Genomic DNA, 69,761 nt, shown 5'->3' on the forward strand with positions numbered 1-69,761 from the left:
GTCATCGACACCACGGGATAAATTCTTGTGTCAAGCTTGGTTACTTCTCTTGCTCACTTTAATTCTTGTTTTACTTTGAGCAATTTACTTTACTAGAGCTTGTTTTGTATCTTGTCACCCTAGGTTGCAAACCCATCTAGAGATAGCAAATAGCATGACATATGGCTTTCCTTTGTTGCTAATTAAATTTCTCTAGTGTTGTTGGCTTTAGATTTTAAACTGCCTATTCACCCCCCCTCTAGTCGGTGTTCTTGATCCTACAAGCCTCGAGGCCAGGGGAGCCCGGCGGACTCGGGGCGCGCGACAGCGGCTTGCGGGCCCCGCGCAGGGCGGCCCGAGGCGTGCGTGCACGGTGGCACAGAGCGCCCACGGCGGCGCGGCGTGTTCCCGGTGGCGGTCTCTGCTCGCTCTGCTCGACTTGAACTCGAGGAAGAAGAAGGGGACGGGGACAAGAAGCATCCAGGATCGCGAGCGGATAAGGGGGACGCAGCGCGGAGGGCGAGGATCGCCGGCGCGCGCGACGCGTGGAGTTGCTGGCGGTCGGTCGCGGTATGGGCGCCGAGCACAGTGACGAACAGGGAATCAACAGTGATCCTTTTGACCGATTTTTTACTCAACTTTGACCACTCAAAACTCAAATTTTCATATAGAAACATGAAATTAGGGCAAAATAAAAGTTGTAGAGGAAGAGAAGATCCACAACTTTGCTTTTGGGCGAAAGTTGATTTGGAGCTCGGATTAGAGAGAAAAACGTGCTCGAACACGACTAAATTGATGTTTACCGCACGAACTCGATTAACGCTAAAGACAAGATTAAACTCCTAATTAGCAAATTTATGCTCATGATTAGCACTCACTAACACTGGGGGTGTTACAGCCTTCCCCCCTTAAAGGAATCTCATCCCGAGATTCACGCACGAGGGAACGTATAAAGCGAGAAGGTTCAAAGGTGAAGTACCTGGATAAGCGTTTAAAAAGTCCGAATACTTGGATCTCAGAAATTCCTCCTTCTCCCAAGTAGCTTCATCTTCGGAGTGATTACTCCATTGAACTTTGTAGAATCGATTAGTTGTGCGACGAGTAACTCGATCCTTGCGATCAATAATCTTGATAGGATGCTCAGGATAAGTGAGATCCGACTCTAATTGAATCAAGTCACTTTCAACAACTTTAGTCGGAACTCTAAGACACTTCTTAAGTTGCGATACATGAAAGATGTTATGAATTGCCGAAAATTTTGCTGGAAGATTCAACCGGTAAGCTACAGGGCCACATCTCTCCACGATTGGGTCTGGACCAATGTACCGGGGAGCTAACTTTCCTTTTACTCCAAATCTTTGCACGCCTTTCCAAGGTGATACTTTTAAGTATACATGGTCACCAACTTTAAAGACGAGTGGATTAGTCCTTCTGTCAGCGTAGCTCTTCTGCCAAGATTGCGGGATTTTCAAATTTTCTTGAATAAGACGGACTTGTTCTTCAGCTTCTTGAACCATATCGGGTCCAAAGATAGTTCTTTCTCCCGCCTCTGACCAATTCAGAGGTGTTCTACATCGACGACCGTATAATGCTTCAAATGGTGCCATTTTGATGCTTTCTTGATAGCTATTGTTATAAGAGAATTCAGCTAATGGCAAACATTAATCCCATTTCTGTGGATAGGCTAAGACACATGCACGGAGCATATCCTCTAAAATCTGATTGATTCTCTCCGTTTTGCCATCTGTTTGAGGGTGATAGGTTGAGCTATGGATCGATCGAGTTCCTAAACAAGTATGCAATTGTTCCCAAAAGCGAGCAGTGAATTGGCTTCCACGGTCCGAGATGGTGGTCTTGGGTATACCATGCAGGCATAAGATGCACTCAATGTATAACTCAGCATATCTCTTCGTGGTATAACGAGTGCCAACCGGAATAAAATGTGCTGACTTGGTCAGTCTATCGACCACAACCCATATAGAGTCATAGCCCTTTTGAGTCCGAGGCAATCCGACTATAAAATCCATACTAATATCTTTCCATTTCCATTCAGGAATACTCAAAGGTTGAAGAGTCCCGGCGGGCCGTAGATGAATAGCCTTGACCCTCCGGCAGATATCACATTTGGACACATGTAGCAATTTCTCTTTTCATCCTAGTCCACCATAATCGTTGTTTCAGGTCTTGGTACATTTTGTTACTACCAGGATGGATGGATAGTTGGGAGTTATGAGCTTCATCAAGAATTTGCTTTCGGAGCTCAAAATCCTTAGGCACCACTAATCGGTTCTTAAACCATAACACATTCTGATTATCTTGGTGGAAGCAACTTACTTGCGGATCTCCTTTTGATAATCTTCTCTGAATTTCCCTTACTCCTTTATCTTTCTTTTGTGCTTCGATGATCAGATCATGAAGAGTAGGAGTAAGTTCTAGATGAGCCAATGTTCCATGGGGTACAATGCTCAAGTTCAGCTTTTCCATCTCAAAACAGAGAGACTCACTTAGGGGTATAGCAGAGAGGCAATGACAGTGAGCCTTGCGACTTAACGCATCAGCAACCACATTTGCTTTTCCTGGATGGTAGTTTACTTCGAGCTCATAATCCTTAATCAACTCGAGCCATCGTCTTTGACGCATGTTCAGATCAGCTTGGGTGAAAAGATATTTGAGGCTCTTGTGATCTGTATAAATGTTACACTTCGTGCCCAGAAGATAATGTCGCTAGATCTTCAACGCATGGACTGCAGCTGCTAATTCAAGATCATGTGTGGGATAGTTCTCTTCGTGACGCTTGAGTGATCGAGAAGCATAAGCAATCACCCGATTCTCTTGCATCAGAACACAGCCAATTCCGGTGCCCGAAGCATCACAATAGACATCGAATGGCTTTGTAGTATCTGTTGAGCTAAGATTGGTGCTGAAGTAAGTAGAGTTCTTAACTTCCGGAAAGCTGCCTCACATTGGTCACTCCAATAGAATTTGGTACCTCTCTTGAGAAGTTCAGTCATAGGTTTAGCAATTCTAGAAAATTCCGGTATGAACCGACGATAATAACCCGCTAAACCTAAGAGACTTCGGATTTCAGCCACTGAGGTTGGAGCCTTCCAGTTCAGTACATCCTGTACTTTATTGGGATCAACAGAGATACCCTCAGTCGTGATAACATGACCTAGAAATGGAACTTCCTTTAGCCAAAATTCGCACTTGCTGAGTTTAGCATATAGCTGATGTTCCCTGAGACGCTGGAATACTATATGAAGATGCTGAGCATGTTCTTCCTCCGTCTTGGAATAGATTAGGATATCATCAATGAATACCACGACGAATTTATCCAGTTCTGGCATGAATACCAAATTCATGAGATACATGAAGTAGGCTGGAGCATTGGTTAATCCAAAGGACATGACCAAATACTCATAAAGACCATAACGAGTGGAGAATGCTGTTTTTGGTATATCTGATGGCCAGATTTTGATTTGATGATAACCATATCGAAGATCTATTTTCGAGAAGAACTTGGCACCGGCTAATTGATCAAAAAGAAGATCAATGCGAGGAAGAGGATATTTGTTTTTGATGGTGACCACATTCAAAGGTCGATAGTCCACACACAACCTTAACCCATGATCTTTCTTTTTCAGGAACAAAGCTGGACAACCCCACGGTGAAGTACTTGATCGGATGAAACCCTTATCTAGTAATTCTTGCAACTGGATTTTCAATTTAGCCAACTCACTAGGAGTCATTCTATATGGTCGCCGAGATATAGGTGCTGTACCAGGCTGTAGTTCAATCACGAACTCCATATCTCGATCGGGAGGCATACCTGGTAATTCTTCTGGAAACACATCAGGATACTCACTGACCACCGGAATTTCCGCTAAGCTTTTTCCTTTAAGGTGATAGATTGCATTGATAGGTAGTTCATGCTTAGAGAGATGAATATCCAAAATGCCATGTGTGGAAGAATTGATTCGGACAATGTGAGATGAAGTATCAAGGGTAACACGATGTTCTTCCATCCAATTCATTCCGAGAATGACATCTATTCCTCGGTTTGAAAGAATAATGGGAGTGGTTCAAAAATTTTTTCCACCTAGGGCAAGGGATACGCCCGAAACACATTGACTGGCGTTTAACTGTGCACCCGGTGCATGAATAATATAAGGTATTTTCATATGTGTTACTTGTAAGTTGAGCCGTGCTACACATGCTTCGCTGATAAATGTATGAGATGCTCCGGAATCAAATCACACAACAACAGGGCGCTGGTTAACGAAAAACATACCCGTCATCACTCGAGTACCGTCAGTAATATCTTCCAGTGTAGTGTAGTTCACACGACCAGTTTTGATAGGTGCAGCTTTCTTCTTGTGATCCTGTGTACTGGCAGTTAGAACTGGTGCGAGAGGCCTGTAGTTAAACTGCTTGCGTGGTAGACGACAATCACGAGCCAAAATGCCCAGGAAGTCCACAGTTGAAACATGGATAGTTATTTGTGCGGGTCACTTGCTGCATTGGAGGTCTCTGACCTTGCTGTGGCGCTGGGAGACGTGGTACCCACGGCTGCTGCTGTGGCGGCCTAGCGACCCAACGGCCCTGCTGCGGAGGACGACTTGGAGCCCACTGACTTCCTGTCTATACTAGCTTGTACCTCTGGGGCGCACTGCTGGAAGATCCAATAGGTGCCTTCCTCTTTTTGTCAGCCTTATGAGCTAAGGTAGCATCTTCTTGAGTAATAGCCTTATTAACTAGTTCTGTAAAGTTGGCACAAGTAGTTAGGGCCAGTTTATCTTGCAGTTTGGTGTTCAGTCCCCTCCTGAAGCAATCCTGCCTCTTTTCATCACTATCCACATGAAAACCGCCATACTGAGACAACTGATTAAAGGTTTGAGCATATTGCAGAACAGTATTGTTTCCTTGCTTCAATGCTAGGAACTCTGCCATCTTCCTTCTCATCAGACTAGTAGGAATATGATGGGCCTTGAATGCTGCCACAAACTCATTCCAAGTGAGTTGTGTATTGGGAGGGAGCAATGCTTTAGGATTAACCCACCATATCTTTGCTGGGCCTCTCAGTTGCTACGATGCAAAGACAGCCTTATTCACTTCTGTGCAATTTAAGGATGCTGAATTTGTCCTCGAGGGTGTGAATCCAAGCATCTGCTTCAAGGGGATCATCTGCCTTGTGGAACAAAGGTGGTTGTGTGGCCAGAAAACCCACGTAGTCGGTTTCTGCTGGTGGAGCTTGTCGACCTTTGCCGGCATTGTTTTGCACCAATTGCCTCATCAATTCGGTCTGCTCATTGCGGTCAGCAATAAGAGCCACAATAGCTTGAGCCAAGGAGGGAGGTGGTTGTGGCTGTGCTCCGCGATTCTCATTTTCATGGTTGGCAGCGTGGTTATCACCCATCTGTAAAAGCACAATCCCTTGGTTAGCCATTCCGCTATCGAGACTAATCCATGCAAATAAAAAAATGTGCATAATTAATATGAACACACAGCATGAATCATTTCCCTCGCGATATGGTTCACCAAGAGAATAAAATGGCTTGCTTCAGTTGAAACCGCATCTAATCGGATTTGAACAGCAGATTGGTAACTCGGCTAGCTACAACGATGTAGTCTTAAGGTTGCACAACTATTAACAACGAAGCGATCAAAGTAAAATTTTGATGAGACGCAACCATAAAGCAACAAGACGATCACTCAACTTAGATATGCAAGATGCATGCACGTTCTATCGTTTCTCACCCAAACAATTACCAATTATGGCATACGAGGGCGACTAGTGGCACAATTACGTACTCTCCCTATATATACTAGTTGTTCTTACGATCAAGGATTTCATAATGCGCTTAACGAGGTTAGTTACCTGCAGCAAAACACAATAGACAGATATATAACCACTTCTGGACCCTTCGTGCCAGCACTCACGAACGGCCCCCATGTGTCCTACGCCACATGGGTAACGCATATGCAGTTCCCCACATATTCACACATACATTACCATCCACTATGGAGATGGCACCCAAACGTTCGACGCTGAATGGGCAGCGCTGCATACGTTACCGAGGCAACGTATTCACTTCCCGTACACTCGCCTTACGGGACATCCAAGGGTAGACGTGTCCCAAGGGTCACGGTCATGGCCAACCGCATGACAGGTTTACATCTCGTAACATTGACTTACGAGATGGCCGTGATCACAATCACACGGTAAGAAATCCGCACTCCATATCAGGCGGCAGATAGTGACAGGCTCATTTGAATTGAGTCTTATCACCTCCTCGTATGCTCATCATATGGGACCCGCGCACGTATGAAACACGTGGGCTATTCTAAGAACTATCAGAATACTCACATTGCTTACCTCAGTGTAGGTGCGTCGTTACAGAATAGTAGTTGTGCACAAAAGTAAGGTTTAACGAGAAGTAAATGCTGGAAGTGCTGGAATGAATAGATACTTAGATACCTCCTAACTTATAACACATAATTAGGGCATACGAACTATCTATCCTATTCCTTAGCGCATCAAGCGTCAACTTTTCGAAAAACCCAAAAATTTTGCAGTTAAGCACTCAAGTAATCACCCCCAGTGCAATTAGCTCTGATACCACCTGTCACATAATAGTCCAAATAATACCGATCAAGTGCACTAATCAATCATTTAATCTTAATCCTCCGCTACTGCACTCCACCAGTACACCCAGACTGCCTGCTATAACCAGGATCGATTACACGGGAACTCTCGCCAAAAGACGAGCACAGGTGATTACAAGCAACAAAAGTTTTCAAACTTAACTTACAATCAGAGTTAAACAAAAGTCTTCAAATTAAATTTACAAGACAATTTTACAAGCCAGGGTTACACTTCGTATACAGAGTTCAAACGCAACGGAAAAATACAACCAGTTTGAAACAAGCTTAAAAATACAGTACAGTAGATAACGTCGATGACAAAAGACGAGCTTCACATCTTGCCCACTGATGTGAGGCCCACCTGCCCGTACTTCACGGAGAAGACGAGACCCACTCGACAGTCCAACCCGGAGGAAGAGGTTGACCAATCCAAGACGCGCACACTTCCTCGAAGTCTTCCGGAACACATTCTGCTCAGAAGTGTTACAACCAAAACCCTGAGTACTCTAATACTCAGTAAGACTTACCCGTCTATGGATATACTTAGCCCATTATCTAGACATGCACAGGTCTTTGGCTCTGGAGTTATTTTGCTGAAAAGCTACTAATACTGGATCCTTACGTTCAATATTTTAGCTCAAATTGTGTTTATAGCTAGAAACTAGATTTGCCTAGTTCTCTAGAGCATACATGGTTGATCATATTATCTTTTCAAGAACATCAACATAAAACCATCTTTTCTCTTTCTGTCCTTTCAATCCTTACTACGATGCGACACATTGACCAAGGCTCTCATATCCGCGAGTCACGGCGAATCGATCCGATTTAACCTTGCAAGGTGGACCTAACTCACACGCCAAGTGCGACCCCGGCTGGTCACACCGAGCAACCGTTCCCACGATTACCCTGAAGCCTGAATCAAGCCCGCCAGCACCCGAATGAGGAGCCCCACACGACGAACACCCGGTGAACTTGTGGACGACTACCTCATCCGTCATCCCTACCCAGCACCGCATGTCGAGAATTAGATTCCAACGCAATTTAGGTAATTAGCTTACCGGTTTCGACTACCTCCTACTCCCGGCATGTGGTTAGTACTGTTCAATCCTCAGTCAAAAGGCCAACAACGGAACGGTCCTCAATCGACACAGGCGGAGACTCAACTTTCCTTTATTCCATAGCCATGTCCAACTTTCCCTCCGCCCGGTCTCCATTTCCATTCTCATAGTATTATTTTTTACTTTCTTACTGAAGTATCAAACCTATATCTCGCGGGTGACAGGAAATCACCCGTCTTCTACCGTATCCTACTTCAGCATGGCAGTACTATCGACCTATCATGCTAGTAAATGACCGGGGTATTCTAAAGGTAATGCATTTAAGGTTCCAAGTAACTCCTAGAACTTAATGCACAAGTACTTAAATAACACATTGCATAAGCTTTAAAGTAGGGGTGATGCTCCGGGGCTTGCCTTGCAAGTCAGCAGGGTTAGTGGCTTCTTCGGGAGCTTGATCAACGACTTCTCCTGGCTGCGGTTCTCCTGCGGAAGGCTCCGGGATCGGCTCAGCAATCAGCTCGTAGGCGACTTCGGTTGCAGCATCTATACGAATAAAATATATCAATCATGAGACTCATGAAATGATGCAATGCACTACACACAATGAAAGGCATGGACCAAACTCCAAAAGCATCTACGGAGCAACCTCACAACTAGGGTTACGACGGAAATGGTTTAGAACTGACATACAAGCTTTGATTCTAATGCCTTTTAGCCTGAAGTGCTTCCTATCAAGCAAAAGTTACTAAACTCGCTTCGAAGGATTAAATACAACCCTAGAACAACATGGATCAAATTAACCAGGGGCTTGTTTTGTTGCAAAAACACATGCATGAAAGAATTAATTACCACAATTATAAAAGAAAAGAGCCTAGCTAGAAACAAATTAAAAGCAAGTACCCAACTTGCAGATATGATCTAGCAACAAGAATTTATCAACACAACATAATTTTGATAAAGCATGCCACATAAAATTTCCAACATTTATTGATGGCCAAAAACATTTATTTTAGCCCTAGCAAAATAAACTAAACAACAATAGATCCATGAATATGCACATGGGCTATGTACCTGAAACATTTTCAATGCAATACACATGCAAAGAGTAGGTTACCATAAAATTTTCAGGATTTTTAGACAAACAGAACAACCGATACAAAATAAATTAGCTTAAACGCAAACCATAATTTTAGCAGGGGTAAAAGTGACATTTCACCTGCATGACATTTCACCAGGCCATCCCGCGGCGGCGGCGTGCCTCACCGGCGGGGGCCGTCCGGCGGCGCAGCGATGCTGGCCCGCGGCCAGGGCGGAGCGGAGATGCGGGGGCGCGCGGGGCAAGACACAGGGGTGCGTGCGGGGCAGGGCGGCGGCGCACGCGGGCATGGGTGGCGGCGCAGCGTTCCCCGCCGGTGGGGAGGCCGGCCGGCGGCGGACGGAGCAGCCTCGCGGCCAGGGGAGCCCGGCGGCCTCGGGGCGCACGGTAGCGGCTTGCGGGCCCCGCGCAGGGCGGCCCACGGCGGCGCGGCGTGTTCCCGGCGGCGGTAGCGCCAGAATTGGGCGGGAGAGAGGTCGGGGAGGGAGAGAATAGCACGAGGATGCTCACCGTGCCCTCGATTTGAGCTAAGGATGGCCGGAGATGGGAGATCGACGAGAGGGGCGGAGCTCTGGCGGGATCGGCAATGGCGGTAGCGGCGTCACAGGCCGATTCGGCCGGGTTTGGGCGCGGCCGAGCTCAGGGAGATGCGAAGTGGGTGCGGGGTGAGGTCGCGCGGCTCTGGGCGCGAGGGAACGAGGTGGGACGGTGAGGGACGGCCGGAGCAACGCCGGTGGCGGTCTCTGCTCGCTCTGCTCGACTTGAACTCGAGGAAGAAGAAGGGGACGGGGACGAGAAGCATCCAGGATCGCGAGCGGACAAGGGGGACGCAGCGCGGAGGGCGAGGATCGCCGGCGCGCGCGACGCGTGGAGTCGCCGGGGGTCGGTCGCGGTATGTGCGCCGAGCACAGTGACGAACAGGGAATCAACAGTGATCCTTTTGACCGATTTTTTACTCAACTTTGACCACACAAAACTCAAATTTTCATATAAAAACATGAAATTTGGCCAAAATAAAAGTTGTAGAGGAAAAGAAGATCCACAACTTTTCTTTTGGGCGAAAATTGATTTGGAGCTCGGATTAGAGAGAAAAACATGGTCGAACACGGCTAAATCGATGTTTACCGCGCGAACTCGATTAACTCTAAAGACAAGATTAAACTCCTAATTAGTAAATTTAAGCTCATGATTAGCGCTCACTAACACTGGGGCTGTTACAAATAGATGAAGCTAATTTGTTGCCACTGTCCTCCGTACCAGTAGCTCACCAACTTCAACGGTTTCTGTTTCTCAGATCAGAATGGATGGAGCTACATCCAGCCTCATATATAATTTGTTGCCACTGTCCTCCGTACCAGTAGCTCACCAACTTCAACGGTTTCCGTTTCTCCGGCGATCTGATACTTCAGTCAACCTTATGCGTATCTCTGAAATCTGTACAACAGTGTAGATTCGCCAAAAGAAGGAAATATTCTGGCTGACAAATAAAATAAAAAATCATAGAAATTTGGTTGAAGGAAACAAAAAAGTTTTTGTACAAAATTTGACCATATATATAATTCAGAGGGAAATTAAATTTGATCCCTAGCTAAACCAATTTGTAGAATTTTTCGGCTTGGTCCCTGACACCTATCTAGTACGTGCTGCCACATAGGAGTACGTGAGATGGGTATGCGGAAATCATCCTCCAGATGTAACGGACTGTCCCTCAAGCCCTCAACTGTCATCGTCACCATTTACTGCAAGTACCAACCGCAGATAGGAGTACGGAACAAGAGCAGAAACGCGTGGAACGGAAATTTTACTAGGGCTGTCTTTAGATATGAAAAATTTACGAATAGTGAAGTTGAAAAGCACGGTAATATTTTCGTTTGTATATGGTAAATATTGTTTTATTATAGACTAACTAGACTCAAAAAATTCATCTCGCAACGTACATCTAAACTGTACAATAAGTTGTTTTGTTTATCCACATAAATGGTCTTTGATTTTTGACATTAGTTTCGATTGCTATTGGGCCCTAGACTAACGAAGGTTTTAGTCTCGGATCCAATGGCAAGGGAACGGTGGGGAGTTTTGGTTCCGATTGGAGCTACCAACAGGTACTAAAAGTTACCCTTTAGTCTCTGTTGGTTGCTCCAACTAGGATTAAAAGTTCTAAACATTTAGTCTCGGGTGGTATGCGCAAGCACGCGCATGCATATCACTGTTCGTCTACACGACCGTTTAGACCGTTTACACGCCGTGTACACGCTACTCAATGGGTAGCCGTGTAGGCTGATTATCCGTGTAAAGCCGTGCAAAATCGTTTCGACCATTTAAACGCCTGTGTATATTGATTTTTTTTCTAAATGATGGGACCGTTTAGACTAACACTGATGCATACATATATTTATTTTTCCCATGCTATCAGTCCATGATATGATGATGAGAGTTTGGTATTGCAACAACCAAATAAGGGCTACACTTGTAACTTTATTGACAATCAAATAAAAAGTCATTGTAAGTGACACGGGATCAGAATCCGTTGTAGTCTAGCTGGTTAGGATACTCGGCTCTCACCCGAGAGACCCGGGTTCGAGTCCCGGCAACGGAATTTAGTTTTTTGGTCGTCGGCGTGCTAAATGGGCCGCGAACAAAGCCCAAGGCCAGCTGTGACCGTTCTTCGTCATCTAGGCCCGGCCACAGCTTTGAGAAAATTCTGAGATTGCGTTTGTAACAGCTTCTGCGCACTATATCGCGGCCCATATAGCAACGTACATATATCGCGCCTGTTTCGGATAGAGGCCATGTTTGGTTGGAGTGTGGAAAAATTTTGATGAGAGAGAAACGATGCTTTGACTACTAATTAGGGGTATTAAATAAAGTCTAATTACAAAATTAACTCCACAATCGTGGTACTGTAGCAGTTGCTCTACTTAATGAGGTCTTTAACCGTATGATTAGAGGATGATTGAGCGCGGTTACTGTAGCATCACTGTAGCCAATCATGATGAAACTTGGCTCATTAGATTCGTCTCGAAAAGTTACACCCATTCCTAAAAAGATTTTGCAAATAAACTTCGTTTAGTACTTCATACATGCATTCGTCTTTTAGTGCAAAAGTTTTCGTAACATCATCTAAACATGGCCAGAATGGTACGTATCGCAGCAGATCCTCAGCAAGCGGAGACTGGTACTTGGCGCTGTCCGCTTTTCAGTGAGACATGAACACACCAAACGCCGTGCCGGGCCGTCGAGGGCAGCCTCCCGGCGTTGACGAAGCAGCCACGCAGGCCAGCCGCCCGCCGGATCGTAGACAAGGCCAACACTCTTATCGGCTGTAGCGATGCGCGTGCCCCGGGCATCAACAATCAACTTGCGCAGCGGTGCTCCGACGACCAAAATGCACACGTCTACACTGACCACTAAAAAAAATCCAAAGCTTCCGATCCGATCCTCGCTTCGGGAACACTTCGCCTACAACCATATGTACAACCCTCTATTTTTCTTTTCAGATTACAAAATATAACTCAGACACTTACAACAACGTACGCACACTCACACTTCTATAAATAATTCAAGATCTCAGGTGCTACCGAGGCTTCCATTGTTTTCCCTTCTTTAATTTCAAAATTGCTTCGTCTTGAGATCAAATCTTCAAATTAAAAATGATGATACAGTAATAACAAACAAACAGACAAAATAACCGAAATCTTTCTTTAAAAAAAAACGAAATCCAAGATCGTAACAGAACGCAACCATCGTCTAGATGCTCGCGCGTGCTCTCTTCCTCCGTCCTCTCTCTCTCCTGCACCAGACGAGATAAAGGGCGCCGAAAATAAATAAATAAATAATACTACCCAACTAACTCGCCGTGCGCCCGTGCCTTGCAATCCATCCCCGCCAAACTAATCGTCGTCTCGTTCCTCTCCCCTCCGCACCTCCGCTGGCAGCGGCGAGGCGAGGCGGCTGACCACCGATCGGGCCCTCTCCGGCGACCGCCGCGCCCCTGCTTCAGGTACCCTCCCTTCCCCCCTCCAAGCCCGCCCCTTCCGCCAGGAGCCCTACCCTACCCGCCTGCTGGGGGCGGACCGGATGCATTTTGCGTTTTTTTTTCTTCTTCTCTTGCTTCCATAAGGTTTTGGTTGCGATGGATCAGTGCCAAGTCTTTCGTTTTCTCACGGGTCTTCCATCCATCCATTTCGTCTAGTCCGTCGCGAATCTGTTTCGAGGAGTAGTTGCGCACGGGATTGCTGCGGGGTTTCTGCTGCAGTGGAAGTGAACCCCCCACGCGGGGCGTGTCGAGTCCGCACCCCCCCCCCCCCCTGATTTCTTCTTCTGCTTGGGGACGGATGGAAACTGACTAACTTTTGAATCTGTTAGTCTTCTTGGATGGTAACTTCACCACGAAGTGGGTGTGGTGTGTAGTAGTTGACTTCTTGTCAATGCTTGATCGATGTGTCGATCCGTGGGCCACATTTTCCCCCAAACTGATTTCTGGCCTGGAACATCATTCTGAGAAGGGGATGGGCAATGTTTCCCTAGTTCAAGTGCAATAGAACAGAAAAACACTTGGTACTTTTCTTTTTAAAAAATCGCATCTTGCGATTTCCGCACTTAATGGAATTGGGCTATGTCACCATCGTCAAAATAAATAACGGATTACTTAGTTCCTCCGGAGTTACCTAGATTGTGTGGGAGGAGTCTGCCATGCTGTTGCGTTGTTGGCATGCTCTTGTCCCCTTCTCTATTCCATTATTTAGGCTACCTGTTCTCTTGATCTCAATGGGCTATTCACTTGTTCTGCAGGAGCAATGGCTCTGTCTTCGCCGATACGGATTTCTCTCATCGTTTCCTTCTTCGGGATTCTGGCATTCGTGCTTGGTGTCATTGCGGAAAATAAAAAAGTCAGGCTTTTACCCTGTTATGAGCACTGATAGTTGTGCTTTTTTGTTCCTCGTAAAGGATGATGAATTCAACACAACACCAAACACTATCGTTCTTATGAATTTCCTCTAAACATGTTTGAAATTTATATTGTCTTTTTTGCAGCCCGCTGCTGGGACTCCTATCCCAGGAAAGGATGTCGTCATCTGCAAGTTTCCAAGTGATCCGACTCTTGCAATGGGTAGCCTGTCCATTGTGGCGCTTGTGGTAGTTGCCATTGTAGGGCATGTTGCTATCTTTTTTCCGTACTCAGGCAAGTCTGTTCCTCGTGGAGCACTCTTTCAAAGCACCAGCTTGACTGTGTTCTTCGTTGTTGCTGAGTGAGTACACTTTCAGCTATATAACTACAAATCTCATGTGGTCCGTAAACAGTATGCCTTCTGTGTTTATATTACTTCTTTTATGTGGCGCACTTGTTGGGTCCTCCTGCCATTTAGTGATATTGAACTGCAAACTGACCCATCCAAGTTTTGCATTCCAGAATTGTCTTCCCTGACCCTGAAGTCATTTTATTGTGTTCTGTTTGGTATATAATAATGCTAATCAATGCTAAAAGTGTAGAATTGCCCATCTGGAAGTTTATTCAACTACATATTGCATCATGCAATCTTCTGCGCCGATGATTTCGGATTTTCGGCATACAGGCTATTAGCATTTTATTTCCATTACCACCATTGTACAACTTGAACTGTGCATCATGCAGTTTCCTGCACTTAAATCTATTTCTAGTAACAAATGTGCGTGTTGTTGATTCTGTTTGCTTTATGTGAAATCAGGCTTGTCTCAGGCCTGGCTATTGCAATGTTGCTCTGGGCAACTGTTACCGAGGGCCTTCACCGCACCAATACCATCCATCATGACATGAATTACCAGTGCCCTACTGCAAAGACTGGACTGTTTGGTGGCGCCGCTTTCCTTGCCCTAGACGCTGCTCTCTTCTGGCTTGTTTGCCAGATGCTGGCCCTCAATGCAAGGGCTGACTACCTGGATGAGGATGACAACAAGGGCGAATATGGCCAGGTTTACGCTGCTGAAGTTGATGCCTCGAAGGTCTGAGCCCATGTGGTCATCGCTTGTCAGGGTTTTATGATTAGTGCCACTTAACTATATTATGTTGTCAACAAAGTCGCTTTTAGCTCTTAAATCTGTATATAGTGTTATGCTGGTTGCAAAGTCATAAGTAAGGCTGTTACTTATTCTACATTTTCAGATTCAGTGTGAACAATAAGCTGCATTCTCAATGCAATTGGTTTGGTCATCGCTCGTCAGGGTTTTATGATTAGTGCCACTTAACTATATTACGCTGTCAACAAAGTCGCTTTTAGCTCTCTTTAATCTGTATATAGTGTTATGCTGGTTGCAAAGTCAGGCTGTTATTCTACATTTTCAGATTCAGTGTGAACAATAAACTGCGTTCTCAATGCAATTGGTTTGCTACTTCCTTAAGTGAATCTAACGTTGTGCTATACTGCTCTACTTATTCTGTGACTGGGAGCTTGTACCAAATATCAGAGTTCCTGTATGTCAGGGGGCACTATGCTGGAGAGGCTGAATTTCAGGATATTCTAGGTATACTGCATGATAGGGAATAAATTCATTTGACACCTCAGGTCAGAAGCATTAGCTACATGGATGAAATATAATGATAAAAAACCATATTTTTGTAATGTATTAAGCTATGTTGTTGTTGTTGTAATGTATTAAGCTGGAGCATACTATTGTTTGAGTTACACTGTAAATTGTAGTTCATTGCCCATCATGTTCAGAATGTACTCTATGTGCTAGCTTAACAAGCAACAGACATTACAAGGGCAGGATTCCTATGTTTTCAGCCTGCAGTCTTCAATTGGAACTTCCAGATCAGGATCAGGCATCAATGTCATGTCCTGATCGCATCTACCATTTTATACTGAGGTCACATACTCAAAGCCGTCAGCTGAACTGCTTAAGTCAGCTAAGTAGTGGAGACTACCACTAGTGCAACAAGGGTGTTACGTGAATTGCAAATGTCTTCAAGGCCTCCTACTTCCAAACATGAACAGTGAATGAAGTACACTGCATCATGGGAAAATATCAGTTTGGATGTAAGTGCCAGTGTATGTAAAAACAGAAAAAAAGATTTCCATTCTGCAAGGCCTGATAAAAAGGAATGTAGGATAATTCCTTGGGGCCATTTTCTCACAATCCATGACATGAATATTCAACAAATTTTAAAAACACATGACATGAATGATGCACCATTTAAGAAATAACTAATGGACTTAAATGAAATGAGAACTACACATGGATCTGGAGTCTGAACATCTCAAAAGAAAACGAACGGATCTGATGATCCGAAAACACAGCGGGGAACAGGCAGAAAAGAAATTCAGTAGACCTATGAGCAATGATAATTTACCTAAGTCCTCGTCAGTTGCAAACATGGTTGATACTTGACATGATTCTTGATCACTGCAATCAGAGCGGTGATGTTTAAAGCACAGTATAGAGCGGTGATGCAGGGGTTTCAGCATGATGATGGTTCAAATTCGATAAAAAGCAGGGGGCCGCTAAGCCATGGCAATGATATTCAAACCTAACACGAGCTCAAGCTGAACCACCTTGAGAAGCTTCCTTACTTTTGTCAAGCTCAAAATTCCAGAACATGTATGAGCGCAAACTAACACAAAACTGCACTTAAGCTTTCACAGAGCTGCACAAAGCTTGGCGAGGTTATCACAAAAGTACACTCTTTAGGTAATCCTGTTACCAACAGCATCTGACCAGATCAACGGGGCAAGCCTTGTGGAGGCATTACAGGCAACATGACTTGTGTAGCTAACCTGTGGAACTGGATGGTTTCATGGTTAGATCCTATTAAACAAATGGCAGCCCCTTGAGAGCCCAATCTTGTGGCAGCCTTGGCAATCAGTATATTTCCTCATTATTGGTGGCTCTTAAGTTTACCTCCAATGTAGAAAATAAAGAGGCTATTTAAATGAACAAAGGCACAAAGCATTTAGCTGAGATTACATATATGGGTTACAAGATATTCTGTCTGGTTTTCGGTTCAAAAAAAAGATATTCTGTCTGGTTAGATTTTTAATACAAGTAGTTAGTTTTTGTGAAAAAGGGCATGTTTTTACCTGGCTTCTAAGTGTTCATTATCTTTCTTTCATAGCTTTACTATCTGTCAGAAAATGCAACAAGCTGATCCATTCCTTTTACCTGCATAGGTCGTTGCATTTCTCTACTTGTCCCCCTCCTCTTTTGATGCTTTCCTAAGACTTAATATGACACCTCCGCTAAGACAGGTGGTAACAATAGCAAGTGAAGCTTCTGTTGGAATATGATAACCTGCCATAAGTAGAAACCATAATTAAATGAGACGAAATGCACTTTAAAACCAGCAATATCCGGAGAGATTAAAACATTTAGTGAATAATCTCCTGCATATTCTAGAAAAAAAAATTTAGTGAATAATGAATATTAATGTAAGAAAATAAGAGCTAGTTGATGGTTCTAATTGCTTACCAAAAAAGTCAAAGATCATCTTTGTCCCTATGAAGCCCAAAACGATACCAATAGCAGGCTGCAGAGCAAATAGCCAATAGCCAATAGCAGTAAGTGGTACATCCAGATAATAGAGTAATATATGAACTTGTTTATTCATCGACCATTCACAATTGCAAATAATACAGGAGGTTCAAAAGTTAACAACAATAATCCAATACCATCAGTTCCCACTAGCATGGACCTAATTTTCACAATGGATGATGTAAAATTAAATGATTTGTTTGTTCTACTGTAAGCTAACAACAGAAGGAAATAAAAATATATAATTATTCAAAATTAAAAGGGAAATAACACAAGGAACATTGCAATATTCACCTGTAGATACTCCAATTCGGCCATGCTTTCAGAAATGAGCACGTACAGTGACCGCAAACCTACATGGTAATTGTTCCATCAGGTTAACTCTGGACATTGTATGGATGTGTAGAAAAAAGGAAATATACACAAGATTTTGACCAAGCAGACAGTAAACCCACCACCAGGGCAGATGTAGTTCTTGTAAAAATTTTAAGCTACAAATGCTAATAGTTGTATACCAAAAGCAAACAGACTGGATTTTTACCAGAAATAGCAAAAATATTTGATGATAGTATTATAAGTGGATCCCTTGTGACGCCGAAGACTGCTGGTATAGAGTCAATCTGTGGAACACAAATGTTAATCCCTACACTTGGAGGTTATAAAATAGAGAAGAAAGTGCATGAAATGGCACGGGAAGGAACCTACAGCGAAAGCAATATCACTCAGCTCAATCACTGCCAAAGTCAAGAGTAATGGTGTGGCCTGCAGATATTAACCAAAAGAAGTGCCACATCTTCAGGAACATATATAACCTCAATACCTTATGAAGAATTGGATACAAAACAATTCCATGAAATTATCCATCCAACTAAGCATCTATGTTGTTGTAAACAGAAGCATAACCATGGATGCTGAAATAGTAACACACTAAAACAATGGGGAATGCATAAAAGTTCCATATTTCCATATAGCTTTAGTAAATTATCCATCTTAAACTGGACAACACTTACTTTCCATAAGCCATCTTGACTAGTGAAAAACCGGTCATCATCATAATAATCTGAAAAGAGAGACAGAGGAATCAGTTCATGTTCATCTACACACCATGCAAGGGAATAATTCGACTAGTGAAAATTTGATGTAGTTCCAATTCCTAAGATATCTGACTCAAGATTATGGGTGAGAAGCTGATCATTATGCCTATAATCTGAAGTGGACAGTGGAGCATTTTAGTAACCTAAATAGCAGAATGGTAAGGAACTATAAAAATCATACCAGTGACTGGAATGAACTTTTGGCATGTTTTCACAACGAAGTTATCGGATAGATCAGATTCTTCTTCTTCTCCAGAAAATAGCTGCCATTATGTTAATACTACAGTATCAGTGTCATGGCCCTTAATATCTTGAAGCTACTTAATGAAACTTTGTATGACTGTCTTGAAGAGCCTTTCCAACATTCAAAAAAGTGGAAACATGACATTGCTTTTTCCACAAAGGGTAACTTTACAGGATAGAAACAATTTACGAGCTCACCAGTCTCATGAAGTTCAGTGCATGCTAACCTATGATACGCGGATACTTCGCAAAACTCACGTACTGGTATCGGATACCCGTACTCCACGGATACTCTCGGATACGTATCCCGTAAGTATCGGTAATTTATGTGATTTTTAAATAATAAAAATAAACCTGATACTTCTTAGATACCTTACCGATACATGTGGGATACCTTGAAACCGGTACTCATTCGCTATATATAAGAGCAATATGTGAAGCTGTGTACAGCCACCTCGTACAAGCAGGTAGGCTCTAGTGGCTACGTTATGTGTTGTTGAACCTAAGTTTGAATGATGGCTTGATGGCCTGAACGTTATGCCTTGAACCGTTGAACGTTATGTCCTGAACAATATTATTGTTATGTTATGTAATATTTATGGTCTGTGTGCTAATTTCTAATTTTGGTGGATTTATTTTTTATATATATTGCCGTATCTCTGTATCTGCATTTTGGGAGAAATGGCGTATCAGAGTATCGCCGTATCGCGTACCGGTATCCGTATCCACGTATCCGTGCAACATAGATGCTAACCACTATTATGTTAATAGTAAAGACAAGGGAAAATAACAAAAGCTACTACAAAAGGGTTAGTGTGCCCCATCAATTTTCATGAAATGAACAGTCTTACCTTGTAAGAAGTGAATAGTAGGATCAAAGCCAACAGCAGGTTCACCGCCTCAAATTTCTAAAGAACATGAGAATATTGTAACAGCTAATATAATATAATAACAAAAACATAACCAGTGTTAGCATGAGAGAACAATCAACCTGAATGGTAGCGACCCCAAGGACGATCATCACAGTCCGGAACACCACTGCTCCAGCAATACCATAAGAAAGTACTCGGTTCTTGTTTCAGATATCAGAAACGGTGAGAAAAGGTACAAAGTACACTTGAACGTAAACTGCACAAAAGCTATTAAGCATACCTGGTATTCCTTCGGCACTTTGAAATACTTAAAAACCAGAACAAAAACAAAGAGATTGTCCACCGACAAACTCTGTTCCAATAAATACCTGTTACATAACAGGACAAGATTATATTGTTGTGTATAGAGTTTAGGAAATGCATTCCCATGATCCACGTTGTTAAAATCGTGATCCTGAAACAGATATTCGGATGGGAATTCAAATGGTAGGATCGCAAGTCTTAAGATCATAACTACCTAGTATTGTAAAATCATAGATTCTAGTGAACAAAATCGTAAAATCAACCGAATAAAATAAGATCGTAAAGTTGTAAAACCACAAGACAGAATCAAGATTTTGACAACTATGGCCATGATCGATCTTTTTATATAAAATTTAATACAATAGAAAACTCATCTTCAAATGTACAGATTAGTAGTGTTTGAAAGAGTGATATTGGGATATGGAAACAGCAATATGCCTAGATGTATAATTAGTTCAGAAGTAACTAACTAAACTAACTTGCACAGCAAACTCAATCTAAAGCTAAGATGCAGTGTTGCATGCTTCTAAAAAATGGGCTGTTATTCATATATCATCCTGAAATTCCTAGTGCAAAAGGGAGCAAAACTTAGAACCATTTTGTAAAACAGTGTTGAGGTTAAATCACAAGATACACATATCACACACCCAGCAAAATACTCCGATGCCTTTTCAGCTCCATCCTTCAAAGCAATGCTAATTCCAAAAAGCACTGCAGCGAGAATCTGCACCAACCCAATATATCAACTCCATGTACAGAATTAACTTTATCAGGAATATTATGGACAGACGAAACTCACCACCAGTGTGACCCTTCTAATGGCCGAACCTTTCCCGGTCATGCTGGACTCTGGTACAGCCTCGGTGCCCTTGCTGATTTGAGCACCTGGAGTAGAATTTACTGTGTCCTTTTCTGCATGCGCATCCATAGTCAGCCATCAGAGAGGAATTTCATGAAACCACCACAAATAAACTCAGCAGGCAGCTTCTTCTGGACTATGACCACTGTAAAATCGACTTCTGAAGAACCTGACTTCATAAGGTTCTCGATTTTTCCAGGAGAAATCGCGCATTTCTAATGCTCCAACCGAAGTTTGCGCCCCTGGCCGAGGGAAAGGATTGAGCAGCGAGAAGGAGAAGGCGGGGGAGCGGCTCACCGGAGCTGAGCGAGACGCCTTCCTCCTGCTCCGCACCCCTGGCGCGCCGCCTCCGCGTTCTCCCCCGCCCCCCGCCTTCCCCATCCCGAGGGCGCCGCGACGCGGCGGCCACCGTGACCGCGAGAGGCCGCCATGGGAGCGGCGACGGAAGGAGCGCCACGCGTGCGCGACGCAGCCACGAGGCCCCAAGCTGCGGTAGGAACCGAGCGGCGGTCGAAGCGGCCACCGCGGAAGCCATCGCCGGCGACGAGGTCGGTCGGGCGAGGGGAGACGCGTGCAGCTCGGAAGCGTACGGCCGCGAGCTCAGCCACAGCGGGTGGGGAGTCAGCCACCGAAACGGAGCGCACGTGCGCGCCCGGAGTGTGACCCGTAACCCGTTAACCAACGGGAACCCGTTAAGCCTCTCCTGTTGGCCTCGCTTCCTCCTGGAACGCATCCGCGAGCCGAGGGTTTTTCTCTCTTGTCTCGCGCCGCGGCTAAGCTAAGCTACCTCTCGACGCCGCGCGATCCTGTTGATTCCCCGGTTTCCTCCGCGATTTGAGGTTGGTTTCCTCCGATTGATGTTGCGCGAGGCGCTAATCCTCCGATTCCCTGCTGATTTTCCATTTATTTCGGTGTGATTTTGGGGGTTAGTCAGATGGGGGATGGGGCAGAGACTGGCGGCGGTGATGGCGCGAGGACCACGGCGGCGAGGGCGGGGGCGCCTCGGAGGGATATACGTCGGTACAAGTGCGAGTTCTGCGGCGTGGTTCGGTCCAAGAAGAGTTTGATCCGCGCCCATGTCCTCCAGAACCATAAGGTAGTGGTGCTGCTCAAGGCCCCATCACTTGTTTTACGCTCCGGATGTGTTTTCCTTTGTGATTGGAGTAATACGTCTGCTCTGTAGGATGAAGTGAATGGTCTGGAGGATTACCAAGAAGGAGGAGATGGTGCTTCGCGCAAGGAGGTCAGCCATGATTGCAAAGAGTGTGGCATGAGGTTCAAGAAGCCGGCCCATCTGAAGCAGCATATGCAGAGCCATTCACTCGAGGTATCTGGCTTATGTTGAATTGTAGTATATGCTCAATGGATGCTTGGGGTAGTAATGTTCATCCGATTTATTGTCCGATGAACATCCTAGGAGGCCAAAATGAAAACCTCAGGCTCTTCTGGTGTGGTTGCTACTGGCCTGCTTTAACAGTTTATTCGGACCTCTGTGGATGTCTTGGTAGTTTCCATTTGGCTCTGTATCCGTGGTGTATGGTAGTTTATTCCGTTAATTATTAATAATATTGATTTTTGCAGTCTATTTGTTCAGACATGGATGTGTGAAGCATTGGATCCCAAAGAACTCCAAAATGCGAGAAGGGCTTGAATGGACTAGTACCGGGATGGGGAGACCCTCCTGAGAAGCTCCATCAAGAATGCCTCTTTCACGCTGTTCTTCAGGTGGTTGTCTTTTCTGTTCTGAGCTGCTTGCTGTTTGTTCCTTCTGTTGCTATTGCACGGGATATGCTAAGGTCCAGTCTCAGCATGGATTGTCCTTTTCAAGGAGTCATGTGTCTACCTTATTAGTCATATGTGATAATTGACAGGTTGACGCTGCAACCCCATTTGAGTATATCTAGCCATCACCACCCATGTTATTAGCACGATAAAACGTTGAAACGTTGGAGAGCAGATTTCGTCTTGTAAACGTTTAAACGTCGTGACAAATAATATAGGAAAATATCAATATAAATAATTAATTCACACAATATACTAAGTTTAATACCAAACAACTAGTTAAATATCAAACAACCAATATAGGTTCACATAATAATAGTTCCAAAATAACATGTTCACAACCAAAGCAATCAAGCAAACAACAAAATAAAATAGTAGAATGACAAGTCCACAAGCACAAGTGCATAAGCAAGCAAATCAAATCCACAACCACAAGCACAATAATAAGCACACAAGCATTATTCAATCTCCCATCTATGAGAACTCTCTGCAGATGCATTAGCTCGTCCAACATCGCCACTACTTGCCATCTGGACAGCACACAATAGCAGCATTAGTATCTCTCTTGCTGGACACATCAGGGAGGGCTGGGAAGGCGCGTACCTGTACCGGAGCCGGCGCCAGTGCGGGCCTGCGGGGCTTGCGGCAGTTTGCGCCGGGGTGAGCGCCGTTCGCGGGCGACGACGTCGTGTTCCCGCGATGCGACCGGCCGCGGCGCCGGAGCAGTGGAGTAGTGGAGGAAGGAGGCGACCGGGAGGAGGCGGCGTGAGCGTCCCGGAGAGGAAGGAGGCGACCGGGAGGAGGCGGCGCCTGGGCAAGCGCAGAGATAAGAGGAAGGAGGCAGCCGCCAGCCTCAGATCTAGATCGGGAACAGAGGGGTGGGGGACTGGGGCGACTCCTAAAACGTCCATGTAGCGTCGTTTTACCAGATTTCACGAGTAAAAACGTTGAAACGTCTGAAACGAACGTGAAAACGGCATAAAACGTCGTTTTTTGCGATTTTGGCAAAACGCTCGGGCGTTTCAACATCCTCCGGCGTTTACTCGTTTAAACGTCGTTTTCATGACGTTTTAATAACCATGATCACCACTCTATGGTCCTCACAATCAAATTGTAATACAAATAGGGCAATGCAATTTCTTGTGTGAAGTCAATATATTCTGAACTTTAGTTAAATGTGTTTACTGAAACAATCCGATTTCGATGTCCTTCAGTGGAAATGATATATTTCATCCTAGATCCAAATTAATTATCACTTGAATTTGAGGTGTTTGGATAAATAGTACTCCCTCCGTCCCCATAATATGTGCACTTCTAGAGTTCAAAATTTGTCCCAAAATAAGTGCACCTTTATATATGAGACAACCTAACTCTAGTTGTATTTTTCTACTTTCTCTTTTCCCAAAGTGTAATAATTACACCTTTACAGAGGGATATATGTAGTTTCTCAACAACATTGATCTCTTCACCTCAAACCTAGAAGTGAACTTATTTTTGGACGGAGGGACTAGTTGCCATTCGGCTCTGCTTTTGGTTGGATTGTTGTATGGCATTTGATTCTCTGATTTCTGCAGACTACCAAGTGAGATATAAAAGCGTGAAGCATTGGATCCCAAAGAACTCCAAAATGCGATAAGGTCTTGAATGGACTAGTATCAGGATCAGGAGACTGTCCTGAGAAGCTCCATCAAGAGTGCCTTATTCACACGCTTCTTCAGGTTTGCTCATTTGTTTCGACCTGCTTATTCTAAGATCTTCCATTTTCCCTTTTGTGCTTGCTGTTGTTATTTACATATGCTTTATAACTGTACTTTCTATGTATTTCAAGATACTTAAAGATCCTGCCATAGCATGCCCCTCTGTGGTGCTGTTTGCAGCGCTATTACTTTGGGCATTATATTGATGTATGCATTCTGAAAACTATTGCAGAGACCCTTTGTTTGCCATGTCGATGGTTGTCCCTTAAGGTATAGCAGGAAGGACCATTTGAACAGACATCTACTTACTCATCAAGGGAAACTATTTGTGTGCCCCATCGAAGGATGCGACCGTAAGTTCAATATCAAGGGTAATATGCAGAGACATGTCCAGGAAATCCATAAAGATGGTTCTCCTTGTGAAAGCAAGAAGGAATTCATTTGTCCGGAGGTTAACTGCGGGAAGACTTTCAAATATGCTTCCAAGTTAAAAAAGCATGAAGAATCACATGGTGAGAAACTCACTTTACAACAATTTCCATATTTCTGATACTGACTCTAAATAGCACACTTTTGCAACGCCCAATGAAATTTTATATTTTGTTGATTTTACTTGGATTGGATGTAGGAAGTTATAGTCTATTTCCATCCCTTTTGAGCCAACTCTACCAACTCTCTGTAATCGCTAATTACCAAAGTTTCCTTTGTCGTGATGAACTTTTGGTTCATGTGGTGCAGTCAAGCTGGACTACACAGAGGTTATCTGCTGCGAACCAGGCTGCATGAAAACTTTTACAAATGTAGAATGCCTCAAAGCACATAACCAATCCTGCCATCAACATGTTCAATGTGATGTCTGTGGCACTAAACAACTAAAGCGGAATTTTAAGCGCCATCGCCAAATGCATGAAGGCTCCTGCATTACTGAAAGGGTCAAGTGCTGCTTTGAGGACTGCAAATGTTCATTTTCAAAGGTCTGGTTTGTAATCTAGCACTGTTTGATTTTCTTATGATTTGTTCTCTCAAATTTATTGGCAAAATACTGTTATTCATTCTTGGTGAACTTGGAACTGCAGAAATCCAATTTAGAGAAGCATGTTAAGGCCTGTCCACGAGCAGCGCCGACCTTTCGTGTGCCAGTTCTCTGGGTGTGGCAAGAAGTTTTCTTACAAGCATGTAAGGGACATCCATGAGAAGTCTAGTGCTCATGTGCACACTGAGGTAACACAGATAGCCAATAATAGTTTTGAAAAAAAAAGGCGCTTCCCCTTTGGAAATGCAGCTTGCCTGGGGATGTTTATGATTCCCCACCAATTGTTTGCAGGGTGATTTTGTTGAGGCGGATGAACAGCGATCGCATTCAGCAGGTGGGCGAAAGAGAAAGCCTGTATCTGTCGAAACTTTCATGCGGAAGAGGGTAGCTGCTCCTGATGATGCACCTGCTCATGTTGATGGAACTGAGTATCTGAGATGGCTTCTCTCTGGTTGATCCGTCCAGGACTCTGAAGGGAGAAGAGACGCAATCACAAGATGTGTTGGATGTTCAATTGAAAATATCTGTAATTTACTTTGTATGTATAGGCAGAGGAAAGCAACATGTTAGATATTTATATAGGATTCAGACATGGTGGGGATTATTAGATCCTGGATATAAATACAATGTGCCATACTAGATTTTGAGGCGCAAGAGTAGCAGATCGTTATCATTTTATCATGTATATTGAAATGCTTCAAGCTTCAGCACAGCTTGGGAACATGTTCGATGCTAATTCCTGTGAGCTCTGCCCCCTTTTTTTTCATGGCCCTTGCCAAAGTTTCCTTTGGATCCCAATTCCAATTAGGATTCTTTGCAACTTCATTCCAGCAAATGCACCGTACCCACTCTGCAATTCTGCATACTGAAGACTGGTGCATACAGGGTTTCTGAACCACTGGTGCATACTGAAGAGCACAGAACTGCACATGACACTTTTTAAGGCTAGTTTCTGAACCAGCAAAGGGCAATTCAGCATGACTCGCTCCAATTCCAAACTCGAGTTCACGAACATTACAATCCATCAGAGCAATGTGCCGTTATGATTTATCAGTTTTCTGCCACGTATATTCCAGACCGAGAACAAATTTTAGCAGCACAAAACACAAAAGGGGCTTCTTTTCAGCCGAAGCCGCGGCTGTAACATACAAGAATGCAGAGGCAGAGTGACTGAGTGAGACGAACGCCAAGAAACCTTGTCGACGGATCATTTCTCCGCCGGTTCCGGCGCCGGTGCGGCCGCCTCTCCCTCCGCGGGCGCCTGCGCAAGCATGGCCTCCTGTCGCGCGCGGAGCACGGCGAGGAGGTTGACGGCGGGCATCTGGAGGCAGCCGAGGAGGTACTGGTAGGACTGCGCCCTGGTGGGCATGGCCTCGAGCTGCGCGAAGTCGTCGGGCCCGTAGAGGCGGCCCTCGTAGACGGCGCCGGTGAAGTCGTTGAGCTGCAGCTTCCACTCCTTCTGGAAGTCGCGGTAGGGCTTGAGCGCCGGCGGGATCTCGTCGGACCGCACGAAGAGCCACGCGTTCATGCCCCGCGCGCAGGGCCTAAGCGCCTCCCACCGCGTCCCCGCCACGGCGGCCGCCATGTCGGAGTTCTTGGTCACCACCAGCCGCGCCGTGGGCGGGAGCGACGCGCGGATGCTGCGCAGCTGCGCCACCGTGAGCCCGTGGCACCAGATGCCCGCGAGCAGCTGGCACCCATCCAGCTCGCGCCGGAGCGCCTCCTGGCGGACCAGCTCCGCCGCCCCGCGGATCGACGGCACCAGGGACGCGGCGGAGCTGCGCACGGACGTCATCGGCGGCGGCGGCGAGGGTTCTGTCTGGATGCGAGTGTGGCGGCGCGTGCAATCTGTTGCCTTCGAGGACACAGATGATGGATCACGGGCTTCCTTCATTTCTAAACGCAGTAATGGGCTTGGAAGATTAAAGCCCGTTAACGAAATTGGATGGAGGAGGCGGCTTGCTGCTGGATCCTCCTTTATTGCATTGCACGGGCCTTTTTACAAACCCAAAAAGTTTCTTCTCCGATCTTCGAGTTGGGCCTTAGCCCTTAGGTTGGATACGCTGATGGCCTGAATTTGATAGCCTGGCTGGATACTCACTGATCAGCAGTTTACTAGTACACAGCATCTCTCTTTTTAAGGAGACAGAGCGCCCTTTTATTACATTTAGATCAGTATAACATTCAGCTAAGTAAACTGACGAAAAACATAGTTACATTTGATCAAAGTGCTTTATGCATGCCATATATTTCTACCTTCTTACACAAAGCTGAATAGTAAAAAAATCAATTATTTTGAAGCAGACGTTAATATCTGTCAATCTTGTGTGCGGATAATGTGTACAAAAAGAAGGGTGCGGCTAGCTGTGTCCAAGCATTTTTTCCTTAAAATATTTCTGTATTTCTAGCATGTATATATGCCTTTTTTCTTTAAAAAATCATTTCTTTGGCTACTAGGATCTTCTAGTCTGATTTTCCAGGATCTGGACCACCTCCTGCAAACTTCCAAAAATCTGAAGAAATTTATGCAGATAATATCACTCGACCACAGTGCTACACGTGTGAATCCCAATGACGACACACACTAGAGAGAGAGAGAGAGAGAGAGAGAGAGAGAGAGAGAGAGAGAGAGAGAGAGCAATTTGAGAGTGACAAGCTGACAGGAGGTGAAGCGATGCCGACGGTTGGATTGTGCATCACAAGCCCCTCCCACTGTTGGTGCTGCGTCTCCATCAAGTGAAAATGCTAGCTACATCCAATTGGATGTTGGTTTCTGCCGCCGGATTGATTAATGATGTATCGTCTTCTCAGACAAAGGTTAACAAGGATTAAGGATATATGCATGCATGTCCAGTCAAATAATGACCTGCGGTGATTTACTTTTTAGCAGCGGGGTGGTTGAGTACGTGACGTTGTGTGGGTGCATGTTCCGCTCGGGATTCAAATCCTAGTGTCCCTGTATTTCTGTAGACAGTTTGATGGTTGCTATTTGTGTGCCCATCCTTAGCGATACTTCATTCATCTAAAATTTCCAACTCTCTTCACATCAATTATATGCAGATGCAGTGTAGTAAGAGGAGTATTGAATTTTTTTTGTTCCTAGCAGCCACTCTATGTGTTGATCATGCTTTGTGTGTGTCACCAAATTGAGTTACTAATAATTAACATATTATTATAGCACACGAATTAAATTCTTTATGGCCAGCCAATCCTGATCTAGCATCGTACAACATAAGTTATACTACAACTGGGCATTAATCTGGCACCATCAACTGGATCAGAAAATAAAAAAGATAGAGTTTAAAACTAAAAGAATCAGCATCTGATCACCATTTGAGACATTAAGAAAGGCACAAGCTGGTTCAACCTACATCTGTCATCTGACTCTCTGCATGTATTTTATATTAGCTTTGCAGCTTGGTTATTGAGTAGGTTGAAGGACGCCTTACTACAATCGTTTAGTGTAGTTTGGCAGGAAATTAGTATGTATTTTATATCATGCTGTTTAGAAAAGTATAGCAGCATACTAAAAGAAGCAGTACACTACATGCATGTGTAGTGTGCATACACTGCTCTTTTCACAGAGTAGATAGAAAAGATTATCTCCAACCAACAAAGAGCATTCAAACAATATATAGAGCTAGCTACATTAATTTTAAAAAGGAGCTCGACTGATCCTTCGAGTACACCTAATACAAGGAATCGATCACACCAACAGAAGATAAACAAACACCATTATATAAGGGCTAGGCTAATATAGTACACTACTACAGAAACAAGCTTTTGTCCCTATTCCAAATCCCCCTTTCATCCCAGTTTTGGAACCGGGACAATGAAGCCGGGACAAAAGGCCCGAACCCTTTAGTCCCGGGTGAAATAACCGGGACTAAAGGCCATGTGTAATGTAAAAAAATATTCTGTGCAACCCATAACTCGAACTCGAGATGTCTTGCCTCGCGTGTAATTTCTTTACCACCCTACCTACACACCACATGTGACTTTAGAATGAATGTATTCATGTTAAACTAACACGTGAAGGACCCTTTTGTCCGTGTTGGAGCCACCAACCGGGACAAAAGACCCCTTTTGTCTGGGTTGGAGCCACCAACCGGGACAAAAGACCCCTTTTGTCCGGGTTGGAGCCACCAACCGGGACAAAAGAGGGTCATTTTTGTCCCGGTTGGTGTTACCACCCGGAACTAAATGTCCAGAGCCTTTTGTCCCGGTTGGAGCCATCAACCGGGACAAAAGGGGGTCCTTTTGCCCCGGTAGGCCCCTGTCCCCCTGGCCTGGCTAGCCGTTGGACCCGGGACAAAAACCACTTATTGTCCCGGGTCCAAAAGCAGCCGGGACAAATGGCTTGGAACAAAGGCTTATTCTGTAGTAGTGGTACCTGTCTGATTTGTTTTATATGTTGGTCCATGATATATGTCATGCAATAAGGTTGTGTTAGATTATTAGTATCCGTTTGGGAATTAACGTAAGCAGTGACGTAATTCGGGGATGCATAAAATAGAAATATATTTCCTCTCAGAGGGGAATGGAATCATGCCAAAAGGAGAGAGACCCACACCACATGGAAGAAAACAAGGACACCTCCAATCCTTAAAAAATCCAAATAGGGCCTTGTCAGTTTTCTTCTCATTATTGCTATGGGTACAAGCAATTTTCTTTGAATTCAAAAGAGGGCACTGACATCAAATTAAAGACCCGCAATTTTTTTTTTAAAAAAATGTAGACGTTATATATATATATATATATATATATATATATATATATATATATATATATATTCTCATCTCATTTCACGTAGCTCATTAGGTCACTTTTATATGTTGGCTGATTTTGTTTTTGCTCTCTTTTGACACCGAGGATGGGGTCAAGCTGACATATTTAATAGAAATAAGTTTCATTAATCTAAAAGGACATAGCATACGTACTACGACTTGTTGTTTGATGCCTAGGGTTACTATATATCTGTCTATCTCGGTGTTGCAAAGGGGCAGTTGTACTCTCGTCTTTGTTGCTATTTTTTCGATGGTACCTGATGGTCGTTTGTCGGTGATCTAATGGATGAGCTGTTCTTTGAATATTTGTATGGGTCCTTTCTAGGAGGGAATAATGAAGGGACAGACTTACAGGTATCAACAGACTACTTCTCGCTTAATTAGCTATTATTTATTTGATATTTCAGAGAATCCCTGTGGTTACCCATTTATTACTAACAAGTCGCTTGGACCACTGACATATATAACCGAAGACTGACACATATTATACCCCATTATTGCTCAAAATCAAATAAGCAGGAAAATCATATGAAGATGATGGTTTGGAACTATTAGGAATATAGAAGTAGAAAAGTTCGAAGCTTTGGTCGAGTTCTTCATTGTTTTTTTTTTCTGTTTTTTTGGGTAATGCTATAGATCAGACGTTCAATGTGTGTTTATCGGTCGGACACTTGACACATGTCGCAATTGACACGTACCAGTATTGTAATTATTATTTATTTGTGTACCGTAGTAAATGTTGCACGAAACATGATGTTAATGTTGCGGTGGGAATTTCCATCCTCGAGTCGGATGTCGGAACTATTTGTATACATATTTTTATTGATGTTGCAAGTGTCCGATGAAAAATTCTGATCGGACGTCCAGGCGCTAGTAGTGCTGCTTTTCTTAAAAGAAAGGCACAATATGTTAAAAATGTCTTACACCTGACATTTCTCTACGGGTTAAATGAGATCTCATGTAAATGTTGCTTAATTCCTTAGTAAAGTTGATGTCGTTCTCCTTCCTCCCCATTGAAACAACAAAAAGTATATAAGGCTAATCCCAACGGAGTGTTTCATATTGATGTTCCCAAGGTAGCCACATAAACAACAAAGAAATAAAATGGTGTTCGAAACTACCTCTGCAATGCATAATTTTATATGGTTTCATCAACTCCAAATAGCATTTAATTTTATGACTCAACAAGGGTTGCATATCCGTGTACACATGATTTCATCTAGATAAAACTTTTTTTTCTCTATTCCTAAATTTGATACCATGTAATCAAGAAATTATATGTGGCATGCTAATTAAAAAAATGAGACTTCATGAAACTTGCCACTGGCAATAGCCTAATGGCCAACTTGTGTGCCGCGATCACCATACGCCTTCAGAGGCACATGGAGACAAGTAAACAAGAGATCGAATGGAGCCATGGGATTGGTCCCTAGTACTACACATGCCACCATACCACATGGATGCACTGCACCTATGTTGGTGTGCATTCTTATCATCGACAATTTCGGCACTGATACCATGATCGAGAGGGAATGAATGAATCGATGAACAAGCGGCAGCGCTCGAATCTCGATGCGCCCTCGAGTTTGAAAGGGAATCTATCCAAGTAATCTAGTACGCATCTAGTGAGCGTCAAAAAAATTGTGCCCTAGCACATGGCAGATTCCTTCGCTTTTCGCCGACAGTCGTAGCTGTCGGCATTTCTCGCGATCATTTCCTTGACAAAAGTTATTAGGGATGACGACAGGGTCAGCAACATTATACGTTCAAGGTAAAATATTGGACATTTCTAGCGGATTCTCATTTCTAAGTCATACTTCGAATGACCAAAGTTAAAAGGTTACGTCAGTTCCATCTAAAAAAAAAGAAAAATTGCAGTGTCATGTATGATTTCTAATACGGACACAAGCAAGGATATTAATGCGTAACCGTCCATTCGAGGTTCCGAGCTAGTAACTCTGGTAACTCTGCAAGAACAAACAACGACATGACGAGACAGTAGGCAATTGGCTCCAAAGCGAGGACAAGAACCGAATTGACATCCAAGAAAGAAACTGGAATATTAATGTTCCTGAACTCTGTCCACAAGTAGAGGCAGACATGGGCTTATGATACCTATACTTCTGTATGTTAATAGTTCAGCAATGATTCTCTACACAATGTATAGTAGATCAATCTCAGAGGTTGAAGTTAGTCAATCTCCAGCAGCAGCAACTCCCAGAGCAGCATGCAGAGTGTCTAAAGAGAGAACCATTTCACTTGAGCGGTATGAAAATGCAGTTACGAATCCAATCCACTACAAGAAACCACCCAGGCGCAAAACCGAAAAAGTTGCAACGCCCAGAGGGGGGAAAAATGCCAGCTTCCCGGCAAATTTACAGCGTGGCTTCTTGATTTTCAGCGGCGATGGCTCGACGACGACGGCGGGTCGAACCGGAGGGAGGCTGATGGGGTGGCAAGGGCAGCTGTCGTGGCGGTATTGGAGAATCCTGATGATGCTGCAGCGGACGGCGACGACGACGACAAGAGCGGCAATGGGAGGGTGGGAGGAGGGGCTGTCACCTTCCATGCCCAGCTGGGAACACCCCCTGTCCCCCCCTCTGCTGGCCTCCTGTTAAGATCTCTTGATGCACTCTGCATCATGCAAACAACAGTTGTTTACTCAGCATGCTTACCGATATATGATGAGTTCAAGAACAAATTGAACAGTTAGATCCTAATGATTTCTGATGGAAGCTTGTTCCTAATTAGTCTCTCCGTCTGTTCAGTTGTACAGAACGACGAGCTTGAAATGTCAAGCTCAAACTTTCCATCCAATAGAATCGGAAAGCGACACATGTGAGCCTGACTGCCTGACCTTGAAGTTTAGGAGGCTAGGACCTCAAAGGTTCGAGAGTTCAATTGACCAAACTCTCTAGTTGAATAGTAAAAAACAAGAATGTGTTTTGTTTTTGTTCTCACGGAAGGTTTGAATAATAGTCACACTTCTATAACAGCAGGCAAGGAAACATTCAAAGGTTATTGGCCACAGGCAGGAGTAGTTGACCGATGATTTGAGTAGCCTAATGTTGAATTATCATCGTCTAGGATGTTCCTTTCGAAGGGAAAAAATTCAAACGTATGTCTATTCATAAGGCTGCTAGTACTATTATTCCCAAATTAGGCCAACCCAAAATGTTCAATTAATCCTATATGAAACATTGTGCTGTGCATTAATATCTCCGAAATCGACAGGGAACAGGTGGACTCTAGAATTCAACAAAATGAAGCGTTGATGTAAGACAAGAACTGGCCGCACAAGAAATGCAATTGGATGAAACTAACTAAAAATCTATATCTGAAAGTACCCCTTCAGTCTGTGCATAATCTGCTCATCAGATGGTCAAGATCACATGCCAGATTTGTGCAAGAAATACTGACAACTTGACTCAATCATGTGATGCTCAGACAATAATCTTTGCAACTATAAGAGCTAATTTTAACTGTCTGTATTGCAGTAACTTAGTATCACCTAACCTCATTATTTGTAAAGAAGGGGTGAGATTGAGCAGGCCAGATCGGTGGATGCTCAGTCATAACAGGGAACCGATGAGGGCGACCGGCCAGTTCATGGGGAGTATCAACCTGCATCAGAAGCAAAAGATTTTCAGTTGAATTATCAATACCTAGTTTACCTACATATTTGTCCACGCTCTATAATTCCTTAAAAATTTCGTTTTGGTAGGAAAAAAGATGTTCTGCTCAACTGTCATCATCATTCTGAAAAGAGAAACTTGTTTGTACGCGATAAAATAATTTCCCTACTGTTTCCGACTTGTCAGGGCAGTCAAATGGAAATGGGATAACAGCTGTAGAAATAGGATCTACGTAAACTATGAAAAAGACTTGGGTTTTGCTATGGTACACCGAAATAACTGTGGACCGTTGATTTAATGTTATATTACCCTTTAAGAGGTAATAGTTTTATTATCTATTTTATATATTTATAATTAGAAAATATAAAATTAGATCTATCTTGCATGCATGTTTAGTTGAAATCTATATATTTCTGTTTTTTTCCACGTCGTCACATATACCCATAAGCAGATTATTTCAAATTAGAAAATATAAAATTAGATCTATCTTGCATGCATGTTTAGTTGAAATCTATAGATTTCTGTTTTTTTTTCACGTGATGTGCCGTCACATATACCCATAAGCAGATTGCATGTAACGTTTGCATTTTTTTTCTAAATATGACATGGTTGTGTTGTAACATTATTTTTCGTAACGAGACATAGGTGGTGTGTAATATTTATTTCGTAATGCGACATGAATGAGTTTTAACATTTAGATCTCACGATGTGTAACGTGACAATTTATTAGCTGTGACAATGTGTAGAATAGAAAAAATTTAATAAGCTCCTTAACTAGGCAGGCATGTGTGCGTTTTGGCAAACAACGAATATTATATGGAAGCTAACCTAACATACTTACCGAGATCCCCCTCAAATGCATTTATGCATGCAGTTTGTTTTACAAACGCCGCGATTTTAGGAAGGCTAACGCCGTAACAGCTTTTTCTTTATTTTGTAATTGAATTTTTCTCTATAAAATTAACGGTCTAGATTTAATTTACATCCTACCTCCTGAGAGGTAAGAGGGTGTACCGTAGCAAGGCCCAAAAGACTTGATCCATAAGAGGCATGGTATAGTAGTTACGTCATTAGCATGGTGACAGCGAAACTTGGGTTATTTTGCTCATAGTGCAACAGGTAGCCACTAGAATTCAACAAAAAAAATTTACTGCTTTTGATACATGTCAAAGGAGTTAGCACTCGCCTTTGTCCTTTTCAACTCGGAGCCCTCAAAGGATCCATGGTGGAGTTGCAGACCGAGGGAGTTCTTATCTCTTTTCGGACTCTGGGATGCCGGTTGAGATATGCTCAAGTTCAGATCAACATCCGCACCCGCTGAAAAACAAAAAAAAATCGAGTTTATTCGAGAACTCGGTTCAAGCAAGTTCATCAGCTAATAACTTTATCTGAAGATTATGAGAAGAGTTTCTACCTTCAGTTCCAACTTCGGATAGCAGCTCCCCGTCATATGTGCTTGGCTCGAAGTTCGTCACGGCCTCTCTACCATTGCATTTTATCGCGGCCTTGTCATAAGCCCTGAATTTTGCAACCAAAAGAAGAGAAACAAAAGAGGAGAATCGAGTCGGTACTCAACCCTTTGGAAATCAAAAGACAAGGTAAAAAAAATATTTTTTGGGCATCAATGGCAGAATCCAAGATGAACAACCTTGCAGCCTCTACTTCGCTGTCGAATAGCCCAAGATATATGTACCTGCACCCAAGCATGGCGTTCCAACCGATGAGGACTTAGGAATTCCCTATCCACCTCCCTTTTTCTTTAGTTTCTTTTGTTGAAACAACCATTAAGCTACATGCATCTAGCCTATACTAGTACTGAATTATAAACTTCTGCTAAATCTTAGGAATTCATCTGCTAGGAGCTCATAGCTCTAGCATGAGACCAACATATGAAATTCACACAGTACAGCAACATCTAGGAAAATTGATGATTCAGGCTGTGAAGTGTTCTTACTTCTTGCCGAGGAACTGCCCCATGCGCGCCTCCCAGCGGCCGCACTTGTGCAGGGTGACGCCTCTGTACTTGGAGCTGCCCCGCGAGAATCCCGTGCTCTGCCTTCGCAGGACGTGCACGAACTCCTCCTTGGACAGGCTCTTCATCTGGTGCACCAAAGAGGACAGGACAGGCCATGTCATGTCATGTCTGCATATTCAGCTGCAGATACTCCACTGAATGTTGCAAGAACATGGGTTGCTTGCTCCTCACCTGCGTCATGTCGTCTTCGTAGTCACTGAGATTGAAGTTTATGTCCGCGTCGACGCCGCGGAACTTGATGGCCGCTCGATCGTACGCCCTGCACAGGAGTTCCAAGGTTAGTCCGGGGTGAAACAAAAATGGATATGGGCTGTGTTTAGATTCGTAAAATGATGGTAAAAAGAGTCCCATCGGATATTGTAGTACACTGTAGTATTTTTTGTTTGTTTGTGGTAATTGTTGTCCTAGCATGATCTAACTAGGCTCAAAATATTCATCTCGTCGTGTACATCAAAACTATACAATTAGTTTTTTTATTTACTTACATTTAATGATCCATACATGAGACAAAAGATTTGATGTGATAAGTGAATAGTGAAGTTTGGAAGGAGAAATTTTAGAACTAAACACAGTCACGATGAATTCAGTGCAGTACAGGGTTCAGAGCACAATTCTGTGCATACCTCGCAGCAGCATGGGCAGTGTCAAATCCACCTGCGTTAGTCAGATCACTCAATCAGTTAGACCATGGGCGATTACAGATCGGAACGAGAGGATTTGTAACAGAGTATTAGTTGGCAATCTGCTCACCTAAGTACACTTGCTTGCCGCAATCCCTGCATTTCCGATCGAGGAACAAGGAGACGAAAACGTTCGTGTTAGAAGCGATTGGTTAGCAGCTGAAACAAGGAGAAGATGGCTGGTGTGCTGACCAGATATGGGACTCCCAGCGGCCGGTGCGGCGGTAGAAGGTGACGCCGCGGTACTGCGAGCTGCGGGAACGCGGGCCGCGGCGGCTCTTCTTGGCCGCCTGTGGCTGCACGGGCGCCGGCGCCGGCGGCGTGGCGTGTGGGTGCGGCAGGATCCTGATGTCCGGCTGCGGGAGCGGCGGCTCGGCGCGGAAGAAGCCAAGGTCGGCCCAATGCTGTGGCGGCGGGCGCGGCGGGCCCGCGGCGGCCGGAAAGAGCTCCCGGGTGATGAGCTGCGGCTGCTGCTGCTGGTGGTGGTGGTGCGGTGGCGACGGCGTGGCGTCGTCGTCGTCGTCGGCGCCGGCCGCGTCGCTCTCGCTCCTGAGGATGCTGAACTCGAGCACGGCGGGCGGCGGGGGCATCGAGCTGGAGCCCTCCTCCGCCGGCGCGGCTCCCCCGCCGGACGCCTCCGCGTTCAGCACCGACGACTCCGATGAGCCGGAGTCGCTCGTGGCCATCGCCGCCGTCTTCTCCGGCGCCACCTCGGCCACGTTCAGATCCAGTTCCATCTCCTCCCTTCCTTGCGATTCTTGCTGGAGCAGACAGCCAGGAAAGAATCACCTCAGCCTCACACGGACCAAACAACGAGAGACAGCGATCGATCTCAATCGCAGTCGAGTTGCTCTCGCTGGGCCGGGCTGGTCTATTTCAAGAAGAAGAACCAGAGGAGGAAGAGGTAGAAGCAGGAGAGTGCCGAGTCGTTCTTGCGGTACATTTAGCCTCCACGACTGCGTTGAGCTGCCTCCTCACTCCCAATCTTTGACGACCATCCTGCACGCAACCCTCAGGCGGCGCGAGCACGATCCTACTGTACGGTCGCTTCACGAATCAAGAACGCCCCACCAATCAACTAGCTAGCTAGTACGGAGCAGGCGGGGTCAGCTGGCTCGAGAAAGAAAGGTGGGATCTTGGCAGGAAAGGAGGGACCTTTCCGAGCTCGGACGGCCGGCGCCGGCGAGCGGTGGCGGTGGCCGACGGAGTCGAGGAAGAAGGATGGGATCAGAGGCGAGACGGGTGCGAAGGGAGGGAGAAAAAGAGGCGGGTAATATATAGAGGCGGGGCCGTCGAAAAAGAAGAAGGGTCACGGGCAGTAGCCGGTGGCAGCCGGTTAACCTTAACATCCTTCCTCATTTGGGCACCCTGTGCGTCGTCCGATTTGGTGGGTGGCTGCGGGCCTGGATTTGTCCAAGAATAACAACACGAGGAGAGGGAGCAAGAAAAGAAAAGTGCTGATGTGGCAGCTGATGCTATGGCTTCGAGAAAATATCTTCTTTCTGTTTGGGGGCAGATGCTTCTTGCTCGGCTTCTCCTGCCTGCCTGCATCGCAGCATGGGCAGTCTCTACCGTTAGACTTGAGCTGAGGGGTTTCCTAATTTTTAATCTACTTTTAGGAAATTAATTAAGAAATTTTGTAGGTCCTAGGCTGTCGAGACCAAGGTTAGAAATAGGACTTCATGTAAAAATACTACGGAACAAACAACGACTATGGCGATCTTGTATAATTGGCTAACAGAAGAAGCCTGAAGCCTTGTTGTTGGCTCCCAAGGTTGAGAAATTATCACATTTTTCTTTGGAAAAGAGAAATTTTATTGATTTCATGAAGTTACGTCAAGATGATACAACGATTTGAAATTTTTTCGACCTATGTCAAAATGGCACACACCATAAAAAAGCTCTGAAACACAAAATGACTGTCAATTCTAAGACTAGACCGCCATCCATGTGCTCGGGTAAAAAAAATTCCTTGGCCACACGCTCCAAGAAACAAGATGTCGCAACAAGCACCTCCTGGAAAGTAGGTTGTTGAAGGGATAGCCCAAGTACGGAACCAGTGTGTAGTCAAGTATATTACCTGCAAAAAAATGTTTGTTTTCAGATATGACGGCATTTCTGCAGAGCCAAACAGACCAACACAAAGCTGCCGCTCCTACAAGGACTAGAGATTTGTAGTTTTTGGGTATTCCATTGAGCCAGCTTCCAAGCATATATGTAATATTGCGAAGTTTGGGAGGCCCCATGCTGCATACACCGTAGCCCAAGCCATTCGTGTAAACCGACAGTCAAAGAACATATGTTGTATCATTTCGTTTTCATGACATTGACAACACTGTTGATTGCCAATTTCGTTTCACAAGATTATCCTTTGTGAAAATTAACCGCGTTTAAGGTACCAAAGAAATATTTTAATTTTGAGTGGGATTTTCAGCTTCCAAAGACTTTCATTTGCATTTGGAACATTATGATTGATTAGACCCGATAATGTGATTTCACCGAAAAAAACATCCGTCGAGTCTAGGTACCACCAAAATTCATCATCTTCATGAGTAAGGGCAACCGTTGCAAGACGTGAAACCAAGTTGTTCCACATCACTAACTTGATGCCTATTAGATCTCTATGTCAGATTAGATTGGGATTAATGTGAGAAATTATCACATTAATCAAAACAGAAAGAAAGATAAAATTGCTTGCCACTAATATAAAGATTATTTTTCTGCTGGGCACTAATGTTTTTTTGAAAGAACTGGGCACTATGTTCGTTAAATTTTTTACGCAACACAATATTTATTTTGTAGGACACTCGTTTACTTGCAGGAAAACAATGTCTAGTGTCTTGTAACGAATAATTTTTTGACGGTCTACCATGGCAATAAAAAGTTGACAGTTTCTTTTTTTTGAAAAGATAAAAGTTGACAGTTTGCTTTAGCAAAATTGGCCTATGTAAAACTAGGATGCAATATGGTGGACCACATAGCCAATGGTGGATAACTAAGGTGGATGCAACAAAAGGAGAAAGCCAACCATCCACCATATTTGATCAAGGCGAATAATGCAAAGAAAAAGACAATTTTAGTTTTCACCACCGGTATTGAAAATGTAATTGCATGTATAGTGGGGTTTACATCGGCTATCTTGAAAAAATTACCATCCAGTAGTAATATAATTAGCATACGGTCCAGCAGGAGCATGTGAGAAATCTCTTGTAGATAGCATTTTATCTATTGTAGTGGTGTCGTTTGTTATTTCGTTCTAGCCACATGATGCTTAATCATTAGGTATCTTTTAGACTCTTGATCGACAATACGCAACGACTTGTCTATTTTATTAACAACTCTTTTTCTCTATTCTTGTCGGTGTCCCGACCCGGGGTACGGATCCCAACTATTAAATACTGCGAGTTTCCTCGTTCCAGATGTTGATGCAAGAGGCATGCAAGAGGCAACACAGTAACGCACGGGTTTATTCTGGTTCCGGCCGCGGGGCCGTACGTTCAGCAAGGAGGTGTGCGAGGGCACTGTATTATCTTGCACCGGTGGTGCCTGTAGTAGGGGGTATAGGCGTGGCGAGAGAGGGAGGGAAGCTCCCAGGTCTCTGCTAGAGGAAGAATTGATTGAGGCAAGTGCCAATATCAAGTGGTGAGCGTTGTGCTCGTGTGATGATGATCGCAAACGTCCCCAACGTCCCGCACGACGTTCTTAAAGGAAGCCCGCCTCCTCCTTTTATAGTCACAAGGGGGGCGGTGTACATGCGCAGGGGAACGTGGAAGTCGTCGTTTTCCCCCGAATCGCGGAGGTGCAGTGGTCGAACACTGTAGGAAGTACAATGTGGGGCATGGCGTCGGGCGTGGCAGTCGTCCTGGATATCGCCTTGCGGAGATCGCGCCGGCGTCCTGCCAGCCCCAACAGGCGGCGTGGTCATCGCTGTAGGGTGTACAGTTCTCCAGATGTGGCGTGGTGGCGCTCCGTGGGCCCTGCAGGCTAGGGTCTTGCGTATACACGTGTACCAGCGGTGGCAGGGGCACGTGGCGGTCCCGGACCCCCCTGGACGGAGTGCTGGCGTGTGCACTAAGTAGGTCCGGGAGTCACATGGAGATCCCGGACCCCTCGAGGGGGGAGGTCCGAGCCTCCGGCTGCTGGCGCTGGGCATCCTTCCTTGAGGGGCACGTGGCGACACCGGACCCCTTTCCGAGCAGGAGGCGGGCTCGGGGCCATATGTGTGATGAGGTGGAGTCCGGACAGCCCGAGTTGGCAGAATAGTAACGGGAACTGTGCCGAGCGCATCTCGTCCCGTGTCGCGGGTCCCACAGTGCTGCCACAGCGTCCGGGATGGCGGAGCAGTGACCGGAGTAGGCCGACGGGACTCCGGTCACAGCCACTGTGGGGAATGACGGCCTGACGCCGTCTGTCCTGGGCGCTGTGGAGGAGTGGTTGGCACTTAATGCCTCCGTACGACGGGCGGGTGAGCAGCAGGGCCATTTGTCCTTTACGCCGAGGGGTGGCCTCGAGCGAGGCGGAGATGAGTTGCCTGCTCAAGGGTAGGCTCGCTACCCTCGAGCGAGGTGGCGATGTTTTGCCCGCTCGAGGGTAGATTTGCTACCCTCGAGCGAGGCGGAGATGCGGGGCGCAGTCGAGGGTCTCGATAGGAGCCCTCGAGCGAGGTGGAGATTGCCCCGCGGGTCCGAGAGGGGTGCGAATGGGCCGCATGCTGGGCTTCTTTGAGTCATTTCCTTTCCTTCAGGTTGGAAGGAGGCAGTGGGCCTTCGTGGGCTCAGCAGCCTAACATGTGTTTGCATTTTTTTAGGGTGATCTTAGTACCCCGATTAGGGTGTCCCTAATCGTGGTACCCGACAGTAGCCCCCGAGGCTTTGGTCGAGTCATGGGATTCGGCCAAAGGGTATTTCGGCGATTTTCTCCCTTTGACGTGATCGGTCGGTGTTGTACACCTGCCAGGCGCACCTGGGTGCCGGCCCAGCGGATGTGACAACTCGTCGGTCGGGGTAGCGCGCCTGCGGGGAGAATACTTCGAGGCGCACGCCCCCTTTTGTTTCGTTCCGGGGACAAGACGCGTCAGCGTGCTGAGCGGGCCAGGGCCACGATGGCACCTGCTGCTCTGCAGCCGATGCGTTTGCCACGCTGTTCCGTGCTCAGGGTCTTGGCCCTGCTTCCCTTGGCCGCCTCGCGGCGCGCCGTTCGAGGGCAGTCGGCCAGCGCCGATGCTGCGCCGCTCAGTGTCCAAGGGTTCAGCTTTGCTTTGTCGCGTCGCATCTCGGTACGGTGACCGAGGGTATCTTTCGCTCATGAAGGGCCGCACCGTCACGAGCGGTCCAAGCCTTCGCCATTCGACAGGCTTGAAGCTTGGCGCCCGGCGCAGCTATAAATAGGGGTCGTGAGACTCACTTTCCTCTCCAACTTCCCTACTCCTACTTCTAGCATCGCCTAAGTCTTGTAATGTTTTCCTTTGCCTTTTGTGACCGGCCCCCAGTTGGGGTGGTCTGGCTTTTTTAGGCTCTGGTGCTAGAAGAATGCTTGCGAGCGGCGGGGGAAAGCCAGAGAGGGCGTGCGCACCATCCCTTAGCTTCAGTGAGACTAGCAGAAGAGCATTGGGCCCGTGGGGTCCTGCTTCTGCGATGTCCCCTAGCCTGAAGGGGGATGGAGACGCCTGACCATGGCGCTGGTGCTAGGTTTGGTGGCTGTTCTTTGCATCGTCCCCCCCGGCAACAAGGTTGCTCTCGGGGAGACGGTGTGGAGGGTGCTGTCCGCCAGCTCGACCCCCCACATGGTCTTCGGTGGAGGAGATGCTAGAAGAAAGCTTGCGAGGAGAGCATCCCCCTGGACCCGTGCGGTCTGGGGGCTGTTCCTCGCATCCCTAGCAGCCTGGCCGTCGCGCCAGCCAGGGGCTCGGTGCTTTTCTTCGTCGCTCGCTCCTCCCCAAGATAGGGAAAATTGCACGCAGGTGGCAATGCGTTTGTACTTTTCGACAGCTTTAAGCCGGTAGCCCTTTGTAATCTTTGTTTGTAAAGAGCAATGAAGTCTCCTTCTCCTTCGCGGAGAGGACGACCGAAAGTGTATGGGTGGGTGCCACCCTTGCGGGAGATTTCGGTCCTCGAATGTGTGATGTTTCCTCCGTGGGGGCGTGTCAGCGCACCCGCGGGTGTAGCCCCCGAGGCCTTGGAGGAGTGTTTGTACCCATCCAAGGGCTATAAATGTCGCCCCGCTTGGTTGCTTCATTGGGGTGGCCGTCCAGCGTCTTTTTCAGCCGGCATCGGCACTCTTTCAGCTGCCCTCGGCATTCTCAGTGCTGGCACAACAACCCAGTATCCAGCTTAACCATCAGGCAGGCGTGCATTAAGAGTGAGAGTTTTGGTTAGACACACGGAACTTCACAATCGACGACCGTCGGCCCATTCGAGGCTGCGGCCTGAGCCGCGTTGTGCGAGCAGCCCCCGAGCCCTGGCCCACGTAAGGGCGTTCAGGGAACCCTCGACTTTGGTTACGACCCTCGTCGCCCTTCCACAGGGAGGAGGGGTGAAGCGCACCATGCTACCCATGCCCGGGCCGTGAGCCATGACTGCTTCGGTGAGCTATTATCGGGTAGTTCAAGTGGACGTCCGTGCCCCGTTCGATAAGGGTCAGCTCGTGGTCCGTGGACATGTCACATAAAGCACTCGCGAAGGTTCGCTAGGCGGGGCTCGGACCCATTCGGTAGGGTCTGAGGGCTTGATGCTCTCCCTCGATGGGATCCCCCTGCTAGGCACCCTTGACCGGCCTAGAACACTGCGTAGGACGTCTCGAACTCCGCGTTCGAGGGTAGCTTATATGGCATGTACATACAGTCCCTGACTCTGGCGATCTGGGGCGCCTGTCGAACCCTCGACGGGCCAGGCTTCAAACCCCTGATCAGTAAGGCCTCGGAATAGGGTTCCCTCGAGGGTGAAGTGCCCCCGAAAGGAATATTCCGTCACGGTTCGCAAGCGGCGCGGAGTCGTCGGTCGTGTGCGCGGGTCTTCCGCTGGTCGTGGGCGACATGGCCCAATTTGTGCGGTGCGGTGCAGGCGCACCTTTTCAGGCGGCTGCCTCGGGTAGACGAAACGGCGTGGGCGGCGGTTGACGGATGGAACAGCGCAACAGTCGCGCCGCGCCCGTCAATTACCGCGCAGTAATTATTGCCGAGTGCGCGCGTGGGAGACTCCGCGATCGTGGGTCCCATCCGTCAGCGACGGCAAAATCTACCGCATTGAATGCGGCGGATTCGGGCCATGGTGGCGTATCCGCGCGCCGTGGTGAAATAAAAGCGAGAGAGGGGGGCTGTTTGGGCTTACCTGGCCATTTGCCTTCATCTCCCTTGCCTTCTTTGCCTCCCCTGCGTCCTGAGCCCACAGCCAAGAGCGAGAAAGGAAGAAGAAGGAGAGGGCGAGAGCGTACCTTAGGCACCACAAAGCTTGCCCTCCCACACCTCCCCGTAGTTCGAAGTCATGTCGGATATCCGGGAGCCGGTGCCGTGGGGGAAGTCCACCGCCATGGAGGCGGTCCTGGAGCAGCTGGCGGCCGACCGGCTGCTACCGATGAACGTCAGCTTGCAGCGACCGGCGTGGATTGCCCCGCGGCCGGAGGAGACCGAGCCAACCCCTCCCCCCCCGTCAGCTGGTTCATGCGGGCCTTGTGCGAATATTATGGAGCGGAGCTGCACAACTTCGGCCCCAATTCCATCTTGCAGGCGGCGGTCTTCGTCACCGTCTGCGAGGGATACTTGGGGATCGAAGCCCACTGGGATCTATGAATCCACATCTTCCGCAGCGAGCTCTTCGTCGAGAACGTGAGGGGGTAGCCGAAGAGGTTCGCGCGCGCCGGAGGCTTGATGCTCCATCTGCGCCCGAGCCGGAAGAACTTGTATATCTCGAACAAGAAGACCACCAACAACGCCGGGTGGACTCATGGGTGGTTCTACCTGCGCAATTTCGGCAACAAGCTCCCGGCCTTCACCAACAAGGTGCTTAGGGAGAGACCAGCCCAGTGGGACTGGGGGGTGTCACCCCCAGCTCGCCAAGCCAGGCTCAAGATCCTCACCGAGGCGCTGGTGCACCTGGCGAGGAAGGGGTTGACGGCGGCTGCCATCATCGCAAACTTCCACCGGCAGAGGGTGATTACTCTGACTGAGAGAAGCCTACCGATCTTCGGCCTCACCCCCGGGGTTCCGGCCTCGGGGTGGAGGACGTCGGCGGTACTGTTTCCTCGAGGCATCGCTGCCCGGAGGGCAAGGAATGCGGTGGTGGAGTTCCCCAACGACACAAACGATCTCTGGGAGATCAAGATGCGCCCCGAGCCGGGGTTCCTTTCATTGGTAAGTTTCGATTTTGATCTGTTGTCGATTTGTGTTATTCCTTTCCTCTTCCTACTTCCTGACTCCGATCCGATTGTGTCTTGCAGGGGGTGAGCCGCAGGTGCCACCCCTCGAGGTCTCCGATCCCGGAGGAACGTGAGGTCAACCGTCTTCACGCAGAGGTGGTGAAGAAGTGGAAGGAGGCGGCAGAGGCTGCCGCTGAGAGGAAGAGGAAGAGGAAGAGGAAATCGAGGCACGACAAGACGTGCAAAATCGCTCGCGCGGAGGGGAAGCCGTGGCCTGCCACGCCCGAGTCCACGGACGAGGAGGAGGACACCTCAGATGCCGAGGCCCACCTTCCAGGTGGTGGCGAGGCGAGAACATGTGCGGATTCCCCGCCGGTCTATCAAGAGGCCGGCGACGAGGACGCGCCAGCGACACCGCATGAGGCGAGGCCCGCACCAGAGCTGTCGGCGGACCCGCCCCTCGTGGGGATGGAGTGAAGGTCGCCCACACCGGCGGCGGGTGGAGGATCATCCGCGCCCGCGACAGAGCGGAGGTCGCCCCTGCCAGTGACGGGCGAGGGGGTCCCCGCGCCCATGATGTCGACGGGCGGCGATGGGTCCACGGCGAGCACGGAGATGTCCGCGTAGACGGCCTCGAGGCCTCAACCTGCCCCGAGGGTGACACCCTCGGATCGGGCGTCGGTGGCCGCGGGCCCGAAGGAGCGGCACGGGCAAACGCAGCATGAGTGCCTGGTCTGGGTAAGTGTCTCTAGTTTTATTTGTTGTGTTCATTTGATCGCTCCCCCAATCCTGCTAACCCCAGCCTTCCTTCCCCAATTTCCAGCTCCGGGACCATTGCCAAGGACGCAGCCCCGCTCGCGCCGACCAAAGCCCTCAAGACCGGGGCGCGCGCCACGCCGCACTCGGCGCCGCAGCCCCCGCCCGTTGTGGACATCGTGGCGGAGGCCGCGAAGCTACGAGAGGCGATGGCTTGCGGGGCCCAGGCGGCCCAACAGGCTCGAGCGCCGGGGAACGGGGGCGACGCCGGCCAGAGCGGAGCTGAAGCAACCGCTCCGGCTGACGCCGTGGGGGAGGCCGGCCGGGGAGGCGCAGATGACGCCGCTCGGCCGGACGTCGAAGCCGAGGTCGGTCGGAGCGGCGCGGATAGCGCCGCCTGACCGGTCGCAGAGGAAGGATCTGGTGGGGGTGCGCAGGAGCGCCCCGCCAGCCTGGCGGAGGCGGAAACCCTCGTCCCCGGGCCCTCGGGGGCTGGGGTCGAGGGAGTCGCGGAGGAGTCGGCGCCCGGCGCCGATGGTGCAGGAAGCCCGCATCCCATTGCCCTCAGAGGGCCAGGACGAGGGTGTCCTTGCGGTGATGACGGCGCCAATGGTGATGGCGCAGGCGGCGACGGACAGCTTGATCCCGGTGGTGCAGCTGCCGGACAGCAGCAAGAAATATGGGGATTCGAGAGACATCGACCCCGCTGCTGCGGTGAGCGCCGCCGACAAGATCGCTGAGTTCACGTCGGCCTGCGCGGAGGTGCTCGACGAGGGGACATCCGAGGGGCACCAGCACGGGGCGATCATCCAGTCCGTGGTCCCCCCGGAGTTCCTCCGCGATGAGCGAGAGGAGGAGGACGTCTGGCAGGCGCAGTTTGAGACAGGTTCTCAGATTCAGAACCACCTCGAACGTGCCCTGGAGCTCCATCGACCGACACATTACCAGATCAGCTAGGTAAGCGTCTCCTCCCCGAGAATCATTCGTATTTTGGCCCTGATTTTACTTGTTTTACCCACGCCTTTCGTCTTACAGCGGCTGAGGGATATCTCGCGCAAAAAAAGCACCGAGATGACCCGGCTATACTCCCAGGTACGCTGGCTTGGGTAGCACAACGCTGGCCTGGTGCTCCAGAGTGTCGACGCCAACACGAAGATGACGGATCTGGAGGCGCGTCAGCAGACGCTGGAGGAGGAGGTGGCGCGAACCGCCGGTGAGCGCGACGTCCAGAGAACTGCAGCAGAGCAAAAAGCTCAGGAAGCCGAGGCGCAAACCGCCGAGTTGCAGCGCACTAGGACGGCGTTCAAGTGGAAGGAAGCCGAACTCCAGCGCAAGGAGGCTGAGCTCCAAGACAAGGAGGTCGAGCTCCACCGCGAGAAGGCAACCGTCGCCACGCTCACCGGGACCCTCGAGGAGAAGGAGGTGGCCCTCCGGAATGCAGAGGCCACCCTCAAGGAGAAGGAAAACTCCTTGTCTTCCCTCGAGGAGGCCGCCCGAGTCCAGCGGGAAGAGGCGCAGAAGAGCATCGCAAGTGAGTGCTCGAAATTTCAATGTTGTTGGGTTGTAGCTGTTCGTAACTCATCCTCATTTATTTGATCAGAGCTGAGGCAGCAAGTGGCAGACGAGACTGCAGCGAAGGAGGCGGTCAACACCGCACTCATGGCGGCGCAGGCGGAGTACGCTGACCTGGAGCGAACTACCGTGAGCATGTGCCAGGAGCTCGAGGGGGAGGGCACCGTCTCTGGTAGCTCGGTGATCAGCCGCCTGCAAGCGCTAGGCAGCCGGATCGCCGAGCATACCAAGAGTACCTTCCGTCTTGGTGTCCTGCGGGCCCTCGCCGTGGCCTCGACGCACTACATCATGGATCTCCAGAAGGTGTCGTCGGGGTACGTCGTTCCCAACGATGCCGATACGAACACCGCGTCAGCTATCATGGACGACGCCGACGCAACCGCGGAGGAGTTCGCCACTGCCTTAGCCGAGAAGCTCGAAGCTGACATCCCCCCCGATAGCCGAGTTCGATGCTGTTGCAGATCCACAGAGGGGGCATGATAACCTGTAGATAGACTGGGCCTCGAAGCCCATGTAATGAATTAGTATTTGTTGTAATCACACTTTGTATTTATGAATCAAGAAATTTGTTATCGTTAAAATCGACAGTGTGGCCCATCGAGCCCTTGTGCGTTCGAGCCCGCGTTTTCTTTACTCTACTTCTGTGTTCTCGTACGCGACTTAGGTAAACTTCTGCGAGGAATTTCACGTTCATAAGCGACGTAGGTGTGGGGTGGTGGGGGGTGCCGTATCCCGGAGGCGTAGGCGGCCCCACGACTCGGCCGGCCCCGTACCTGTTATCGCCATAAATTAACAGGGTTAATTTATGGGCCCAAAGCAAGATGGGCTTAAAGCAGAAGATCAAGAAGACTTGTAAATCAGCTCCTGCGTGAGCATATGGGCCACATTGGCCGTGTATCTTTAGATTTAGTTTAAGATTAGAGATAGAGTCCGATCGGGACAAGATTAGTTTAGATTGTTTCCCAAGTCTCCGGACTATAAATATGTATCCTTTGTTATTCATGAAAGGGAGCGTCATCACGACTCGCAAACAACAACTCTCGGCGCATCGCCACCCCTAATCCTAGGGTTTTCATCCAAGTAAGTGTCATGCTGCCCTAATCGCTTCTTGCGATCAGGGCAGTGTAGTTCTTGCTTTTACCTTGGTTTTACTCGTACTGAAGCGTTTTTGATGGCGAGTAATGCTAGTTATCCTGATGTTCGTAGCATGGCTTTTAGTAGATCTGTTGTGCTTTATCGCTTATCATCTGCGAATATCATGTTGTCTCTGTGCCGTTACGTTTCAATCTCATGCTAGTTCTTGTCGCAAAGAATTAGTCGCACAGAGGCAACACCCTGCTTCTTTTAAGTTTAATAGATCTGATCTGTTATGGTTTGCTCTTATCTTAAGAGTTTGCGTAATATCTGCTAGGTTAGGCCTTGCAAACGGATTGGATGATCCGGTGGCGTAGTAGATGCTTTATCTTAGCCTTGATAGGGATTGTTCCGGGAATCGGCTATTGCTAGTTCTTAGGCCTCTGTTTTGGGTTGTGGTTTAGTTATCTGTTACGTTTATTAGGCCTAGTCACGTGTAGGATGTTCCGATCTAGCAGTGAAGCTTTTACCATCGTGGATTAGATTAGTTAGATTTAATTGAAGCAGCTTTACAGTCATTTGCTTATTTCATTGAAATCTGGATGGTTACAGATCCAATCTGACACCGGGACTCGATCGGCTCTTTAAAGCCGATGCAAGAGTCGTCCCGGGGAGCCGACCACGGCTCGGACTTACGTTTACACGTGTCTTTATATGCAGGAAACTGTTCGAAGCACGTTTGCACCCTCCTGATCGGGTATAGGTCAGGTGGCACGCCCGGTTTTCCACAAAACCTCCGGGCGCGTGACGGAATTGCGGGCCGTCGACGAGGGAGCAGTGTCTGCCAGCGCCCCAACAACCTCCCGGCTCTTCGTGTTGCCCGTTGCTGCTTGCCGGTGGGTTTCGGCTGACAACAGTACCGTAGTTGCTTATGCCTCGCGTCCATTTTTCCCAAGTGTACGAGAAGCTTAGAGACGAGACAGAAGTTTTTCGAAAAAACATTGGCGATTTTTGGGGACGTTCGGGGATTCCCCCGTAGTACCCCTCGAGTGAGGCTTGGCTTTGCCAGGGGTAAAGCCAAGCATACCTCAGTGTTCGTGCGCATCCGAGCCCTCGAGGGTCCGGAAGGTTCCCAAAAATAAACAAGTAAGGCGTACTTCTTTATTATTTCGGGAAATCGAAAATGCGAGTACAAACGATGTACAAATAGCTCGGAACTCTAAGGATAGAAGCGACGTAGCTGTTGTATGTTCCAAGCGTTGGTGAAGACTTCGCCGTTTTCGTTCGCCAGTTTGTACGTGCCGGGCTTGAGCACGTCGGCGATGATGTATGGGCCTTCCCACGGTGGTGAGAGCTTGTGGCGGCCCCTGTTGTCTTGTCGAAGCCTCAGCACCAAGTCTCCTTTGTTGAGGTCTCGGCGTCGGACTCTCTACGCTTGATATCTTCGCAAAGACTGCTGATAGCGCGCAGAGTGTAGGAGTGCCACGTCTCGAGCCACGTCCACTTGATCTAGCGAGTCTTCGCGAGCTCGCTGGTTCTGCTGCTCTTGGTATGCCTTGAGCCATGGCGACCCGTACTCCAAGTCCGTGGGGAGTATGGCCTCGGCGCCATAGACGAGGAAGAACGGGGTAAAGCCCGTGGCTCTGCTTGGGGTCATCCTCAAGCTCCAGATAACCGAGGGTAGCTCCGTGAGCCACCCCCGGCCAAACTTGTTCAACTTGTTGAAGATTCTTGGTTTCAGTCCTTGGAGGATCATGCCATTGGCACGCTCCACTTGCCCGTTCGTCTGTGGGTGCGCCACAGCCGACCAGTCCACACGTATGTGGAAACTGTCGCAGAACTCCAAGAACTTCTTGCCTGTGAACTGGGTGCCGTTGTCGGTGATGATCGAGCTCGGGACCCCGAACCTAAAGATGATGTCGGTGAAGAACAGAATGGCTTGCTCGGATTTAATCTTGCCGAGGGGTCGAGCCTCGATCCACTTGGAGAATTTGTCAACTACCACCAGCAAGTGGGTGAAGCCCCCGGGCGCCTTCTGCAGCGGACCGACGAGGTCCAGTCCCCACACGGCAAACGGCCACGTGATGGGGATGGTCTGCAAAGCATGGGCCGGGAGATGTGTTTTTCGAGCGTAGAACTGGCAACCCTCGCAGGTACGCACGATGTCGGTGGCATCGGCGACCACGGTGGGCCAGTAAAAACCTTGCCGAAACGCGTTACCCACGAGGGTACGTGGTGCGGCATGATGACTGCACGTGCCAGCGTGGATGTCGCGGATCAGCCCCTTGCCCTCGGGGATGGGGATGCATCGCTGCAAGATGCCCAAGGGACTGTGCTTGTATAGCTCGGTGTCGATTAGGGCGGAGGACTTGGCCCGCCTGGCGAGGCGCCGCGCCTGAGCGCGGTTCGAGGGTAGGACCCCTCGAATCATCCAGTCGAGGTACTGGGCGTGCCAATCTTGCAAAGTGGGGGCCTCGTCGATCTCCATTGCTTCGGCCTCGTCCGTAGAGGGGGTTCCGAAGCCAATGCCCATGGGCTCGACCTCGTCCGCCAGGGAGTTCCCGCCGGAGGGACCGACGGTCGAGGGGTCTGGCGCTGCCGGATCCTTGAATTTGACGGAGGGCTTGATGATGTCGCGAGCGAAGATGTTTGGGGGAACGGTGGTCCGCCCCGACACGATCTTGGATAGTTCATCGGCATCCTCGTTATACTTGCGCGGGATGTGATTGAGTTCTAGGCCGTCGAATTTATCCTCGAGGCGGTGCAATGCTTTGCAGTAAGTCTCCATCTTCGGGTTGTGGCAGCTAGACTCCTTCGTCACTTGGTCGATGACGAGTTGAGAGTCACCGCGCACGTCGAGGCGTTTGACGCCGAGCTCGTTGGCGATGCGGAGGCCACTGAGGAGGGCCTCGTACTCCGCCATATTGTTAGACGCAGGGAAGTGCAAGTGTATTACGTATCGCATGTGATCTCCGAGGGGTGAGATGAAGGGGAGGCCGGCACCGGCGCCGGTTTTCATCACCGACCCGTTGAAGTACATGGTCCAGTATTCGGCCTGGATTTGCGGTTGGGGTAGCTGAGTGTCCGTCCACTCAGCCACGAAGTCAGCCAAGACTTGGGACTTGATGGCTTTACGGGGGGGCGTAGGTGAGAGTTTTTCCCAATGTTTTAAATCTGCCGCTATAGCCGGATTTAGCTGCTAGAGCATAGTACCGCCAGGAGACTTTACTTTTAACGCTATCATCTGCGACACGCTAATAGCCGGAGTTAGCTGGTGATTTCCGCTAAATGGGCCAAACTATAGCGCCCGCTAAAGCTTTCTGCCGGCCCAAAATAAATCGTTGTGGCGCGGCCCAACTTATTTCCCTCCCATGCTCACCTGGTGAGGCAAACCCTAGATCGTTTCCCCTGCCTCACGCTCAAAATGGAGGCGGCGGCGGCGGCTGCTGCTGGTTCTTCTTGAACCGGAGGTGGCGCTGGCTGCTGCTCCTCCTCCTCCTCTTGCAACCTTCGACCAAGATCTGGAGGCGAGGAAGAAGACAAGTTCCTGCACTCTTCAGTCCTCTGCAATCCCTCATCTCCCGCAAGCAACAACATCAGCACTTCAGCAGCAGTCGGCGGCTACGAGCCTGAGGCTGGACCGCCGGACACCGGAGGCGAGCAAGATAAAGATGTCCTCTCCACGCCTCCTCAATCCTCAGTGCTCACTCTGCAGTGCTCACCTCTCCCGATCTCCCCCAAGACGCAAAAACAGCTACCATGTCTCAGCCGGAGCACGAGCAAGCAACAGGTATTTGTTTTTTCTTATCTTCTTGGCTGATTCAAGGGTGTGTTGGTTTGGCTGGCTGATGCGGGCTGGTGCTGCTACTGGAGCAGCTAGCAAGCAGCGGCAGCAAGCTAGCAGCAGCCAAAAATTTTCATTGTATGAACTTGAACATGTACTCAGAATATTGGATGTATGGTTGAATTGTATCAGGTTATCATTTCTATCATATTCCCACTCAAATTTTCATTTATTTTTGGAAACCGCTACCTGGCTTAGCTGGCGCTATATCCAGCAATAGCTCTACATAGCTGTTGAAAAAACTACAGCTAAAGGCCTTAGCCGGAGATTTAAAACATTGGTTTTTCCCATTAGCTCCACAGACCATTTGGCAATTCTACCCTCAGCTTCACTGTTGCGGACTATATCTCCCAAAGGGAAAGACGAGACCACAGTGACGGGATGGGTCTTGAAGTAGTGGCGCAGCTTGCGCCGTGCCAAAACCACTGCGTACAGCAGCTTTTGAATCTATGGAGAGCGTGTCTTAGTTTCAGACAACACCTCGCTGATGTAGTACACCGGCCGTTGGATAGGTAGAGCATGACCCTCATCTCGTCTTTCGACAACGACCACCGCGCTGACCACTGGGGTTGTTGCGGCTACGTACAGATAGAGGGGCTCGCCCTCCGCGGGTGGCGTGAGAATGGGAGCGTGAGTGAGCGATGCCTTCAGCCTGTCGAGGGCTTCTTGAGCTTCGGGGGTCCACGTGAAGCGCTCGGTTTTCCTCAAGAGTCGATACAGGGGCAAGCCTTTCTCGCCGAGACGCGAGATGAATCGGCTAAGGGACGCTAGGCATCCCATGACCCTCTGTACCCCCTTTAGGTCTCGGATCGGTCCCATCCGAGTGATGGCTGAGACTTTTTCAGGGTTGGGCTCGATGCCCCACTGGGAGACAATGAAGCCCAAGAGCATGCCTCGAGGGACTCCGAACACGCACTTCTCGGGGTTGAGTTTTACCCCTTTAGGCCTTAGGCAATCAAATGTGATCCTGAGATCAGCAACCAGGTCGTCCGCCTTCCTGGATTTTACAACAATATCGTCGACATATGCATCTACGTTCTTCCCGAGATGGTCCCCGAAAACGTGGAGCATACATCGCTGATTTGTAGCTCCGGCGTTTCTGAGGCCAAAGGGCATCGTGACGTAGCAGTACATGCCGAAAGGTGTGATAAAAGAAGTCGCGAGCTGGTCGGACTCCCTCATCTTAATTTGGTGGTAACCGGAGTAAGCATCAAGAAAGAATAAAAGTTCACATCCCACCGTTGAATCTACGATTTGATCAATGCGTGGCAAAGGAAAGGGAACCTTCGGATATACTTTATTTAAACTAGTGTAGTCTACGCACATCCGCCATCTCCTATTCTTTTTCTTCACTAATACAGGATTAGCTAGCCACTCAGGATGGAATACTTCCTTGATGAATCCGGCCGCCAAAAGTTTCTGCAGCTCCTCGCCGATCGCCCGGCGCTTGAGTTCGTCGAAAAGTCACAGGCACTGCTTCACCGGCTTGGAGCTGGGTCGGATATCAAGGGAGTGCTCGGCGACCTCCCTCGGTATGCCAGGCATGTCCGAGGGGCTCCACGCGAAGATGTCTGTGTTGGCGCGAAGAAAGTCGACGAGCACCACTTCCTATTTGTTGTCGAGGGTGGCGCTGACCTGCAACGCCTTATCGTCGGAGCGGTTCGGGTCGAGGGGCACCTTCTTGATACCCTCAGCGGGTTCGAAGCTTCCCGTGTGTCGGTGCGTGGAGTCGCGTGGAGTCCAAGGCCTCGCCTGCCATTTTGTCGAGGGTGGCTGCGAGGGCCTCGTCCTCCGCTTGAGCCTCCTTGTGCTCAACGCACTCGACATCGCACTCGTAGGCATGCTCGAACGAAGAGCCGACGGTGATGACACCCTTCGGACCCGGCATCTTCAGCTTGAGGTAGGTGTAGTTGGGGATGGCCATGAACTTGGCCTAGCAGGGACGACCAAGGATGGCATGATAGGGTCCCCAAAACCCCACCACCTCAAAGGTGAGTACTTCCATGCGGAAGTTGGCTGTCGTGCCGAAGCAGACAGGCAGATCGATCTGGCCGAGGGGTTGGACTCGCTTCCCCGGCGCAACGCCATGAAATGGAGACTTGCTGGGGCTAAGCTTGTTCAATCTAATCCCCATGAGCTCCAAGGTGTGGGCGTACATGATGTTGAGGCTGCTCCCTCCATCCATGAGCACCTTGGAGAAGCGGGTGTTGCCGATGATGGGGTCGACAACAAGCGGGTACCGTCCCGGAAGTGGGACGTAGTCGGGGTGATCCTCGCAGCCAAAGGAAATGATATCCTTTGACCAATCGAGGTAGGATGGCATGGCCTTGGTGACGGAGAAGACTTCCCGGTGCTCACGCTTGCGCTGCCGAGAGGTCATGTTCGTCGTTGGTCCTCCAAAGATGAAGAAGGCGTTCTCCACCGGGGTGAACTCGTCATCTCCACCTTTGTCGCCAGCATCCTTCTTCTTGTCCTCGTCGTGATGCGCGACGCGGTTGTAGTACTTCTTGAGCATTCCAAACTGCTCAAGGGTGTGGTTAACCGAGCCCTTGTGGTAAGGGCACAGTTTCTTCAGCATGTCATCGAATAGGCCGCCTCCACCTCGAAGGGGGCCTCGAGGTCCTTTGCGGTCCGGGGTGGCGATGAAGGCCTCGTCGGAGTCTTCCGCCTGCCCTGGTCCACGCCGGATTGGTGGGATCTGCTTCTTTCCTTTTCTCTCCCGCTTTTGTTTCTTGGCGGGGGCGTTGATCTTGGGGTTGCTGCCCTCTGCGGGCGCATCTTCCTTGCGCTTGTTTGGCTTGTCGTCGAAAATGGCACCAACCGCCTCCTCACCGGCGGCGTAGTTGGTGGCAGTGTCGAACAACTCGTTGGTGTTGGCGGGACGGCTTCGCGCAAGCTCGTGCACCAGGTTCCTGCACGTCGTGCCCTCGAGAAAGGCGTTGATGACTTCGACGTGGGTGACACTGGGGAGCTCGGTACATTGCTTGGAGAAGCGTCGCACGTAGTCGCGCAGGGACTCATTGGGCTTCTGGCGACACCCTTTGAGGTCCCAGGAGTTCCCAGGGCGCACGTATGTGCCCTGTAAGTCCACGAAGATATGGACCAAGTCGGCCCAGTTGTGGATCTGATCCGTGGGCAAGTGCTCGAGCCACGTTCGTGTGGTGTCAGCAAGATGAAGGGGGAGGTTGCGGATGATGACCGGGTCTTCCGTCGCACCGCCCAGCTGGCAAGCTAGGCGGTAGTCATTGAGCCAGACTGCGGGATCGGTTTCGCCCGAGTACTTGACGAGGGTGGTGGGTTGTCGAAAGCGCGGGGGAAAAGAAGCAGTTTGAATCTCCCGGCTGAATACCCGGGTGCTCGGAGGCTCTGGTGACTCACCCCTGTGGTTCTCGGGGTCGAAGCGTCCACCCCGCTGAGGGGTGTACTTCCTGCCATTGATGACGCAGCGGGTGTCGCCGTCGCCGGCATGCCCGCGCGTGTCGTGGAGTCGCTCCCTTGCGGCCTTGCGGGAGCCTATCCGATGCGGTCGTGCACCGAGGGTGCCTTCGCGTCGTGCGCTACGGCTGCCTTTCCTTTCCATCCTGGTGGAGTGTGCACCAAAGCCTCGTGGTCCTGGCGTGCAGTCCCACTGGGCTGCTCCGGGGCCTTCGAGCGCATACGAGACGCAGAGCTCTCGGCCGGCTGAACGGCAGCCTGCTCGATGAGCGCCTGTGCCTCGCGGCGCAGGTTGCGACCCGAAGTCGTTGATGGCTCGGGCATCGCTTGGAGTAGGTAGGCCGCAGCGACGAGTTTTTCACCGGCTGTTTTCAATTCCGGAGGTTTGTCGACGTTGTCGTCGGCTAGGATCCGCTCCCGGGCAACACGTCTCGCCGCCTGGGCATATGCACCACGCGCGGTACGCTGCTGCTCGAGTGCGGTGCGCAGCTTCTGGGTTTTCCGACGCTGCTCGTCGAGCTTGGCTTGAAGCTCCTTGAGCTGCGCCCTCTGTGCTTGTCGCGCCGCCGAGCTTGACGAAGAAGAAGGGGCTGGAGGCAGCACCGCCGGTTAGTTCGCCTGCGCGTCTGCCCCGCCGTTCCCGTCATCACCCGGAACATTGTCGTCTTGCCCGTCTGCAAGCTGGACCATGAAGCACTCCCGGGCGGGATCGTTATCCCCCTCTCTAGAGTCTTCAGAGCAGGTGAGGCAGTAAGCCGTCACTAGCTGGAACGAGCGGAAAGCGCCGGGGTCGCGGACGCCGGAGTAGTCTTCGGCCCCCTCGGCCGTGAAATTGTCCATGAAGACGCTGACGTCATCGGCGATCGAGCTCGCCGTCTCGGGATAGGAGTCGTTAGGAGATGAGGCTGCGGATTGACAGGAGATGATGACCCGGCAGGTCCCCGTACTCGGCGAAGTTGGTGCTGGACGAAGAAGCGTAGGACGCAGCATTGCGCATCACGATGGGGCAGTGTGACGCCGCGGTCGCGCCCCCCTAGGAGGCACTAGAGCTGCAGTCGGTGCTGGTGCCGGCGCTGCTGACGCCGAAGCACGTGATGACGAAGCGATGGCCCTGTCGGCCGCGACATAGCAACCTCAACCCACGTAGGGGAGGTGAGGCGTGCCGCCCGGCGCCGCTCCGCGCGCACTTGTCGCGAATGCTGGCCCGAGCGCCTGTTGCGCGGGGCTGGTGAAGCCGGAATGTCCGGATTGCTTCTAGGCGAGAGGAGCTCCATGAGGTAACTGTTGCCGGTTGCTCTGAACTCGAGGCTCCCGAACCAGATCACATATCCTGCTTGGAGCGGATCCGAAACGCCCATGGGGTACGGGCTGGATCTGCTCGCCATCCCTGGAGATCAAATGGGAACAAAAGAGAAAATGTCACGCAGCGTGCCCCTACCTGGCGCGCCAACTGTCGGTGTCCCGACCCGGGGGTACGGATCCCAACTAGTAAATGATGCGCATTTCCTTGTCCCAGATGTTGATGCAAGAGGCAACACAGTAACGCACAGGTTTATCCTGGTTCCGGCCGCGGGGACGTACGTCCAGCAAGGGGGTGTGCGAGGGCACTGTATTAGCTTGCACCGGTGGTGCCTGTAGTACGGGGTACAGGCGTGGCGAGAGAGGGAGGGAAGCTCCCAGGTCTCTGCTAGAGGAAGAATTGATTGAGGCAAGTGCCAATATCGAGTGCTGAGCGTTGTGCTCGTGTGATGATGATCGCGAACATCCCCAACGTCCCGCACGACGTTCTTAAAGGAAGCCAGCCTCCTCCTTTTATAGTCACAAGGGGGGCGGTGTACATGTGCAGGGGAACATGGAAGTCGTCGTTTTCCCCCGAATCGCGGAGGTGCAGTGGTTGAACACTGTAGGAAGTACAATGTGGGGCATGGCGTCGGGCGTGGCAGTCGTCCTGGATATCGCCTTGCGGAGACTGCGCCGGCATCCTGCCTGCCCCAACAGGCGGCGTGGTCGTCGCTGTAGGGTGTACAGTTCTCCAGATGTGGCGTGGTGGCGCTCCGTGGGCCCTGCAGGCCAGGGTCTTGCGTATACACGTGCACTAGCGGTGGCAGGGGCACGTGGCGGTCCCGGACCCCCCTGGACGGAGTGCTGGCGTGTGCACTAAAGAGGTACGTGAGTCACATGGAGATCCCGGACCCCTTGAGGGGGGAGGTCCGGGCCTCCGGCTGCTGGCGCTGGGCATCCTTCCTTGAGGGGCACGTGGCGACACCGGACCCCTTCCCGAGCAGGAGGCGGGCCCGGGGCCATACGTGTGATGAGGTGGAGTCCGGACAACCGGAGTTGGCAGAATAGTAATGGGAACTGTGCCGAGCGCGTCTCGTCCCGCGTCGCAGGTCCCACAGTGCTGCCACAGCATCCGGGATGGCGGAGCAGTGACCGGAGTAGGCCGACGGGACTCCGGTCACAGCCACTGTGGGGAATGGCGGCCTGACGCCGTCTGTCCTGGGCGCTGTGGAGGAGTGGTTGGCACTTAATGCCTCCGTACGACGGGCGGGTGAGCGGCAGGGCCGTTTGTCCTTTACGCCGAGGGGTGGCCTCGAGCGAGGCAGAGATGAGTTGTCTGCTCGAGGGTAGGCTCGCTACCCTCGAGCGAGGCGGAGATGTTTTGCCCGCTCGAGGGTAGATTCGCTACCCTCGAGCGAGGCGGAGATGCGGGGTGCAGTCGAGGGTCTCGATGGGACCCCTCGAGCGAGGCGGAGATTGCCCCGCGGGTTCGAGAGGGGTGCAAATGGGCCGCATGCTGGGCTTCTTTGAGTCCTTTCCTTTCCTTCAGGTTGGAAGGAGGCCGTGGGGCTTCATGGGCTCAGCCGCCTAACATGTGTTTGCATTTTTTAGGGTGATCTTAGTACCCCGATTAGAGTGTCCCTAATCGTGGTACCCGACAATTCTAAACCGTACTCCCCCGTCCCAAAAAACAAGTCATCCTAAAAATTCTAGAACAAATTAACAAGAAAGTAAAATGACAATGTTTACCTCTATTTATTATCTATATTTGACACTAATTGATTCTTGCATACCTATGCACTTTCTAAATAGTGTAGGACGACTTATTTTTTTGGGACAAATTTTGAATCTTAAGGTGACTTGTTTTGGGGAAGAAGGGATCGGAGTAGATTGTTAAATATCTCTAGATACATATTTTTTATTTGAAGTATCTAGATATAATCTAGATGCATAACAAAACTACGAATCTAGAAATATTAAAACAACTTGCAATTTAGAAAGAATGAAGGCAGTACAAAGATAAAGGTGGAATTGCATTTAGCCATCGGAGCCACTGTCCATGCTCTATTACTACTTTTCAACTCCTTCCATTCCCAACGCAGACTGGTCTGCCCATACCGTCTGAATACATTTTCCATGTTGCCAGTGATGATGATGAGGCAAGAAAGTAAAAAACAAATGGAAACCGTACCGAAGAACTACCGTGCTCTGACGAGATCAATCAAGGGGTGTGTTTAGATCGGCGTTTTCGCCGATGAAAAGGGTCACATCGGATACTATAGTATACTATAGTACTTTTCGTTTGTTTGTGGTAAATATTGTCTTATTATAGGCTAACTAGGCTCAAAAGATTCGTCTCGCAACGTACATCAAAACTATGTAATTAGTTTTTTATTTACCTACATTTAGTACTCCATGTATAAATTATTTGCTATATTTAATGTTTCGATGTGATAAAAAATTTGGAAAATTTGAGGGAAGTGAACACAGCCAAGGAAGTATACTACTAGCATGACACAGGTTGTAGAAAGAATATGTGCCCCGTTTGGTTCACGCTAGGAATAGTAGCTACTAGTAATAGTAATATTTTGACAGCTAATTACGGTGTCAAACAAAGTCAGTTTATAAAAACAATTCCATAACCCCGCGCTAGGAATCCTGAAGAATCTAATGAGTTCTTTGACCGCGTGATTAGAGGATAGTTACTGAAGCATCACTGTATCCAATCATCGATTAATTACTGTCATTAAATTCATCGCGAAAAGTTACATTCATTCAAAAAAAATTAACAAATAGACTTTATTTAATAGACTTTATTTAGTACTCGTGTGAAATTCTTTTTTCAACTTGCTTGCGGGGCCATGGTCATGTGTCCGCGACTGACTCACTGACGTGGCCCTCCATGAGCTACGTGTTTTCGAGTATTTTAATGGCCTCCTGGTGCATCAAGGGTGAGGCGTCGTTGCCCCTGTCCCAAATTGTAATGGACCACGAGGAGCACGCACCTCGTCGATCGCCCGAGTCACGTGCCAGCCATGGCACCCTCTCGTCTTCGATCTGCACGCATGCATGCAACGCCCTGATCTCTTCTACTCCGTTAGCTACGGCCTACGAATAAAGGGGTACTTGAATCCAAATATTAATATCCATAAATGCTACTAGATTTTAGCATCAGCTCTTCCGAACAACAGTGCAAATATAAGCTGGGCTAAATTTTAATCAACATTTATTTTTTTAAAAAAATATAAATGCTAATGTACGTTAAAATTTAAGTATTCAACTTTATTCCATCCAAACAGAAATACCGTGGTGGTGCATCTAGCTGCAGACCTGTAGTGTAGAGCTCCATATCTCGAGAGGATCGGCAGCTGCGTCAAGTTGTGCGGCCACTTGCCATTGGACAGCTAGCTAGGCCAAGCTCAGCCCATCCACCGGTCCAACGTCGGACACGGTCGGAGTTATCTATGCCTAGGTTTCTCACTACATCTATCCCTCATCATTGTATACATGGTAAATCCCATGCATATATACGGTGTGGTACCAGTAATTTCTTCTCTTTCCTGGTGACCAATATATAATTTGTTTTCAAGCACATGGTTTTACGTTCATCCATGTATCCGTTGAGTCGCCGCAATTAATGGCTTAATTATGCCCCCAAAAGTTTTAGCTTAAATAATTTCATATTTGGATGTCCTGTTCATAATATCGTAATTTAACAGATATTATAAACTATATATGATGTGGGGTAGAAGGTGATATAATATTCAAGTTCCGCCTTGAACACCGTGATTCCGTGAATAGTCAACAACCTCGAATATTTTCTTATCAAACGGAGCTATTGGTGGCAAATCTTCATGATATTTTGAAATTATGACCACAAGACACGAACTCGAGCGAGTAAGTAGTTTTACCGCAAGAAAAACCTAATAATAATCAACTGAGCCAGACACATTATTTAGCGCTAAAGTGGATCAAATTGTGACAAATGAACAGCATGCACACGACACAACATATATACATAGTGTTGGGATCTTCGGCCCGATCACCAGACAGAGAAAGTACACTTTAGACGAAGGTTAGAACACTATAACACGAATAACACAATAGAAATTGCACTATAGTTCGTACAAAATATTCCCCAGCCGTACAACGTTGGGTGGGAGGGGGTATTTATACCCCCAACCTTATTACATCTTTTCAGAAATGCCCCTCCGGTCCCCACGAAGGTCAAGAAGTTACAATAGGGGTATTTGGTAATTTCCCTAAGTTGGACAGTCCGACTTGGATACTCCTACCCGGATCACGTGTTTTTTGCCCTTCGGGAACCTTCGGTAGTGGTCTTTGACAAGCTTCGTGTGGCGTCGCCTTCATCGTTCGCCACTCTTGAGTCGCCCGCCGCACCCGAAGGTTCTTGTCATAACCTTCGAGAGTGTGGCTTCGAACGGTCCGCGGAACCTCCGGGTTCCGTGATGTTCGACGACCCTTAGCGACGACCTTCGACAAGCTTCGAGGGACTTCACCTTCATCATCTTTCGCCTCAGCGCTGCCCGAAGCATCCCGGCGATTCAGGGTACCGCCTTCTGGCGCCGGACCTCGACGAATTCTTCGATGTTTCGTCATCTTCGAAGAACCTTTGGGTTGATGCTTCGTCATCTTCGCTTGGGGGACCTTCGGCAATCCTTCGGGTCAAGCCACCTTCGGGAGGGAGCGGCCGCCACGGGCTCCCGGAGCCAGGTTTCGGGGAGGGAAGGCGACGAGGAACGACGAGGACGAGGACCCGGGGACGAGGACGACGAGGAGGGGAGGCCGGGGCAGGCGCCCCCGGCGGCGGCGGCGGCGACGACGGGGTGGGCAGGGGCGGCGGCCGCGACGGGGGTGGGAGCAGGTGGGCGGCGCGGTCAAAAGTGAAAGTGAAAGACGCGGTGAAAACGTGGGCCGGGGCCACAATGGTTAAAACAGCTCGGCGCCAAGATCTGTGGTGCCGAGCTCGGCGCCAGGATCTGTGGCGCCGACCTCCTCGCCACGTCAGCTGCCACTTCATCGCAGATGTGGCACGGCATGGGAAGCTCGGCGCTGTGATCTGTGGCGCCGAGATGTGTTAGCTCAGCGCCATAAATTACGGCGCCGGCCCCAGGGTCATATTTACAAAAAGTTTCAAAAAGAGTCTATATATGAATTTTTTTTACGAAAAAGACTAAATTGCAAAAAAAATACGGAACCCCACAGCACTTTATCAGAATCAACAACTGCCTGACTGCCTGTGCGCCATGTATGGTAACCACCACTTGCACTTGGGGAGCTTAAGGTTACTTGCGTCCTCGAATTCAAGTGTGTGAGATAGAGATAGAGAGATAGAGAGAGGAGGCTGTGGTGCACGTCCAAGAAAAACATTGAAAAACCCCCCTCACTACTTTAGCTAGTGTGTGGACACCAGCGCAGGCAGCAAGATAAACATGAATCTGTCGACAGCAGAGCAACGAGGCAAAGACAAGCAAGGCGCGCGGGGGGGGGGGGGGGGGGGGGGGGGGCGGGGGCTGACAGCCCAAACACGGCAGCGAGCTGCGGGTGAGAGCGAGACCAGCAGCAGCAATTCCTCCCAGCACCGGGGATCCAATCCAACGGGAGCCAACACGGGCGCCCCGCGGCCCCCCGCCAACCCGAAACCCACGACCCGAAACACGGGTTTGAGGTTTCGGAAAAGAAAAATGAGGTTTTGCCCGATCAGGTAAACCTTGGAGCGCCCCCATCCGGCTGCCGCCGGCCGGAGGCCCCTTTATACGCGCTAACATCAATTTTAGTGGGAGTATTATAAAAATATCATAATATTAAATTTGCTACCATGTACTAATAGTATGAGAAAAGAGAAGAGAGGAGTGTCATGAAATGTAAGAGAAGTATCATGGTGATGACACTCTACTGACAGAATTCTTAAGATTTCAGTCTAGATAATTGTGTCGATGACACTTCCATTGAGAACTGGCCGGAGCGAGCGCCACCGGCTACTCCCGGTGGCGGGAGGCTGGCTACGGGACAGCGACACCACTGCGGGCGGGCCCCCGTGCGGCGCGCAATTATTCGCGGGGCGGGTCCTCCCGACGGGGGCCGCCATACTTGTGTTTTTTAATGATTTCTCTCTCTTTCCCTCTCTCTCATCGTCCGTCGTCGTCAACCGGCGTGTGGACGGGGGTTGCTTGTGCGCGGATCCGCAACGTGCGGGGGCCGCCCGCCCGCTCCCCTCCGTTCCCTTTGTTTTACTGTTGCGTCCAAATCGATCCTCCTATGCCGTCGCTTGTCGAGTTGTCTGGTGTCACTGTTAATCTTTAGCTCCACTTCAGCATCCGTTTTATGAGGAGAGTGGAGAGGTTTGCTCGATTAAATTCTCTTTCTAGGACGATTTTGAGGGTACTGAAAGTGAAAGAGATTTTAATTTCATGCGTGTAGGCGATTTAATTAATTTTCTGCGATCCTTTCCAAACTTCATCGAACCAAAGAAACCAGCAAATTCTTTTTTTTAAGAAGAAACCAGCAAGGTTTTATCTTTCTCTTCTAGAGGTGCAAGTGTGTGATCCTTAGGATATTCACTGCCCCTCTTTAGTTCAAAAGTTAGTACAAACTTTTGAACTAAAGACGGGGGTGGATATCCTTAGGCGCACCTTTTTCACCCCTTCTACCCTCTCCACGTGTGATAGTAATAACAAACGCAGTACAATTATTCGAATTGATCTACATGGTCTAAACTCTCTCCACAAGCCTCCGACCTATATTACCTTCCCCTTTGACATTATACACTTCCGAAACACGGACCGTTTCTTTTAGAAGGAATGGATTCCGTTCAAAGCACAAAAAACAGCTCGCCACTTCTATGATGAGCACGCAAAGTGTGTGGCAATGGGAATATGGGATATGGAGAAGTAGGGGTGAAGGTGGGGAGCACAAAGGCTTATCGTACACCGCAAATACCTTCACAAACCAGCTGCGGCATGCATGGAGCTATAACCCACTCCGTCCTAGGCTTGCAGCTAACACAACAATATACTCTACAGCACACTTGCAGGGATCGATGCCGCAGCTCTAGATTCAACTCACTTAACGTGGGTTTTAGAATATATAACCTCATAGGGATCCAGGATCACACGTACGAGCCCGAGCGAGTCCGTGACTCCTCTCGCCCACACGTACGAGGCTCTTCCCTCCGTCCCCATCAGGTAGACAGCCTCATCAGCCCAGGCAAACTTGCAGCTGATCTCGAACGCAACCGTGCTGACCACCCGACGCAAGTGATACATTGGAGTACCAGCTACCGGCACTAAACAAATAAACAAGTGCACATATGGGCTGCAGATCAGATCATTATTGCCTCCATCGCCTGTCTCCACAGTATTCGTCCTGCAGAGCATGTGTACTTATATTTTAAGAAGAAAAGGAGAAAAATAAAAGGTTAGGGGCAGGACGTCCTAACTCCTACGTTGCTGGCAGGCGACGCGAGGCGATGCGAGGCGAGGCAGTCCCGTGGTCAAATTGGCCGCAGAGCAGCTGATCTACTGAGCTGAGCATCTCTGCTGCGGTGGCGTTGTACAAGGATCATTGCCGCCACACCGATCTTCTAGGAAATCGAGGACTTTTTTTAGCCTGCATGCAAGTTGCGCACAAGTTGCCAATTGCCAATAACATACGATCCAGCGGAGCCCCCGGGAATATACATATATACTACGGCGCCCAGCATCACGCAATGATACATATATATTTATATGTATCTTTATTATTATCAGAAGAGGGTGGGCGTGCAGCATGAGACGAGGAGCAAGCCAAAGCGACGTAACAGGAAATGCCCACTTGCCACTCTGGGGAGGGAGGGAGAGCTGGCTGCGGGCTGTGGCTGGCTGCGGGCTGTGGCTGGCTGCTGCACTTGGAAAACCTAGGAGCCCGCCGCCATGGTTTCCGTGGCGCCCACCATCGTCTCCCGCTCCCTGTCTCGTCTGCTTGTTACGAGTAGTACTATCTTAATCGGTAAACGCAGGCGCAAGAAAACTTTGAGATCGCTTTCAGGGTTTCATTTTTTCCCCTTCCAAACCGCGGCGCACGAGTTCGTCCCCGTCCACGCGGCCCTTGGGGCGAACCAGGGGCGGCCCCGGCGAGTGGGCCGGGCGACCTGTCGAGTGGCCCACCGGCAGTGACCGATGCGCCTACTATCATGGCCTCTCCGGGCTCAGTGACATGACGGGCCAACAACCTATGACCGCGCGACAGCTCAGCAGCGGCATCGGCACCGATACGCCGCCGTGCTGTACTGCGGAGCTCGATCTCCGGGTGAGATCGCCGGGCTACCGGTCTACCATGATACTATGATGATGATGATGCAGCGAGCTGCTTCTTTTTTTATAACAAAAAAAACTTCTGAACAAATCATCGTACTCCTACTGCTTTTATCCCTCGAACCTGCCGTCCGCCGACAAGCTGTGATCAACAGGGGGTCCCACGGGTGGAAATTGGAAAATACAAGTAGTACCAAAAGGTCACGGAAAAGCGTTACACTACTTTTGTGGGTGAAAATGCAATGCATGAGACTGCATGCATCCTGTGTACTACTACACAGGTAGGGAAGGAGCAGCAAGGATCGACGACTGTGATCGGAACGAGCTATATGGAGGAGTTGAGAAGACATGGTGAGTGGCAGAAAAGAGGAGGCACATCAGATCCGGTTCCCATCCGCTCCCGTCCCATCCACGCGGCAAATGCGGTGATCATGATGATGCGAGAAAAGCAAACCCAACAAATCTCCCTAGAAAATAGTGCTCTCAAGACGCTGCACTAGAATCCGGATTACGCCGCCACGACCGACGTTTTTCTTCTGTTTCAAAAATCAAATAAAAGAGGAGCGTTGCCCGGCCGAGACGCTAGCTAGCAGCCTGAAGGAGCCCGGCCCGGGCAGGGTACGGCCGGCGTGATCTTATCACGAGGGCATATGGTCCCAAGCACGGCATGGCACAGAACAAGGACATCCAGAAGGTGTATCATGGCGATGTGTGCATGTGCGTCATATGATTTTTCCTGGGGGCCATGGTGTGGTTTTGTTTTCTCGCCGCGGGGCGGGCCCGTGGAGCCAGGAACGGTAGTGAGGGCCGACACGGTAGGATGCAGAGACAAAGCGCAAGTGGTGGGGGTGGCAACCACTAATGAGGATGCCTGTGGCCTAGCCTGCCCGGCCTTTCCATCCCAACCTATACCAGATTGGATAGGAGGAAGCCGTCACGGTCGAAGGGAAGGGGAGGAGGAAGAGATGCTTTTGGAATAGCCCACACGCGACACATCAATCACATACTGTCCCCACCCCTACCTTTACCACGCCCAAATAAGAACAGCTGACTAAACAAACCTTTTATGTGCCACTTGCCCAACCAATCGGAAAACTATGGATTTGTTTGTGGACATTATGGTTTGCAGGTCACCTCACCCACTGCCCATCATCTGCGCGCTTTATCTACCTCCATGTAATTGATTGATGAGCTCAATTGAGTAAGACGCTCTGGAAACGACCTTGGAGCGATTATAAATATTATTAGACACGAGGTGCTGTTGCGGCTGTTGCCTTGTACTTTAGCATCTGTCCACACCTGCCGCAAATAGTAGGTGCAGTGGAGCTTCAGTGCAAACCCAGCCGGGTCAGGTGGTTAAAGATATGGCTTGAACTTTTTTTTTTGTGGGGGGGGGGGGGGGGGGGGGGGGGGCAAGATATGGCTTGAACTTGGGCAGCAAAGGCAACAACAATCCAACACCATGGTGCTACAACTTGCTCATGGCAATCAGGTTAGCGGATTCCATTCTGGCCATCGCGCGCTACTTCTCCTTCCAACAAACGATCCGACAGCCGTTGCGACCCCACAGGCGCGGGCCGGCATCCGTCGCAGGAGCGCGTTCTCCTTTCCTTTCCCGCTGTTTCGTTTTTGTCAGGCCCAGTTCGCATGTGGTTTATTTTTTTTGGCCCAATTTGTTGCTGCCGGCGTGGCCCCGTTATGTGTGTCATTAGTTCATTTTTTACAACCCAGTTTTTTGGGATATTAGAAATTGGAAATATGTGGGGTCCACAAATATCAAGCTCTCCGAACCACAGACAGGGACGACGGTGGATTTTTGAAATCCGTGCCTTCTTTTCCCTCTCTCTCATCTGGCCTTTTCGTTTTCACTCTCATCTCATATGGCCTTTTCCACCCTGTTCTGCTCCAGCGGCCTCCAGCCAGCCAGTAGTGTTTTTTTCTCACATCATTCCAGCAGCAGTCTTCAGCACCAACCAGCCAACAGTGTTTTCCTCTCACACCACTCCAGCAGCAGCCTCCAGCACCAGCCAAGCGAACAGGGTCGTCTCCCTCTCTCCTTCACGAGTTAGGGTGTTCTGGAATTTTTTTAGGGTTCGACTCCATGACCATATACTTTTGTATAATGGGTTTTTACTATATACTAAGGATGACCTGCCATACTGATTAGGGTCAGTCACGTAATACTGGCATTCTCGTCCTAACTGGTTAGGGTCAGTCACGTCATACTGTCACACTCGGCCCAACGAGTTAGGGTGCTCTGGATTTTTAAGGGTTCTACTCCATGACCATATACTTTTGTATAATGGGTTTTAACTATATACTAATAGTGACATGCTATACTGATTAGGGTCAGTCACGTAGTACTGTCATTCTAGTCCTAAGTGGTTAGGGTCAGTCACGTAATACTGTCCTTCTCGTCCTAACTGGTTAGGGTCAGTCACTGTAACACCTCGGTGTTAAGTTCATGTTTAACTCGCTAATCGTGAGTCTAAACTTGTCATTAGCTTGTTAATGGCTGTTGTTAGAACTCAACCCTAACCGAACTTTGATCATGTTTTTCTCCCTAATCTAAGTCTTAAATCAAGTTTTGCCCAAAACAAAAGTTGTAGATTTTCTCTTCCCCTATAACTTTTATTTTGGCCAAAATTCAAGTTTCAGCACGAAATTTAAAGAAAATCTTTAATTTTGCTTTGAATAGGACATTTTCAAATGCACCCAAGTTTTAAGTTTTATCTTTCAAACCATTGTTCAAATGAAAAAGTGCCAGAAACAAAAGTTGAAGATCTCAAAATTTTGAACAACTTTCGTACTCAAAAATTTTCCATTTGAGGCCATGAAGAAGGAGAAAAGGTGAGTTTACGAACTGGATTTTGGAACCTCGAAATATTTACAGAAATGCCATTGCTACATATCCTCCTCTGTTCGCTGCTTGACACGCCGCCGAGCCGTCGCCGCTCTCGACGTCCGCGTCGCCACGCGTCGGACGTCGGCGAACCTCGCCTGCCGCGCCCGTGCACCCGTCCTTATCCCCTCTCCCGGAGCCGTGTCCGTTTTCCCCTCCCTTTCTCCTCCCTCGCGCAGCACGGAGCCGAGCTCGAGCTCAGTGCCACCGCCGGCGTCCACGCCGACCATCCTCGCCACCCCCGCTCGATTCTCCGCGCCCCAAGCCGCGCGACCTCGCCCCGAAGCTCCTCCGTTCCACCACGAACTCGGCCGCGACCACACCCGGCCGGAATCGAAGCTGCAGACCACATCCGCCATTGACGCTTCGCGCCGAAGCTCCGCCCCTCCGTCAATCTCCGTCCTCCGGTCCATCTCCGCCCGATTCAAGCCGTGGTGAGCGTCTCCGTGAGCCCCTTATCGTCCCCGACCTTTTTCCCCTCCAAACCTCGCCCCACCATCGCCGGGAACACGGCTCGCCGCCGTGCGCCGCCACTTGCCGCCGCCCGCTCGTCGCCCCACGCTCTGGGCCGAGCCCTTGCGCTACCGCCGCGCGCCTCGAGACCGCCGAGCTCCCCTCAGTGTCGCGCTGCCCCGCCTTCCCGCCGCCTTGAGCCGCGCCGGCCGGAACGCCGCCATCAGTCGCCGCCGCCCCTAGCCTTGGCGCCGCCGCGGGCCGCCTACGCGCGTGCCCCTGCGCCGCCCCGTGGGCGCCCTCGCTCCGCTGGCTCGCCCTGACCGCGGTCCGGCCAGGCCGCGCCGCTGGCCGGCCGCCGCCGGCGGGCGGGAGCCGCACCGCTGGCGCACCTGGCCGCGGCCATGGCCTGGCGCGCGTGCGCGGGCTGAAGCAGGGGAGGGCGCTGAGGGCTGGGCCGGTGCCCACTGCCATGTGGGGCCCGGCTGTCAGCCCCACCTTTTGTTTTTCTTTATTTGTTATTTTGGCTGAGAGTTTGATAAATCCTAGAAAAATGCAGGAAAATCCTAAAATTGCAAACCAAATTTTGTTAGGTTTATAAAATCAGGATCTTCAGTAGGAAAATATTTGTGCATGGTAAATGTCACTTTTACCCCTGCTAAATTTATGGTTTGCGTTTAAGCTATATTATTTTGTATCGGTTGTTTGGTTTGTCTAAAAATCCTGAAAATTTTATGGTAGCTTACTCCTTGCATGTGTAGTCCACTGAAAAAGTTTCAGGTGCTTAGCTATGTGCATGTGTGTGGATCTGTAGTGTTTAATTCCTTTTCTAGGGTTAAAATAAATACTGTCGATCGTCAGTAAATATTGGAAATTTATGTGGCATGCTTTATCAAAATCATGTTTTCCGATAAATTCTTGTTGCTAGATTATATCTGCAAGTCAAGTCCTTGCTTTTACTTGGCTCCTAGCTAATCTTTTCTTTTGTTTTTGTTGTATTTAATTCTTTCATGCATGCAAGTGTTTTTGCAACAAAACAAGTCCCTAGATAATTTTGATCCATGTTGTTCTAGGGTTGTGTTTAATCCTTCAAAGCGAGTTTAGTAACTTTTGCTTGGTAGGAAACACTTCAGGCTAAAATGAGTTGAACTTCGGAACCGCACCTAAGCACTCAAATCGTTAGTTGTTATTTTCTTTGTGGTGGTTACTCAGTTGATGCATGTCAGCTCTGTCGTTTCTTTCAATTGCTTTGTATTGAAATGCGTCGCATCATGAGCATCCCTGCATTGCTGTGGTTCTGACTCTAGCATGGCATCTTTCATACGTGTAGACACTGCGAGCGAAGCCGTCTACGAGTTGGTTGCTGATACGATCTCGGAGCCGCAAACAGGGGAACCGCAAGCCGAAGCAGCGGCAGAGCCAGAAGGTGGTGTAACGGTGGACGCAACCAGAAGATGGATGGATGGACCCGATGTGCATT

The 69,761-nt window shown here is 49.0% G+C and overlaps 4 protein-coding genes, 1 non-coding gene and 1 pseudogene across 11 annotated transcripts; 3 read left to right on the forward strand and 3 right to left on the reverse strand.

Annotated features, from left to right (window-relative positions):
- The first annotated feature begins 11,301 nt into the window (after nt 1–11,301).
- TRNAE-CUC lies at nt 11,302–11,374 on the forward strand. Its single transcript has one exon. It is a non-coding gene; the product is annotated as a tRNA-Glu (tRNA).
- A 1,203-nt stretch (nt 11,375–12,577) lies between these two features.
- Nucleotides 12,578–14,981, forward strand: LOC120697298. Its single transcript, XM_039980462.1, has 4 exons — nt 12,578–12,778; nt 13,570–13,667; nt 13,813–14,027; nt 14,484–14,981. Exons 2-4 carry the CDS (start codon nt 13,575–13,577, stop codon nt 14,761–14,763), a joined length of 588 nt encoding a protein of 195 aa, XP_039836396.1. The 5' UTR covers nt 12,578–12,778; nt 13,570–13,574; the 3' UTR covers nt 14,764–14,981.
- A 364-nt stretch (nt 14,982–15,345) lies between these two features.
- LOC120697295 (thylakoid membrane protein TERC, chloroplastic-like) lies at nt 15,346–21,254 on the reverse strand. Of its 5 annotated transcripts, XR_005684418.1 has the most exons (16): nt 20,952–21,254; nt 20,595–20,707; nt 20,443–20,519; nt 19,773–19,860; nt 19,612–19,692; nt 19,472–19,528; nt 18,559–18,640; nt 18,294–18,343; nt 17,989–18,045; nt 17,825–17,903; nt 17,578–17,636; nt 17,221–17,278; nt 16,915–17,043; nt 16,283–16,537; nt 16,106–16,158; nt 15,346–15,762 (listed from the first exon to the last, which is right to left on the reverse strand). XR_005684418.1 is itself a non-coding variant. In XM_039980460.1 (13 exons), the coding sequence occupies exons 1-13, from the start codon at nt 21,187–21,189 to the stop codon at nt 16,937–16,939; spliced, it is 1,146 nt and encodes a 381-aa protein (XP_039836394.1). In that variant the 5' UTR covers nt 21,190–21,253; the 3' UTR covers nt 16,680–16,936. The 5 variants fall into 5 exon arrangements, 1 of the variants encoding a protein (XP_039836394.1); XR_005684416.1 differs by having other exon boundaries at nt 16,106–16,537; XR_005684417.1 differs by having other exon boundaries at nt 16,106–16,653.
- A 92-nt stretch (nt 21,255–21,346) lies between these two features.
- Nucleotides 21,347–25,911, forward strand: LOC120697296 (annotated as a pseudogene). Its single transcript, XR_005684419.1, has 7 exons — nt 21,347–21,493; nt 21,585–21,750; nt 21,838–21,981; nt 24,366–24,645; nt 24,872–25,107; nt 25,210–25,354; nt 25,458–25,911. The product of XR_005684419.1 is annotated as a transcription factor IIIA-like (transcript).
- Nucleotides 25,912–26,112: 201 nt separating this feature from the next.
- Nucleotides 26,113–27,075, reverse strand: LOC120697297 (50S ribosomal protein L10, chloroplastic-like). Its single transcript, XM_039980461.1, has one exon. It carries the CDS (start codon nt 27,058–27,060, stop codon nt 26,374–26,376), a length of 687 nt encoding a protein of 228 aa, XP_039836395.1. The 5' UTR covers nt 27,061–27,075; the 3' UTR covers nt 26,113–26,373.
- Nucleotides 27,076–31,988: 4,913 nt separating this feature from the next.
- LOC120697299 (APETALA2-like protein 1) lies at nt 31,989–37,564 on the reverse strand. Of its 2 annotated transcripts, XM_039980463.1 has the most exons (10): nt 36,496–37,564; nt 36,374–36,399; nt 36,247–36,277; nt 35,795–35,882; nt 35,543–35,688; nt 35,237–35,281; nt 35,003–35,106; nt 34,775–34,905; nt 33,470–33,577; nt 31,989–32,587 (listed from the first exon to the last, which is right to left on the reverse strand). In XM_039980463.1, the coding sequence occupies exons 1-10, from the start codon at nt 37,038–37,040 to the stop codon at nt 32,351–32,353; spliced, it is 1,461 nt and encodes a 486-aa protein (XP_039836397.1). In that variant the 5' UTR covers nt 37,041–37,564; the 3' UTR covers nt 31,989–32,350. The 2 variants fall into 2 exon arrangements, with proteins under 2 accessions (XP_039836397.1, XP_039836398.1); XM_039980464.1 differs by lacking the exon at nt 35,237–35,281.
- Nucleotides 37,565–69,761: the final 32,197 nt, after the last annotated feature.

This window comes from Panicum virgatum, chromosome 3K (assembly GCF_016808335.1).
Source record: "Panicum virgatum strain AP13 chromosome 3K, P.virgatum_v5, whole genome shotgun sequence".
Taxonomy (NCBI): domain Eukaryota; kingdom Viridiplantae; phylum Streptophyta; class Magnoliopsida; order Poales; family Poaceae; genus Panicum; species Panicum virgatum.

What these genes read in the sequence shown, in the direction of transcription:
- LOC120697298 (XM_039980462.1), top strand. Translation starts at nt 13,575, where the DNA reads ATGGCTCTGTCTTCGCCGATACGGATTTCTCTCATCGTTTCCTTCTTC. An exon ending in TCATTGCGGAAAATAAAAAA is followed by an intron (nt 13,668 to 13,812) that starts GTCAGGCTTTTA and finishes TCTTTTTTGCAG; the next exon opens with CCCGCTGCTGGGACTCCTAT. An exon ending in GTGTTCTTCGTTGTTGCTGA is followed by an intron (nt 14,028 to 14,483) that starts GTGAGTACACTT and finishes ATGTGAAATCAG; the next exon opens with GCTTGTCTCAGGCCTGGCTA.
- LOC120697295 (XM_039980460.1), bottom strand. Translation starts at nt 21,189, where the DNA reads ATGGCTTCCGCGGTGGCCGCTTCGACCGCCGCTCGGTTCCTACCGCAG. An exon ending in TTGGGGTCGCTACCATTCAG is followed by an intron (nt 19,529 to 19,611) that starts GTTGATTGTTCT and finishes CATGTTCTTTAG; the next exon opens with AAATTTGAGGCGGTGAACCT. An exon ending in CCGAATTGGAGTATCTACAG is followed by an intron (nt 17,279 to 17,577) that starts GTGAATATTGCA and finishes TTTGCTCTGCAG; the next exon opens with CCTGCTATTGGTATCGTTTT.
- LOC120697297 (XM_039980461.1), bottom strand. Translation starts at nt 27,060, where the DNA reads ATGAAGGAAGCCCGTGATCCATCATCTGTGTCCTCGAAGGCAACAGAT.
- LOC120697299 (XM_039980463.1), bottom strand. Translation starts at nt 37,040, where the DNA reads ATGGAACTGGATCTGAACGTGGCCGAGGTGGCGCCGGAGAAGACGGCG. An exon ending in ACTGCCCATGCTGCTGCGAG is followed by an intron (nt 35,883 to 36,246) that starts GTATGCACAGAA and finishes ACTCCTGTGCAG; the next exon opens with GGCGTACGATCGAGCGGCCA. An exon ending in ACGAAGACGACATGACGCAG is followed by an intron (nt 35,689 to 35,794) that starts GTGAGGAGCAAG and finishes TTGGTGCACCAG; the next exon opens with ATGAAGAGCCTGTCCAAGGA.